Source organism: Epinephelus lanceolatus, chromosome 2, assembly GCF_041903045.1.
Source record: "Epinephelus lanceolatus isolate andai-2023 chromosome 2, ASM4190304v1, whole genome shotgun sequence".
Classification (NCBI taxonomy): domain Eukaryota; kingdom Metazoa; phylum Chordata; class Actinopteri; order Perciformes; family Serranidae; genus Epinephelus; species Epinephelus lanceolatus.
The window spans coordinates 35,105,969-35,178,057 of NC_135735.1; the positions used below are offsets into that span (position 1 = coordinate 35,105,969).

General features: G+C 41.5%; 1 protein-coding gene across 2 annotated transcripts; it reads left to right on the plus strand.

Moving 5' to 3' along the window:
- The first annotated feature begins 576 nt into the window (after positions 1-576).
- On the plus strand, positions 577-57,399 carry insyn1 (inhibitory synaptic factor 1). 2 transcript variants are annotated; one of them, XM_033632551.2, is made up of 3 exons: positions 577-1,392; positions 1,657-3,296; positions 56,457-57,399. In XM_033632551.2, the coding sequence occupies exons 2-3, from the start codon at positions 3,153-3,155 to the stop codon at positions 57,273-57,275; spliced, it is 963 nt and encodes a 320-aa protein (XP_033488442.1). In that variant the 5' UTR covers positions 577-1,392; positions 1,657-3,152; the 3' UTR covers positions 57,276-57,399. The 2 variants fall into 2 exon arrangements, with proteins under 2 accessions (XP_033488442.1, XP_033488433.1); XM_033632542.2 differs by having other exon boundaries at positions 624-1,136.
- The last annotated feature ends 14,690 nt before the right edge of the window (positions 57,400-72,089 follow it).

Here is a 72,089-nt window from a genome sequence, read left to right on the forward strand (position 1 = left end):
TGCACTGAGCCTGTGGCTGTTCTGTACAGTTATCTGCCAAAACCCTCTGGAAACTGGCGTGCATTGCTCAAGAAGTTGTCATTAGGAATTTGCTTAACTGTTATATTATCTCCTGTAGAAAACTAATTTCATATTAGGGTAATTGCCTCTGGTGGGCTTTTGCAGGGCTGTTGTGTTGAGGAGAAAAAAAAAATGCTGATGAAGAGGACGGGGGAGAGAAAAAGTCATACTGGCCCTCCCTCCCTATTTCTGTCTCTCAGTCAGATGAGGTCATCAAACACCAACCTGCTTTGTATATTAATGATGTAACAGCCAGGGATTTTTGGACACCCCGTCCCCAGAGACTGCTTGGCTGGAGGCAGAGGAAGACTTCATCTTGATTTAAGAGAGAGATAACACCCTCGATAGAACTGTGACAAAGGCTCGATAGGCAGTGTGAGAGGAGATAGTGAGGGAGTGTAGACGCCAGCAGAGAGGAGAAGACAGGAGAGGAGGGGACTGTGCAATACACTGTGCCTTTAAAGCACCAGGCCCCTCCTCCACAGAGCCGAGCAGAACAGCCGAGTGGTGCTGGCAGGAGCCTGAGCCCCACGATAAACTCTGGCATCAGCTTCCCTTCATCCGGCAGTCAGCGAGGACACAGTGAGGGCGCAGGGGCAGAGAGACGGGGACGGAGAAAGGGAAAGAGCAAGAGTGACAGAGAGGGGGGGGAGAGAGAGACGAAAACAGGCAGATAGGCAGAGAGGGAGAGGCTGTCATAGGAATCACACAGCTCCCCTTTTCACAGCAGCAGCTCAGCCGCTCTGTCTGCTGCCTCCCGGTGCAGGCGAACGCTGATGGGGATGACGGGTGGCGTGTTTTCGGCAGCACAGTTATCTGAGTGATGGTAGCGGCCGTGGCGGCATCACAATCCGAAGCAGGAGCTCTCCTCGCCGCTCTGGCTCTTAGTCATCTTCAGCCTCCTCTCTCCCTTCTCAGAGTGCTATCAGGGCCATTCATCGTTCCCATCTCATGCCTCCTGCCTCCTCCTCCTCCTCCTCCACAGCTTCATCCTCCACTTCTACTCCTCCTCTGATGAGCCACAGCCTCAGAGTGAAATAACCCTGCTGATAGAAGCTTCTCTCTCTGTCAAGACAGTAAGTAGGGGAGGGAGGGAAAGAACTGTGTGTGTGTGTGTGTGTGTGAGAGAGAGAGGGAGGGAGAGAGAGAGTGTGTGAGACAGAGCGAGAAAGAGAGGAAGAGAGAACAGCAAGGCAGCGAGAAGAGAAGATGTTAGCGTGTGCGACAGAGGGACTGCTAAAGAACCAGCAGGTTGTGTGTAGCTTGAATGATCCTGCTGTCCGTGGACAGTGAGCTCTGGGCATAGCAACAGCAAAGTGATGCACAGGAAAGGTGAGTAGGTGTGTGTTCTGGTGTGTGTGTGTGTGTGCGTGTGTGCGTGTGTGTGTGGAGGTGAGGCAAGTGCTGCTGAAGCAAGAGATGCATTTTGACAGCAGCTAAAAATCATCAGCGCAGTTAATTCCCGTCCATCTCTGAGTCTCCTTCAGTGTATTGTTGTTGCTTTTTTTCCGTGCTGCCATGATTTAGTGGAAGAGAAAGGAAAAGGAGGCTGAGACATTAGAGAGTAAGTGATTGCTTTCCTTCCCGTCTGTCCAGGTGCCATGTGTGATTGGCCAACGCACCCTGTGGCAGTGGCATCGCCCTGGATTTGGCGAGAAGCTCTCCCCCCTGCTTGTTCTCTGGGGCTCCTCTGGGAAGCTTTCATGGGATTTATCTCTTCCTGCTGGATGGCACTGAGCTCTCTGCCTCTCTGAAAAGAGTCCAGAGAGAAAACATACACTACAAGGATAAGAAGTAAAATAATTATCCAATCACAGCACAAGGAGGCAGACCGGGTTCCCTTAGCAACAACTGAAGGAGAGAAGAGAATCCTTTTCTCCGTTTCTGCTCCCTTGGTTTTTGGGCACACCCCTGTGGACTGCTGTGGGTCAGTGTTTTCTGATAGGACTTGGAGAGCACTGTTGCATAAGACAAGCTGCCACCCAAATTCCAGGGGAAGGTGCTCGTTCGCCTTCCAGCCCCCTTCGTAACTGTGTCTCATAGGCACCATGATTTTTTTGTTATCCCTCCACAAATTCTCATCACAAGTCACGTTCCGCTGGCTTGGAAATCAATTCATTCTGATCCCACACCACCTGGAATAAGCCCTGCTCTGGGGCGAGATTGGACGCTCTGTGAAAAGACCCACACCTACCTTCCTCCCTTTCATGGACGAGAAATGAAGGACAACATGATTAAGTCATCATCTGCAAAGAAAATGGATGTGGAGCAAAGTTTATTTTCAATGTGAGTTTCTACTGAGAATCTTTTTATTTTTCCTGGAGGGGGAAACGCCACAAAGCACAGAGGAATATCCCCCTTTTTCCAAACAGGATCTGTCCTTTTCTCTCTTAAAAAACAGTAGCCCTCAGTGAAGGACTATATTTAGAAGGCAAATCTCATCCCTGCTGGCCACCAATAATGTAGAACACGATCATTTTGAAAATTGAGCCACTGCCGGGAGTTCTATTTTTCTATCTATGTTGGATAGCTTTCTCTATAAGAGGGTTAATATGAGCCCCTTTTCTGCTTTCACTTTTGTATGTTAGCCTGCCATTATGTCACTGTGTTTCACCAGTCAAAAAGGTTGTACTGGACAAGTGGAAGAGGGAAAAGGTCTCTTCCCTGCATAGACAGGTGTTTTAAATAGCATCTCCTCGGGAACAATTTCAAACGTACACACTGACACGAGATGAGTTGGCTCAACACGATTATGTAAGAGTTTCATACCAGCTTCAGCCCATGTGTTTTGCCTCTTCCTTTTCCATGGATTTACAGCGTTTGACTTTTCCCATGCTCATTTCCTCTTCGTTTTTGGAAGCGTCTACCAGAGGGCATGGATGTCAGAGTGTGACCCTGTGCCGAGTGTGCGGGCGAGGCAAGGTGTTTTGGCTGCCCAGGTGCTTTTAAGATGTTGAGGTCTCCCTGCGTGGCCGGGGCCCCTGTTCGGATCAGTAGCACTGAGGCTCCTTGTAGCCAAAGACATGGACCCCGACTCGGCTCCCCCACGCCCTCAGCCTGTTGGCCACTGGCCCCACGTCGCCCTGTAAAGGATGTCCCTCAGCAGAGCTTCGGCCCGGGACACCTCTGAGACCCCCAGCCCGAGAGAACGCATCCGCAGCCACATGAAGATGGTGATCGACCAGCTGGACGGCATTCTCAAAGAGCTCAAGGATGTGGCCAAGGAACTCCGGGAGGTGAGGTTCAAAGTCAGCTCACGCATATCAGGCTTTTGGGGTGGGGTGGGGGGGGTGGGGGGGGGGGGGTTTAGAGAGGAACAGGGGGACGAAGAGGCAGAGGCAGGGAGAGATTGTGGGTGCCAGGTGGGTGTGCTTCTCAAGTAGGCTGCATTTAATTAAGTGTAAAATTATTTTTCGCAGCATGGAGATTTTGATTAAGATTTGAAAGTGATGAGATCTCACTTTTTTATTTTTTTTGTTTTCTAGCAGGAGGATATTGTTGATTACAACTGCGGCGAGGCTGTCTTCCTTTTCCAATCAAACAATTGCTTATCGCCAATTACAAATGTCCTTCATGTGTTCAGTGGTGTCTTGTGGGAGGTACAGTAGATGTGAAGAGCTGTTGAAAAGTGACAAAGCCAGGCTGAAAGGAAACACAGAGGCTGGCTTAGATAAGATACAAGACTTAGCGCCGCAATAGTTATATAACCATTTTGTTAAGGATCAGCTGGATTCCTACTGTATTTTTGCAACTGCCATGGTAACACTGGGAGATTTGTGTTTGTGTGTATAGTACACAGTTTGAACAATGATCAGCAAAGACAGATAGCGTGCGTGTGCATGCATCTCCAAGAATATGGACTCAACAAATGTGTGTGTGGTGGCTGATAATCAGAGTACATCTGTTCATGTTTGTGAGAGTACAAAATGGCCCTCATCATCTCTTTGGGATCTTCCCCCTGCAATGTCCTTAAAGCTGCGAGCTCTTCCCACAAAGCTCCTCCAAAGAAAGAGATAAAGGCAGATAGAGAGACAGAGACAAATGAAACCTGAGCAAACAGTTGTGTCTGACCCATCCCACATCCTCCGAGCACATCACATGATTAGCCTCCCACCTGCTTCTGATCAGGGATGCAGAGGGAGTGCATGTGTGTGTTTCTAAATGTGTTGAAGAAGCGAAATGGTGGATGTTAGCGCATGTAATGACCTGAAGGAGGAGGAGGGTTTTGAACAGTCGGGGTGAAGCTGCCATAACTCACTCGATCACCACACAGAAACCCCCCCACCTCCACCCCTCTCCTCCCTGACTCCCAGCTCTGTCCCACTCACCACACTCTTCTTTATGTACTTGCACAGTTGGAGGTGCAAGGGCACAGCTCACAGTGCACCTTCTCTCTGGTGAGCAGGAGAAAGCCGGCCTGCGCGCGGGAGTGATTGATGATTATGGGACAACTGCAAGTGGAATAATGCTGGCTGGAGCTATTTATAAACAAAAACACGGCCTGTGCCTCTGCCAGCTCCAACGCATATTACCATCCTTATCCCAGACCCCATTAGAGAGGGCTCTGCACAGTGGCTCAAATGTCATTTTTTATTGGGAGAGCACAATCCCACATATTGAAATGGCTAAGGAATCGTATTAGCTGCAGTGGCAGTCATAATGCTGGTATCAATATCCTGCAATTAACTGACCTGTGAGAGTGCAGATGGAATCAAAGGGAGATGAAGAAACAGAATCAGTGTAGCGCCGTCAGACGCATGGAAGCCTAATGTTCCATAAAATCTCTCATTCTTGGCCACATGAAAGGAACAACATAATAGATAACAACTGTCACATAAATAAATGATGAATTGCCGTGTGAATGTAATGAAATAAATAACTCAGTGAAGGAGCTGTAATGACTGATTATCACCCACAAGGTCTTTGGGGAACTGGGAGATACTGCAGTGCTCCGAGGAGTAAGAGCTGACACTCCGAAGCACGTAGCTGCCCAGAAATGAGGAAGTTACTGGTCTGTTACGATACTTACTTCACGGTACTGTTTTCATAGCTCAAAATCACACGCGTACAGTATCATTGTGCCAATTAGTGAGAAGCTGAATTAAAAAAGTCATCATTAGTCACACTGCAACAGAATCTGCCTACATTCAATTTTCTGATTGCCCATTGCCTAAAGTATTGCATATGTTGACGCATATTGCAGTCTCCAGTTAGACCATTTAGTCCATACCTTCACACCAATTAAAATAAGAGGTTGTGGGAGGTTTTCTTGTCCAGTTTTAGCCATCTGGTCTTCATAGCCTTTTGTATCAACCATTAAATAAACGTTTGTTCTGCAGATTTTTTTAAGACCATTAAAGTGCAGGGAATAATACTTTCATCTCTACGTTTTAAATGAGGACTTACAACATTTATTAGTTTTAACTGATAATTGACTTCATACCCCAAGGAAAATTTTAGGAGGGCCAAAGGGCAATCTCACATTCACAAAAGTAGTTGACACAGAAAATCACTTGAATAAAGTTTATAAATCCAATTGATTGGTTTTGTTTGTGAAAAGTCCAGGGGTGGTCATTGCTAATCATTCAAAAACAAGAACAGTCCATTCTGAATGACTACTTTCTTCAGCACAACGAGCACCAATAACAAAAGTTATGAAATATGTCACAAAGTCAACATGATGGTATAAATTAGGAAATAAGGTTGAAAATGAACAGAACTATTCTTTTAGAAAGAGCTTCATCTCCTCTGATTCTACCCCAAAGTGACTTGCTTTCTACATAAAGGTACAGAAGTCTTAAAAAGGAGAAATCCATTGATCCTACTTTCTTCTCTGCCAAAATTCATCATCCTGAGTCTGAATCACTACAAACAACACTCAACACAATCTACTTAAACCCAGTGGTGAACATACCATTGAATTTTAATCACTGTCATGTGAATGAGAATTGTTTTTCTTGCGTGGCTTCAGAAACCTGCCTTTAATAATCTCTTATGCTGCATAATTATTTCTATTGAAATTTTAGCCAACGCTCAGCAAACAGCCATTTTTAAGGGAGCCTAAGAAATGAGCCATAATGAATGTTAAATTAAACAGCAATACCAAGGAAATTTCCATTTAAGTATGGGAGGGCTTGTGCTTTTTTTAGTCAAATCTTCACAGAGTACAGCACTATTACCCATCTTAGTACTCTGATCCCTGACTACATTAATGCTGGTTTTGTGTTTTACCAAGTAAAGAGGTAACATCGTCATTCCACAGAATTAACACAGCAGCTAATAACATAACAAAGTAGTCCCTGATTGGCTCTGTTTAAACAGGAGGTACAATATACCACGTTCCTTTGGCTATTTAGCTAAAGGGATTTTAAAATCCGCAGACATTTAGGAACTCAATGTGGCTACCTACCCCCAAGCAAGCAGATAAATACATATTAAATTATACAACGTGTCTTAAACCATGCTTTGACCGTATTATACTGCAATACAGATATAACACTGTTTTATTAGAGAGAATGTTTTGACTTAAGCATGTGAAGCATCACCGTGATAGTCTCAGGCTATGAATCTCCTTTACATGTCAAAGACAAATCTAACATAGCACACAGTTTTTCTAGATTGCTCCCTTCACAAGCCTATTACAGTCAAATACTGCCTGTCTTACTTGTGAATCCCATTACAGGCTCCATGACAAGTAAAATGAGAAGGATCTAAAGGAAGGACATTGGAAGGTAATATACTGATAAACCACTCCATTTGTAATAATAACAGTGGCAGGAGTGGCAACTCCAGAGGAAATAATTCATTTGGGTATCATTTCAACCTTGGACTTAGAAGTCTGAGGATAAACAAGGAGGGGGGAGATATGGCACCAAAGTGAAAGCAAAGCAACCTCTGAAATTTCTGATGTTGAGTTGTTGATTTTCTTAAAAGTGAATTTCACTAAGAAAAAAGGGGCAAGTAAGGAAACGCAAATGTAGGAGTGCACCCATATTGGTTATTAGAGAGATACAGGCTGGTAAATTGAAAGAATTTAATGAAGCGCTACAAAAAAAAGAGAGAGAGAGAGGCTGGGGAGAAGATGCAGTGGCACGGACTGGGTGGAGGAAGGGGGCTGGCAGTGAGCTACACATCTTTATATGGAACCAAACAGGAATGATGGACTGTTATTATGTGGATGTAGTTATTATGCAGAATCATACCACGAGCAGAAGACGGTGCGCGTCTGTGCGCAGCTCAAGACAAATGAACACAGGAAGGCAATCAGGACTCGTAGAATTAAAGCTCTAAATGAAAGGAGTGAATATAAGCTGGACAAAGAGCGATTATCAGTAGCAGAGTACAGCACGTTCAGGACACTGGCCTCTATCAGTCAGCCTCGCAGTAGTTGTCTGCACAGGCTCATCGTGATACTGGAGACTGGCTTACTGTTTCAACTGAGCCACAGGCCTGAAGGCAGAGGAGGGAGGCAGCAGGAAAACACTCGTGTCAGGTGAAAGCTGTGTCCTCCAAATGTCAGCTTTTTAGGAATGAAGTCCTGAGTAACCGCTTTATTAATGAGACTGACCACCATGCAGTTTTCGAAAGTGTTTCATGGATGCGTTTGATCTACTGAAAAAAAATCATTTGTGAGCAGCAGCGGCAGCAGAACTATCAGCCTTTTGCTTGTTTCCAATACAAACAGTCAACTTTGTGCTCGACAAGCTAAGCCCACCACTAAATCTGCAGGTGCACATCTCATTTAAATTCACATTAAAGAAATGGGGTGGTCTATTCAATTTCTATTCATCACCCAATACCACCCGCATGATCCCATTGGCCTGGCTGTCAAATCAGGCATTTGTGCTAAAATGGAGTCTGTCAAAGAAAAATGCTACGTGAACGGTTTGATCAGAAAGGCTACCGTGTTGGCACTCTTTCATGTCTGAGGCATGCTTAAATGCTGCATTGTTAAAGCTCTGTGTGGTATCCAAACAGCTGGCCCCAGATCAGCCAGCCAGCGAGCCAAGCCAGCAGTGTCTCCTTAGCGAGACTGAAACCAGTTATGACACATCCACGTCGAGGGGGGAACCACGGTCCCCTCTCTGCTGAAGCTGCCGCGCTCAGCACTGAACCAAATCTGTTCCAAACCCAGAGGCAGCCCAAGGGAGACCAAAACCAAAATCAAAGGGCCTTTTTTTCTGCAGGGGCCATATCCTCTCCTCACTATGTGTTTCCCCTTGCTGATGCTGCTGCTGAGCGGGGCAGGGAGCAGCAAACTGCCTTGCAAGAATCCTTCAACATTTAACCATGAGGGGGGACTCCAGTAGCTACCAGCTCTTTCACTCAGGGAGCAGAATGATATAAAGCACGCTGGTGAATGCACTCTCATTTAGGAAATAGTTGCTTCTGTTACAAGGGAATATTTTGGGGAATGTTTCAGGGCATGGCAAAAATATTGGTACATTTAATGTGGGAGAACTGGGTCACTACAAAGGCACATAAGTGCTGTAAGTAAGTAATTATGGTGAGATTTACCCCCAATTAAATGCTTGGATTAAATATTTACCCCAAATTAAGTATATCTATCTTTATAGCCACAGAGTTGGGGGAAAAATATGAGGAAAACAATTAAATTTACCTAAAAAAGTGCTTCCACCGTGCATGCCAAAGTAATTACACTGTAAATAAAAATCCAGTTTAATTCGACAATTAATCATGACTTGATGTGGCTGAGTATCACATCATCTTGGCAGGAGATTGTGGTTCTTTCTGTTTGTCCAAATGAATGTCTACAATCAGAAATTGCAATCAGTCACAAAGCTGTGTCCTGGTGGATCCCTTCCCACAAAGCAACCATTTTGACTTGGCCACCAGTGTTGTGGGTCTACTGGCCAGCTGACCACAGCCCAGTGATCTCCATTGAGGATGGCTCAGTCTGTTCTCCACCAGAGAGTCCATTTACTTCAGAATGAGACAGTGTTTGGCCCAGGCTCTGACCTGAGAACATGTCAACCGGCTGTCCTTGTGGGCCAAAAACACTCGGGTGGGCAATGCTAAAAGCTTAACCACTCAGACAGCAAAGTACTCTTCAACCTGACATACCTGGGCCAAAGGGTTTCTTCTCATTAAAAGCCATTTGGAAGAAATGACAAGTACCCGCCTGCTGTGTCTGTCAATTTGTTCCTCCTTGTCTGACCTCTTTTGTGTGTGGAAATTAAATTCCTAAATTAAACTTGGTGACGTGCCTCCAGCGGAGTTCTCTTTGCTCAGGAAAACAACAAGAACACGGTACCTCAAGCCTTATCTATTCTTTGCTGAGCATAAAACGCCCTGCCATCTCCACACCTGTGTTGCTGCCTTGAGCTGAGCTCCACATAAATGTGTCCGTTCTCAAAATGAATGGGAGGCTCAGTTATTCTCACGACTGATGAAATACTGCTTTGGGATTTTAAGTGGAAATGTCAGATTATCTCGCTTGATTCTTACCTGGTCACAGTCAACACATAATCTGAAACAAATGCAGCCCATCACTGCTTTAATGAAAGGAAAAGATATACACATCCTGTGCATTTAGCTGATGCAAGACTAGCCTGCAATGCTAGCAATAACTGAATTTAATTCCCTGATCCCCATATTAAAAAGTAAGCAGCACTGAGAATTGAAGGAGAGCAGAATCAAAGACGGGAGGGACCAGCGGTAAACAACGGGTTAAGACTTTAGCGGCATCTAACCTTGAGAGCTGTGGAGAGAATAAAAGGGCACCACGCAAAGCATTCCCCTGAGCCTCTTTTACCTAGCTCTGCTGTGGAGCCCCAGCTTCTTTAGGATGCAGGCCCAGCATATTGACTAGCCCATCATGCCTGTAAGACCCACTGGATTAGCTGGCCCTTTGAGCTCTGCCTCCCCGCGCGAACTCTGCACTCAGCATAGACTGTAATGAGGGCTTTAGGTTACACCTTTGCTGAGGTAAACATTCCAAAAATTGCGCTCGTCTTGCTCATTGATTTTTATCAGCTAACAAGCCTACTGTGAGCTAGTTACAGATAAAGCAGGAAAAAAGATTTTACCATGCATGTTTGTACTTTGAGATTGAGCCACGAACCCTTTTGTTTGTCCCTAGGCAAGGATAGAGCTGAACAGGAAGAAAAGGGAGTTAAAGGCAAGGAAAAGAAAGACAAAGAATGTGTGTGTGAGAGAGAGAGAGAGAGAGAGAGAGAGAGAGAGAGAGAGAGAGAGAGAGAGAGAGAGAGAGAGAGGGAGAGAGAGAGAGAGAGGGAGAGATGAAGGGTGGATGGAGATAATGGTTTCTCCTGCTGCACAGAATTGCGACAGACTGGGTGGAACAGCTTAGATCAATTGTTGCAATTGTGCTCGTTCGTGGGCGTGTTTAGGATTGTTTTGGCCTATCTCTGTGCTGTGAATAAAACCAGTAGGCTGTAGTTAATGGTGTGAAAAATGGCATCCATCGAAGTGCACAAGCAGCCTCCAAGAATAGCTACATCATTTCATTGTGTCAAAGCATACTGTACGCAGAGGGACAGCTTGCTCTCCATTAGGCCTTCAGACTGACTGTCTCTTTTACCAGGTGTGGATACTTTTTTTTTTTTTTTTTTTTTTTTTTTTTACCAGGAGTACAGATGCTGGTAAGGAAAAAACCAAGAGATACAAATATATAATGTGAAGCGATGCTATATTTTCCTCCATTTCCATAGCCTGTGAAAGTGCTCAGGGCAGCGTGGGCCAACCCACTCACCAGTGTAGCAGCTTAATCCAGCTACAATCTTTGGAACTGTTATACTGAGGGATCGTCAAGAGGCTTTTTTTGTCCTTCCTTTTATTTTTAGCCCTAGTCTGTGATGCATCATAAATCAACCCAGTTTCGAATGAGATTGTTCAGTTTTAACCAGGAGAAACAGCTGAACTGAGATGACACACAACTGAGCATCTGTATCCTCTGGCCTTAAAACATTTTGAAGTTTTTGCACGTAGCATGTCCGTCCTCTTTACATGTAATGCCAAGCAGGTGCTTGCAGATAACTCACAAGATGTTTCCTAGTGCTATGTGTATTCAACATTTATGGGAAAAAAACATGGAAAAATTGTGTTGCACCTGGTAGTTTGTTCTGCATCTTGAGGAGAGCTACGGACGCTTGACTTCTTGGCTACAGATTTAATGTTAGCAGGTGAAAGGGCAGCCAAAATGGTTAATAACATTCTGTGTAGTGGAAAGGTTGTTGCATTATTTCCCCAAAGTTCTTAATTGTAAAATGCTACAGCATGTCATTTGTCACTCTTTATTGTGGCAATCCAGTTGTAATTAAAAAAAAGAGTCTAAAAATTGTCAGTGATTTCTCATAATTAAAGCAAATAAGCTGCTGCACAGGAAAGCTAAACCTGAAGTGCACTTATATAGAGTAACATTTAGCCTGACTTGTAGAATCAATGTGTGCCTGTAGTTTGATGCACTGAAAGTCATTTATTATGAGGGAGGACAAATCTGTTTTATTTTAGAAAATATTTCATAGGATTATTAAAAACAAGAATTAGCCTCTTGTTTACCTTGTTATGAAGTAAATGTGTTCTGATCGTATTATCCCAAAACACAAATGTCCAATGACCCTATAAGGAAGCTGTCAGAGTTCCACATAAGCACATCTGTATTACTAAGCACACTTCCCCAAGCACAGTTCCTTTGTGTCCTGAAGAAACCCGAAATACACACCAAGGACAAAATAAGGACACACCACCGTGGAAAACTCATTTTTTAAGGTCTATAAATTTTGGCACAACATCTGCGAGGTTGTCCTGTCTTCACTTAGACTTGTTTTATTGATTGTGTTGGAGTCCAGACAGCAAATACGCAAATTAAAAATCTTCTCCACCTTGCAAAGGTTTGTCAATGAGCTCAGCTGCAATGCTGCTAAAGTGACATCACTATCAGACATGTCACCAATGTGTCTTGATAGTTATAGTTGCATGATAGTTACAATAACAATACTTGAATGTCTTACTGTGTTTTTAAGGCTTAATTCGGCCCCGAAAAATTGTGCTGAGGTAATTGTACACGTAAAATTCTGTGGAGAAATCACTGAGGAATTCACATCCAGCACACTGTCTAACTAAATGATCAACTTAAATACATAGAATAAAATTAGCTTTAGAATAGCATAGGGCTGTACCCGACTTATGTGAGCAAAATTAGTTTTGGCTGTTCAATACGAAATATTCGACAATTCCTTTTTCCCATAAAGTTCAAAGTTTGAACGAGATTCAGTTGGACATTCTGTGTGACAGTGGCATTCACGTAATATAGTAAACAAGCTTAACTGTCCGATAGATCAGAAGCGTGCATCGACTTTTTAGGCAAGACTAGATATCAAACAAAAGCCTGAGACCGTGTCGTAGTAAGTTGCTGTGAACTGTAAATTCACCACGTCTAAGTAGAAGAGACAAGATAACCTATCTAAGGGCCTTATTCGTCTCTCCTCCTCTGTGACGCTGCATCCTGTCCACAGCTGTCTGTTAGAATGTGCATCATGAAATTCAAGAGCGCTCACTCTGCAGTAAAATCTATGGACAAAAAACGTCCCCAGATGTACACTGCACACTAACAAAAAAAGGACTGCTCTACTTCACGCAATCTCTGTCGAGCGAGTTGTCTCCAACTGATGATTCTAACGACATTATTCTTTAGTATTTATTTTAGGGCTGTACAGAATAACTCAAAGCTTGGAAGCTGTGTTCATAGCATTGACACTAAAATTCTAAATCAACACTTGAATGCTGAAGAGCTTTTTTTTTTCTTTCTTCGCATATCTATTATTTCTGTTAAAACCCAGTATTTCTGCAGAGCTGCAAACAAAGATCAGGCTACACTTACGTTTTTAGTATTATACTATTTGCAGAATAAGATTGCACTGGTGGCTGCATAGGACTTTTTCAAACCCGTGTAATACAAACATTTCCCATAACTCCTTGTTAAGTCCTAGTGTCAAAATTGATCTTGAGAAGATAATCCTTTCCCACGTTTTCATTAAATAAAATATTCTGCTTCAATCTGTATTTGTTGGTGTTTAGCCTCTCAAAAACAAATTGCATCTTCAAAAGAGGGATCCCTCCTCAGTTGCTCTTCCCGAGGTTTCGACCATTTATTTTTTGGGAGGGTCGTTTTTGGGAGTTTTTTCAAGGACGGTGGGATGTCGTATGCTGTAAAGCCCTAAGAGTCAAATTGTGATTTGTGTTATTGGGCTTTACAAATAAAGTTGAATTAAATTGAATTGAAATGAATTCAACATTGCTGGCTAAGGAACAGTTCTTGATGTTTCAACAACACCTCCGTTAATTTTCTACCATGTCAGTAGTTGCAAAGACCAAGAGTTCAAAAAGTTAGTATTTCCACAAGCTAGCCAGGAAGATGACTCTTCTTACTAAGTTATATTTTTGCCCCAAATAATACTGGTACTTGCTCTAAGCCTGTGTAGTGTAATGAAGCTCATAAATACAACAGTTAGTTTTAGGTTTTTGTTCGTCTAATGTTAGAAATAATTTGTTGAAATTCAAATTGGTTTGGCCTGTTGCTGGTAATCACAGCCTGAGAGTAAGCACCGCCTCAGAACATGACATTAGAGAGGACAAAGTCTCAGATGTATTAAAGTATTTGCACATAATTTTGTTGATGTTGAAAATTTAATTTAATTTGGCCTCAAAACGCACAAAAAAGTGAATTTGACTTTTATTGCTAAAAATAAAAAAAAAATTTGTCCTCAGCTTTGGAAATACTGCCAAGAAAAAAACACAACCGCGAGTCCTGGCAAATAATGCAGGGATTGATATAAATAGTAGAGATAAATTAGTTTCTCTGATTGCCAGATCACAGATTACTGTTGGGAATAACAGGCTAATACTGAGGTAATGCACTTTGCAACAGGACTCCAGAAATGCCAAAACATTAGATTCTCTGACTGGGATTTATTTCTAATCCACCTAATTAATGCCAACTAGACAGAGATCCATTTAACATTTAAATGTCATTAATTACTTCACTTTGTGAGGAGCCTGTCTGTCTGAATATCAAAGCAGGGCGTCTGAGCTTGGCCCAGGGTGTCATAGTTAATCTGCATCGTGGACCTGAGCGGGACCTGTCTTCCTGAATTAATCAGATATTTTGTTTTTACTTATTATGCAAGAGAATCTCACAATGGATGAGCCTGGTAACAGTCTGCAATAAATCTTCAGAGCTTAAGTGGTGTAAGGTTTTTAGTATGGACAATGTGGCCACCTGGGTGCTGCAGAGCTAGTGCCAGACTGAGATATAAATTGTCCAAAGAAAAAAAAAAAAAAAAACAGCGAATCCTTGAAAGATCCATCATAGACAGCTGTACCAAACACACAAATCACGAAATTTAAACATTCACGTCGAAAACGAGCCAAGTAAAACAGAGCGGCACACAGAGCTGCATCAAGGCGTAACACCTGTTCACTCAGGAAGACTCTTAGCATGCTGGGAGATGGCTGCATAAAGGGGTAATAAGAGACCTATGATTTTAAATTCCTACATTTCTGTGCTTTTGTGAACTATTTCTTTTATCGCTTTGGCTAAGTGGCTAGTTGTCGGCTTGCAAATTGGACTGGTGGTGTTAAATTTCATCTGTGCTGGCCGTCAACCCAGCATGGAGCGAGCTTAGTGTCAGTAAGTGTTGGAGGAGCAGGTGTTGAGGCTGCAGGTGAATTAGTTGGCCGTGATAATAAGTCATACTTCCAGTAAGAATTCAGCAGTGGCTGTGTTTCTGCTTTTTGTTCAGCTTATAAGTGACCTTTGTCATAATGTTTGTACACGTTTTACCAAAGCCACTGTGATTCCCTGTAAAGGGCAGCACCTTTACAATCTCTGAGTCTAAGATGTAAAACCAAGAAACGAAACCCTGTTGAGCATCTTCAAAGACAGCCCTCCATGTTTCTGGAATCTCCCTCTCCCCCTCTTTCTCTCATCGCCTCACAGGCAGCTCACACTCTGCCAGTGGCACGGCATGGATGGCTGCCACCACTGTCATTGTCAATAGCATGACAACGCAGCATCTAATGCAGGGCAGGATGAGATGAAAGAGGCACAGCAGAGAGGACAGGCTAATTATTCAGACACACAGCTAAGAGCAGACGGGGGACAGAACATGTCAACAAACTGTGTGGGTGATTAATATTTTTTGTCATCTACGCAGTCACCTGTGCAGTTGGCAGTTTATGGCCAAGATGATGAAGCCCGAGATTTCTGACTTTTATGCAAAGTAGACGATACAGCAAGGTCTACGAGGGTGAAAATTATAATTAGACTTTTTGGTCCGCTGTTATTCTCAAGGATATTAACTGGGGATGGGACTGCAGGTTGATGTGGGCTGTGACGGACCGTGTGCTGCAGGTTCTGATTAGAGAGGAAAAAAAAAATCCTAATTATGATTATGCAAAAAGCAGATTGGACAAAAATGAATTTACTGATGAATTCACTGATGAACATGCATTAGCAAATTCCCAAGGTTAATAACCTTTGGACTGACTTCTTTGTTTCCAACACTGTGACATCCCAAACATTTCACTGTATTTTTTAAGGGAAAATTATGATTTGGTACTGAATATTTTATTATTTGAATTCAACAGATATCGGTCACCTTTACAAATATCCAATGTTGTCATGGGAACGGTCCATGGGATTCTGATACATTTCGATATCATATATTAGGTACTGTATTTAGGCTACTGTTTGCAGAGTCACATGGACACACTGACTCGTGGCTACTTGCTTATTGCTTTGCTCCAGTAAACACAATTATCAATGATCACAGGTGGCAGGCCCGTGGGAAGCTGTTTCTGTTGTCAGATGGCTGCGTGATTATAAAAAGACTGATCTGATCGAGGGTCTCAAAATGCTAACAGCAAAGGCAAAACCATTAGCCTCTTTAGCTATTTTTACAGCCATCTATTTGATGAACATGCAGCTGTTTCCCTAAAGAAACATAAATATATGTCAACGATAACACCAGTACTAGCTTGATAAGACATAGCCCATAATAATGGTGTTATCTTTATCTTATAGTGGGCTTTTAAGAGAGGAAGGATCCTTTTAATAGAATTTTTAGATCCAACCTCAAATGTACAAACTTGTTTTCCTTCCTTATCTTACATTGTAGAAACATTGAATATTTGGGGTTTTTGGACAAACAAACATCATCTTGAGGGAAATTGTGGTGGGTAGTGTTTTACTATTTTTGGACGCTATAAAGACTGAACGAGAAATGGATTAAATCAAAAAACAATTTGTAAATTAATCGGTAATAGAAATAAATTGTTATTTAAAGCCCAAATACAACTCAACATTTTCCTATGTAGATGGTTTGATTTAGAGCCCTTCAGGGGCCCTACATGAAAAACTGTTCACTGTGTGTGATGACTTGTGGTTTCTAATGTAAAGGCTGTCCAATAACCAACAATACAAAGGGTAATCCAAAGAGCAATAACTCATCCCCTACTTGCACCATTATCACGAGTAGACTGCATGATTTGCTTTATTAATTTATAGATGAAGATCAACAAAGAAAGCCATTTGAACGACAGATCCTATTGATTTTAGTAGTGGTTTCCTTGAACCTGGCCATTGAAGCTTGCAACACTGTGACGTCCTACGCTTTAAGATTGATCGAAATGAATATGCTTTGATTGACTAACCTAAGTAGTGCCTCCATCACTCACACAAAAATACACTACAAAATATATTCAATACATCCTTACGTAGTTGATCATTAACCATAGTAATTTCTTTGATAAATCCATTATGCATGGCACGCTCATGTTCGCCCCAAACTGACTCACGTGTACAGCTGCAAGTGATGCTCATGCATAAAGAACATTCACTTCAACACAAAAATCCACATTTGCATGCTGCGTGTGGTCAGGAAAGTATGAAATAGCTGAAGAGTCTGACAAGTAAAGCCGCTCCACTGTCCTCAATTCAACTATGAGTCACAGTTTTGAGGCTCCCAGTGAGTGAGCACAGATTATTCACTGGAAATGAGATGGTTAATAGAGATACTAAGGATGACTTTTTGGACGGGATAAGATACGGACTGATTTGCTTTTTCAAGTGATAAGTTATCATATTTGATTATCTAATCCATTCTGCTGTCTGTCTATTATTTGAAAACTATGGTTTCAGTGGTCAGTTCAGTCCGGTCTGTAGAAAAAAAGGGTGCAGTTTGTGTGTGACTAAGGACTTAAGGTTAATCATGATTGCAATGACCCCCACAGAGCTAAATGTCCTGGCACTACCCCATAAATCATAGTGCCCAGTCTGCAGCTTAAGGTTTGTTACCATTCGTGTGTGCATCTGTGACTTGCCAAAAGGCAAACCATGTAACTAATTGACCTAATGTTTGAAGCCTGTCCTTGTTTAGCTTCAGAGCCATTGACATGGAATAGAAGGAGGAGGAAGGGAGAGAGGAAGCAGAGGTGGAGCTGCAATGATGACCTCCACGGCGGCTATCAAGGTCAAAGCTGGAATTATAACTCCTAGAATCAGCTGTTCATGTTGGCAAAGAGGGCAGCTTGATGGAGTGGTTTGCCCACAGTCAGGACTTTCAGAGTCAGGTGAGGGTGAAGACACTCAGGTCATCCATTGTTGGGTTTGCGTGGAGGCTTTTGTCAGCACAAAAATAGGACAAGGGTATAGCACAACAGCAGGGCATCCAATGTCCGTTTCAGTCTGTACAGGTGTGTGTGTGTGTTTGGGGAAAATATTTCTAGACTGAGAATCAAGAGACGATGTGGAGAAGGAGGAAGAGATGGAGGCAGGGTGAAAGAGAGGGGGAGAGAGGAGGAGCTAGGGAGAGACAGAGAAAAAGAAAAGAGAGACAGACAAACAGAGAAGGTTTATCTCTTGGCCTGCAGACAGCAGTTCTTTTTTCAAAGCTGGAGCTGTGTGCACAGGGCGGGGGGGGGGGGGGGGGGGGGGGGGGGTCCCTCTTTGGGGTTGGTGAGCCAGAGGGTCAGCAGTTCAACTCATAATTCTATGGCCGCAAGTCAGTCACACATGCACGACAATAAAAAACAGGATCGAGCTATTTAACACCTGTCATTCCTGCATCTGCACTGGGAGCTGAGTAGAGTGGCTGTTAGCCAGAGCATAATTACAAGAGTTCATGAAGGAGGACGAAAGATTTCTCTTCATCCATCTGTGAGCTTGTAATTTCTTTTTTTTTTTTTGTTTTTTTAATAACGCCCTTATTTTTAACTGATGCTGGAATTTCACAAGTCCTTCGCCCTTAAGAAGCATCAGATCCATCTGTCTTGCGTCACTATTGCTTTGCAGAGTCATTTGTAACAACCAAAAATAGCTTTGGTCTACATTTAGTCAATGACATCTGCTATGACCTAAATGGAGGCGATATTAAATGGGCTGCGAGTAGCTAAATTTGTGGTGGCACACACTCTTTAAAGGGAACCGTGTTTTCAGTACATCTTCATGTCTAAATTATGATAAAGGGAAGAAAAAAATCAAGGGCACTGCCTACATCTAAAAACTACAGACATCTTTAAAGTCACAATACCCCAACTTACCCCCTGCTTTCTTATGATGATCAGGGTATATGCAGGAATCCTGATGTTAAATTCCATACTTTAACTTCATATTAAGACCTTTTCATGATCATTGTTATACTTTTTAAAGACCTCATTGTATCTTCAACTTCTGACCGGTTACATCAGTGACACACTTGTATGTATTATACGAAATATAAGAAAGCACAACAGAACAACTGTTTGTGATAACTCCTTATCAATGTAGCGTAAAGGCCATTGCACACTGAGTCTGTTTTTATTGTCAAAATTGTTGCACCTGTATAAATAGATAAGACATCACGTTGTGTCAATTACATTTGCACACTGAGTCCAAAACTTTTGTCCGTCATTAAAATGTTTGGAACAGGTTTGATTTTCTGCATTTTAACACATCCGTCAGAGCCTTTAGAAACATTGGACCAAGAATCAGTGAAGAAAATGTATCAGCAGGACACAGCTGTGACAAGACAGAGGACGGGGTGCATAGACTCATTTTATCACTGCAATAGAAATTCTGGTATTTGACCTTTTTAATCTATAGCATGCTCTGCATGTTTTGTATAAGGTAACTTGCAATGATGTATGATGATGTGTGTTGCTCATTTAACCCCTACTGTGACAGCAGTGAGAGACAACAAGGTCATGAGCCAGGGAGGACACCAAGTGTCCTGATAGCTCACTTTCAACAGGTCAAATAGTAATATTCAGGTGGATGATGACCAAGACAAGAAGGATGTGGCCCGCACACAGAAAGTGGAGGACAGAGAGGAAGGACAGCTCCGCCCTTCATGCAGCTGAGTTGCCAAATGAAAGACAGGGAGGAAGTGGTGACAGCCAGATAGGTAACTCCGGTGGAGCGAGGCAAAAGAGGGAAGTGTGTCTTTTAATTTTGCAACGTCTTGAGAATTTTCACAACAAGTAGAACAATAAAACGCATGGAATCAGTGTGCTAGGTTTCTGTGCGTAACGTTTTGTTGTTTGTTTTTTCGGATGACTGACTAAAAAACTAAAAAAACGCATCTGAAAAAAAAAAAAAAAGACTCTGGGCCGAATTCACAAAAGGATTGCGTGGCTTTTGCGGCCGCTAAACCGGTAAAAATGGAGCAAACAGATACCGTATAATTCACAAAGCACGCGCAGAGGGTGAAATGCTCCACTAACTGCGCTGCCAAGCAGATTGCGTCTCAGTGCTCCGGTGTTATTTGCACATATTTAAATGAAGTAATATGCACATATTTGGCGCAAAAATTGCCCCTTTCTATGCAAAGGAGCCTCATTGATAAACAACGTCTAATTCACTAACACCAGTGCTATTAGCCACACGCAGTTTGAGTTAAGTAAATAACGTCTTTAGAAAGCTGGTGCAAACTGGCCGCTCCTCTGTGGAAGCCTCTTGCCCAGACTTTCCAGTGATCGTGGCAGCAGTGATCATCTGTTAAATCAGTCTGTAAATAATATTTTGACATTATTATTATAATCATTATTACTTTAATGGCGTGAACAAAAACGGTTCCATAATTCATATTAAATTCAAAAGATGATGAAAAAACAGCTACAAGTGAGAGGGAATAGTGATAAAGTGTTCAAACTTGGTCAAATCCACAGCCTCAACCCATCCGACACTGTTAGACTGACTCACCAGCAGACATCACTACATGAGGGTTTACAGTATTCAGTACTTTGCCAAACAAAGTCTAATTAACTAATACCAGCGCTAATAGCCACATGCAATTAATTAGTGAAAAAAAATAATGTCTTCAGAAAGCTGGTGCTAACAGAAGGTATTTAAGGGTGTTTTGAGGAATGGGTTTGCACCTCCTCGGTCAGGACCTCAAGCTTGTGTTCTCTTCCTAGCTGCCATTGTTCTGCCACGGTGTTCTTGGCGCAAAGCCAGCATTTATACTTTGCCATGTGTGGCTTATTGCAATCAGGGACAAATCAGGGGCAAAGTGCACTCAGCTGCCAAACTTTGTGGCCATGTTTGCGCTGGTGTATCATAAGCGCAATATCCTTTGTGAATAGGACATTAAGACGGAGCAAACTGCGGGTGCAAGTGAAGTGCAATTCAAGGTGCTATCAGTGGCCGCAGTTCATTCTTTGTGAATTCGGCCCTGAGTGTGCAAAGGCTTTAACTCAGATAGGTGGGAAGGAACAAAGCAAGAGAGAATGTCTTGAATGACTTCTTCAATATATGTCGCTAATTGCCTGAGAGGGTCTTAACAGTTGCAAAAATCTAGCCAACACAGCTGCAACAAAAGATTCTGTAGTTTTACAGGCTCATAATTCCAATTCATATAAATATTTTAGAGTAAAAAAAGACCCTTAGCTTATGAAGGTCCTGTCGTAATAAGAATTAAAATGCCTGTGGAGTTAAAGCAGTGCTAGGCAGAGAACTAAATATCTATATCAAGTAAAAGTACAATTATTCCCATAAAAAAAATGACTCAAATACAAGTAAAAATTACCATTTGACAACACTACCCAAAGAAAAGTAAAAAAGTACCTGGTTAATAAATTACTCAAAGTACGAGTTACTCTTCAAGCAGGCCAGGGCAAAAAATGGTCAGCTAATCAAACAAATAAGGACAGCCCTATATACAATTAAGACATGAATAATCTCCCTCTCACTCTCTATCTCTTCCCTCTCTGCCCCTCTCCTCCTTATCATAACATCAAAGATTAACGTTACACATGAAAAATTAACAGCGCTAACATTAGCTGACTAACTACAATTTCACCTTCTGCATGTACAACTTATTTCAATGAAGGGTTTCCCCATGAAACGCTGTAAAGTCAGCGGACAAGTGTCTTTTTTATGAGGGCCAGGGACACTTTGTTTGGAATTTAATATTAACAATGCAGCTAAGTTAAATTAAAATATATCTTTATATGTAAAAAGCAGTATTTAGGATCTGAGGTGTATTCATGAGTGATTGAAAAAGGGGGCAAAACAAGATTTTGCATGAGGCCCCCACAAAAGCTAGAAACTGCCCTGCTAGCTGATGTGTCTACTGGATAAGATGTAGCTGTCATGGGGAGAGATGCAGCATGTTGACAGGGAAAAAAAAGGTTTGGAGAGATCTCATTGCAGCCTCATGTCCCACAGGGGAGGAAGAGGAGCAAGTAAATAAGTAAGTGGTTAACGTTAGTAACATGATTTGAGCTGTAGCTGTGCTTTGACTCTTATAGTTTACATAAAGTTATCGTCAGCTTACTCCCTTTAAATGCAAATGACGGTTGCAGAATCATGAGCATTCGTTAGGTGCAACTTTATTATGACGTTCAACAGTTTACTAAAAATCTTATCTCACTGACTTTGGTTGAATTCCCTGTTGCCGCTGCGGCTGCCATGAGGTCAGAGGCTGCCTCTGCTTTGTGTGTGTGTGTGTGTGCATGTTTCATTTTCATCGCCGTTTATTGTTACATTAGCAACTCTTTATTTTCCATCCACTTCTCAGGCAACTTGCAATTACCTATCGTTCACACACACACACACACACACACACGCGCGCGAACAAACAATTCCAGCTCAGCAAGCCAAGCACATAAAAGAGCGCTCAAACATGGCATAAAATTTAGAGGAATTCCATCAGAATCCCACTGTGAGCCTGATTAAAAATAAAGGTAATAACTACATTCAGTAAAAACTTTTAACTTACAGCTTTTTTTTGATCAATTTAAAAATTTAAACACTATAAAATTTAGTACTTTTGAAATTTGCATTTAAGATTTATTAATGCTTTTTAAGGGCCTTAATTTTCACTAAATTGATATATCAACTTTAAATACTTTTTAAGACCCAGATCGTGGACTCCCTGTTGATGTGCTGCATTTTCACTTGATACAGAATATTGGGGCAGACCATCATTCAGAAATATAATCTAATGTAATATGTGTTAGAACGGAAAATGATTTGTATGTGATGGAGGGCTAAAGCACGCAACTAAGACACAATTTTCCAGAAAGTACAAGAACTAAATTAGTATTCAAATTGGATTTTGATTTAAAACCACAAGAGTATTTTTAAAAAACGCACTTTGGGGGGCATTTATTGCAATGTAAATGTTTTTTCATGGAAAATTAGCATACAAAATGAACAAAAACCTATTCTTTTTTCATCCTGCTGTGACTTTAAGGCATTTTACAAGGAAGTGCAAGAAGTGCTGAATTAAGTACACCCACTGAGATACTGCTTAGGATCAGCAAAACATAAGACAAAATATATACATTTATCTCACGTAACTGTTTTTGTATTTCGATTGTTTGTGCATGTGTATACACATTTAATATTATATGTAAAAAGACCAATTCAGCCCATCAAATCTGCCAAACAGTTCATGTTTAGAATGATACCTAAATATTACTATTACTATTTATCCTCTATTGTGGTTATTAATTCATACCATGTTAAAAAAAAAAAAAAAACAGTAACACAAATTAAAAGCACCTCTTTAACAAAAAGGTTGAAATTATTAAGGATTAACAATAGACAAATCAATCTAAATTGATTTAAAACTGGCCTATACTTCTCAATAATTACCACTGAGCAATCTCCAAGGGGAAAAAAATTAAGTCAAACTTATGAATGTGAATACAACATGGTCAAAAATATGGATTGTCGCTTTAAGCATCAGAGCACAACATGAACACAGCAGTCTGGTAGGCGACATGTAAATTCTTTATGGAGAATTATGCGCTTTGAGACACAATAAAATTCCCAAATCAATTAAGGAAACTCTTGGCAAGCCTGCGAGCGATAGCCATATTTCCCCACATTTTCTATGTAAATGAAAACCTCATTTCCCTACTTATCATACCACTTTGCTCAGATCAATGTATCCTCTCTTCCTGCTTGGGAGCATGTCCCACAGTGCTTTGTATCCATGGCTAAGTTGCCATTATGATGCCCCACTTTGATTTCGCTAAAAAAGGGATCTCATCCTCCCAGAGCTTCATTTCTTAGTTAACGCTGTTCCTCCTGATTGTTTGAAAACTTCAGACAAAGTGTTGAATGGAAACTTAATAACTAAAGATAAACCGTTTTTGACATTTAGAGCTACTTTTTTGAAGTGCAGAAAAAATAGCGTGCTCATCAGGGGAGGCGTGTGTCTCCAGAAGAAGGAAATAAAAGAGTGAGCAACATGCAAGGAATTCTTGTTTTAAAACTTTTTCTTAGTCGTCTACTTTGACACGAGCAGGAGGAAGTGTGACCTTTGCACATAACATGGCTGTGAATTTAAATCTCTCACAATGCTCTCCAACCCAACTAATTGATGCCTGCAGCAAAAAGACAAAAAAATCTGCTGCTTTGACACATCCATGTGAAAGCTTAGTGGCACTCCTGGACTAGTACACCTCTGGGAACTTCCACTCTGTCAAACGCCCTCTCCACTGCTTGACCAGATGCAGCCCATCCGGACACCTGGAGGAGGGTGACACCATTACCTCTCCCTCAGTCTAATTGCATGGACATAACATTGGCAGTTGGGAAACTGTTCTGGAGCCAAATTCTGGAGGTGAGGTAGCAGGGGCTTGATGCTCTGAAATTCATTGTGACAGTCCGTGCCTGATTGACAGATTGATAAAGGTTGACTGTGGCCTCCACTCGCCGCTGATAGACGGGCTGTTTGCCACGCGTCCATGGGGCTCCGGGGAGGCTGGCTTTAGGGTCTGGAAGTGGAAAACAGCTCAGGAAACATTTAGTGTTGGATTTGAATCTGGCTGTAACTGTTGGTGGTCAGGCAATTAGATATACACAGTGCAAAACCCAGCCTCATGCTGTTCTCTGCCCACTCCTGCCTGCCTGCCTCAGCACTATACATATGTATGAGCTCAGGAAGAGAGGAGAAGGAAACCCATAAGACACAACTATTTTCATTTTTTAAATTAAAGGTTGTCTTAAAGTCATACTTCACCCCACAAATGGCTATTTGCATATCACTAACTCACCCTGTGTTACACTGAATCCATGAAGAAAATTTCTGTCATGCCTCCACAGTGAATGAAGAGTCCAAAATCAGAGAACATTTTTGATGAATTAAAGTCATTAGGATCTGTGTTAAGAACCGCAAAACTATATCAAAACATCAGTTTACAAACTCTCACACAACTTGTGCAGTATAAATCTGATTTATCTAGTCGTATGCTCAGAACTTCCCGAACAGACAGTTCTTTCCAACAGCTCCGACGCTCACCTCAATGCCAGACTCCATTGACAAAAATGATAATTTTACCTTGTGGAAAACAGGAGCTGCTGATCTATCGCAACATCGATCAATCAGTTTATGTACGTTATTGTGTGACTCAGGTGTTGTAAAGGGTTTGCTCGGATTCACCAAAGTCACATATTCAGACAAACAAACTACTGATCCAGGCCGTGGCAGACCAGCAGCTCCTGTGTACAGCAAAGTAAAATTACTCATTTTATCAATGGAGTCTGGTTTTGAAGAGAGCAAAGATAAGTTTCTTGTATAGACTGTTTCAAACTGGACAACATAAACATTTTAAATGGGTCCCTTTGTATTTCCTGTTTGAATGTATGCTAATGCAGAAGCTGACAGGAAGTAAACAGGGACCAAAGTTGTTGCCCTAGCAACAGAATAGCAATGAAACGGTCCATAGTTCAGCTCACTGTCAGAGGGCTGAGCATTTGGATTCTTCATTCAAGAATGCAAAAAAAACCCAGTTTTCGTCACGAATTCAACATAACAAGGGTCGACTGATATACAAATGGTCCTTTGGGGGAGCAAATATTCCTTTAATGGGTGTTGGAGCAAGTGTTTCCCACCACTGACACGCTTTGACTCTTTTTTAACCAGTCTATGTCATATTAGTAGTTTCTGTTTGTCTTATTGGCTTAATAGTTAAATCCATGACTTCTCTTTCCATCTGTGTGAGCAAACAAACTCATGGCGCCAATGCCATGTTGCCTGCCATGCTGTTTGCCATCACAGTTGCAGTCTGACTGATGAATTTAAACCTGCTTTTAAGCACTTAAACATAGAAAGGGGAGCAACAAAGATCAATAAAAGCTGCTTTCACTCCACAAATATGTTGTTGTTGTTATTGTTGTTGTTGTTGTTGTTATATTTTATCAGTGAGGCTAGCGGAGTCAGAGGATACATTATTGATTTCTGATCCTTGGACACCAGTGAATATCCTTGAGGAATAACAAACTTTGTTGCTTAAACTTCTGGTGTATTAAAACACAGTTACACAGTAGCTGAGGTTTTGCACACCGAGATCTGGTGCAATCAAGCCTCCCATCTTTAAACAAACAAATAAACAAATAATGTTCAAGCGCTGCATTGTCAACAGTTGTGCACTGAAATGAGGTGAGCAGAGGTAAATCTGCGTATCACTATATTCTCTTGGAATGACTGGCTTCAAATGCTCAGGGTACTAAAACCTCTGATCCATGAAGATTTATAAATTGGATTTAATTTTCTATTCATGTACATCTTTCAATATGCATGTCCTTTATCTTGGACTGACAAATAAAAAAAGCAGATAATTTCAGCTTGATCATCTTAAAAAATAAAAAAGGCAAAGGAAAGAAAGAGACAGCAAACAATTGGAGGTTGCCTCGGGTATCATCTCTTTGAGGGCCATTGAGCCATTATAGGCGAAAACAAGCTTCAAGGAAGGAAGGAGAAAGGAGTGCTGGCACCGCTAACAACATCGTCACTCAGCCCACCCACCCACTTCTTACCCTCCTTTCACACCGCATTGTCAAAATAACTGTCAGAAATGTTTCATGCCTCTGAACTGCTGGAGAAAATGTCGGACTTTGTGGGAGGTGCTGTGCGTTCACAATATTGAGGACAATAAAGAAAGAAACAATCTGGCATAGCAGTTCAATTTAGAAATATCATTTATTTGATGAAAGGTGCAGCACAGCAAGCCTTTGCAACTCTTTACAGTGAGACTCCATTTTGAAGCAGTGGAGAATTTTTCTGACGAAGAGCCCGCTGTAAACTTTTGTGACAGCCAGTGGCTGTATTTTCCATCCATTTTATACTTTATTGGATTTCCTTCCTTTATCTGCTATTGCTGTATTTAGTGTTGATGATTTCCAATGAGAGAGGAAAAATAGGCCATCGGATTCTCTTAATTCACCGCACACACTCTGCTCCTGTCATTTAATTGATAGATGCACGCTCTGTCTTTTTTCACTCTCTCCCACTCCCTACAAAGCTATCCATTTATTGCCACTTTCATTACTCGGAGCAGAGCGGTGAGTTTTTGAGATCAGTGCTGGGTATCTGGAGGCTAATGAATTGGGTGGACCGCAGTGATTGCGGGAGCATCTGCCTTCGCCATCTGAGGACACATGTTCAGAGTGACAACAGAGAGACGAGGAACTAAAAGCTACTGCTGCCGGACGTGTTACATAGCATTTCTTGTATTTGTCCAAATTTATTCCTTCATTAGTGGCCAACTGGTAATTGTATGGGTACAGATGGAGGCATCTTAACATCAACTATGCACACGAGAGCTCTTGAGATACATGTGTGGTTGCATGTTTATTCATACCACTGATTAAAATGCCTTCCTAATGCCATGAAACTTGAGAGAATAAGCATTATTAATGTGCCGTCTCTGAGCTGGATCCCAGCAGTACAGTAGCAGGGCTGCGCTGGTGTAAGTATGGGCCTAAAGCACCCTCCTAGCAGTCATTAGAAGCACCCAATCAAGCCCAGACACATGGACTGTTGCTCAAGTGCCAGTATTGTAGCCAGAGGCAGAAAAAAAAAAAAAAAAAAAACACAAACATTGGTCCTCCAGCAGGTATAGGAGCAGTTCAGGTCTGGTCAGCTCAGCTCTCTCAGAATTGGAAGGGTGAGTCCAGTTCCTTATTTTTTATTGGTTAAATTTAGACCAGTGTCCTACGCTGCAGATGGAATACTAATCAGGCCAGTGCGAAGTGAAGCCAAAGAGAGAGCTGCAAGACACTCCACTCCTGTATTCCTCCTCCATTTCTACTGCATTAAAGCTTTCAGGCTTTCAGGACACTGTACTACTGAAGTAACCCTAGCCATAAGTTTAACTGTAGCCCAGAGATATATTGACTACTTCTCACACAATTATGAGCAGCATTTGAAACACCTCAGGCATTTTAGTGACACATAAAAGTCACTTAATGTGATGCCGATTTTCACCACTAGACTATCCAAATAAAGTGTGATCCATTAAATGAACATTTCATATGCATTTTGATGGGATCTATTAGAGACTCTGCAAACAGTACCTGGTGTTTGTTGCCCTGCCCACATGCTCAGATTTCCTTCCATTTCTGCATTAGAGAGTGAATACTTTTGAGGCCCAATCAGTCATTTGACTTTATAAATTATTGAGCAGGTACAGTATATTCACATACATAATTCACGAGTTTGAGTTGTGGATGGGAAATCAGCATTTTGTGCGTTTCTCAATCGATCATATTTCAGAATATAGGCTGCTCCATTGCAATATTTACAAATATTGCTGATGTAGACAAACTTTTTACACCGTAAAAACAGACTCAAGTTGTGGTCTAATGGTAGCTGCTATTAAAAGTCATGTCACTCAAATACAGTCTACTCCAATATTTGATTTTTTAAAAACATATATGGATAATTCATGCTCCCTTAAGTGCTTGCATGGAAAGCCTTTCTGGCTACTTATGAGGGAGCATGTCCGGTAGATTTTTACTGCTCGTTTCTGACCAATATTTCTATGTTAACGTTGATAACATAGCTCTACTACAACGATTACAGGAAAAGCTGGAGTAACATTTGTGGCTGACCGAGCGCACCAACCCCCATCTTGCTCCCTCTCCTTTTTTTTTTTTTTTTTTGCTCTGGAAATGAGAGCAGATGCCAAATGAAACCACTAAGCAGAGCAGCACTGAAATAAGAAATAGCTGTAACCGGGACACACTGGGTGAATATTTAGAGCAATGTACATATTTTAGCATGCCATTTCAGGTCATTCCAGGTCAAAGCCTGTGCCTGCACTGATTTAACTCCAGGTTTAAGGGCACGTGTATGTTAAAGTACAGAAGAGGAGTGCCAAGTAAGCACACTTTTGACAATTTGCGTTATTTTCTGGGAGATGGGGCATGGGTGATCAAAGGGCATGGTCTCTGGCTCCTGCTGTCTCTTTCTCCTAGTCTCTGTCTTTCTTTTTATCATGCTCTCTTAGTCCTTGAACCCCCCTGAGTCAATAGAGACACTCCAATCCACGGGTTCTAAAGTCAGGGGGCCAGGGAGATGGTACCCACGTGTCAGCACTACATTTGCTCCAGTCTGTGAGAGAGAAAGGAGGGTTAGGAAGGTTAGGATAAGGGCGAAACGAGGGTGCTAAAGACAGAGAAGGAGGGAGATTCAGGGTGCTTCATCATCTCCAGTGACAACTGCACACAGAGGGAAGCAAAGTACATGTCCACTTACAATCTGCAACCTTATCCAGCAGGCTGCCAGCTAGCGGTCACCTCGCAGACGTCTGGCCAAGCCCATCTATTAACCCAGAACAGCTGGCCACCTTCCAGCTTCGACAACTGCGCTTTTAATTGCGCCTGTGTTCTGCGCCGGGGGGGGGGGGGTTCGCTACGATTACATTTACTTTTCAGTCATCACCAATGAGTCTCACTTCACAGGATCAGTGCTCAAGAGACACGGTATGATAGCTATGTAGACAAAACACCTGCCATCGTTAAAAAAAACACTTGAGAGAAAAAAAACAATCATAAAATTACATTTTGTTAATAACCTTGACCCCCCCTCCCACACACACACACACATACCTCAACCGCTGAATCCTGTCGATGCTGCAGAATGCACCTGCATCTACATAATACAACAAAACTAATTTCCCTGTCTCCTGCTGTTCTTGAGTCCTGAGAAGATGAAAATATTCATTGCTGTTGTCCTGAACACAGCATAATCATCCAGGATTTATGCTTCTAGCTTGTATCAAATTAATTGTGCATGGAGTGAGGAGGGCGAGAGAATATCTCATAGAAATGGATTTCACCATGTCATCACACAATTGCATAAAGTAAAACTATATTCCTTGTTTTGTTCTTTTTCATCCCAGCAAAGTCCACACAGCTGCTGCCTCCACCAGAATACTGAATGCAGCTCACAGATATGGTGCAGCATTACATATTAGCTAATTTCCAGGCTTGTCAGTATGGTGTGGAGAGGGATGCTATGCACAGCATTTACACTGAAATGGCTATGCAAGCCAACATATGATGAGCCTACTGCCTTAGGATTATCCCATGGCTTTGAAGTCTTGTGTTGGTGCAGGGGTTCCTTGTGCCTAAACACTTAAACCACGAGGTGAAACCTGACAGGAATTATTAACGGATGTCTACTGTTTTCAATAGATAGTGGCGACTCTATATACTAAGAAATAGAACCATAGTCAAATAGATCTACACTATTGAATTCACCACCTAATTTGATGATCAATTAATGAAAAAATAAGCTTTTTAAATGTGAATATTTTATTTTTTTTTACTCCTCTATGACAGTAAACTGAATATATTTGGGTTGTGGACAAAACAAGACATTTGAGGACATTATATTGGGCTTTGGCAAACACTGATTAACATGTTTCGCTATGTTTTGACATTTTATAGAGCAAACATCTAATTTATTGACCAAGACAATAAATGACAGATTAATCAACAATGAAAATAATCATTAGTTTCAGCCCTACAATCAAAGACTTAAGCGAAACTTGGACGTAACATCTGATGTTTCTAACAGGATTCAGAAGAGTACAATGAAGCCTGGAGTGTGGTTTATCATGACTGCCACTGTGGATAGGATCAAAAAATCCAAATTTGGGCCAGAGAGCATCAGTGCTCCTGAGCAAATCCTTTGAAACGCTCTCTGTCATCTTTGTGAATTATTATTATAAGAATTATCATCATTACTCTCTTTCCATGAATTACGTATTACTTTTAGTTGCGCTCATTAATCATCATATAGATAGAAGTTGCGTCTCGATTAAAATAGTTAAGTTCCGTGTGATGGAGCCAATGGTGATTCAATGCATCTCTGGAGCGCAATTAATAAAGCTGACGATGTCTTAACACAGTTCATAAGTTTGAATATGTGAGGCAAATAACTCATTGCTCTGACATGATAATAGCTTTGTAACCTTAATTGAAGGGATGAGAAGTTTCGTAAGCATTCATAATCTTCACATTGGAGCTCTTCTTTATAAGTATAATTTTCTATTGTTGGCCAGGGATAGTTTCTCAGTTCCTCAAAGGTATTAGATAAGAAAAGGTGTGTATGGTGTAATTTGTCATTTCTTCCCTCTTCTATATTTAAAAAAAAAAAAAGAATTGGCAAGCCTCCAATTGAAAATGTCCATTTCACAAACTCAAATTAAGAATGTTAATTAATTTGCAGTGGTGATATCAAGCAACCATGTTAACCCTGAGGTAGCAGAGGCTCAATTGGTGTCAACCATGCACGTCCTCCAAATTGAGCTACAACATCGACTCCCTCCAGAGTGACACATATAAACGTTCTCTGACTAACAGGATGACAGTCTGTGCCTTTTAAACTGTTGGAAATAAAACAGAATTATTTGACAACACTATAGGTGCGGTTTGGTTGACGCTTGAAGATCCACTCATTACTAGAAGTGTATATCATATAAAACTTAAGTAATGGTCAAAGTTTTTTATTATTTTTTTCCTCCGACTCCAGCTGCTGCAAGAGGCAGCAAAACATCCTTTCATTTTATAGTTAGAGTCTACTTATAAAAATCCCCACTGCATGAACAGTGGTTACATGAGCCTCAAAACCAGCCACAACTCAGCCCTGAGCAGAGTGACTGTCTGCTATTGACCAATCAACAGACTGCAGTGTTCACCGCTCCACTTTTTAATACCAGATCTGTGTGCTAGGTACCCCAACAGAGGGGGGACCAAAAATGGGGACAGTACAAAACAGTTCCATTGGTACCATCCACAACTTTTCATAGTGGAGACGAAAAAAAAGCGAACCAAACTGAACTGAACTGTCCCGCTCGGTGGACACAGGACTAAAGAGAGCTATGGTGACTGGCAGCACAAAATGGGAACGTTTTGCTGACCCATTAATCCATCCCCACCTTGTCCCTCTGGGGGCTTTGTCACTTTCTAAAAGCCATACCTGGCTTTTAACTCTAATGGTCATAGTTAATACAGGTTCCAAACAGCTTTGTCATTTGAAACCTAAACATATATTGTTTTGGTGCATTTGCTGAAATGCCCATTTCTGTCTTTTTCTTGGGAGGACAGCCTCAGTGTGTTCTCCATCTTTTTCTCTGGCTTACTGGAAAAGCAGTGAGGGTTAAAGGTTCAAACTATTCCGATTTGATGTGCATGCTTGAAACTGTCAAGACCACCGTGACCATCTTGTAAACTTGCACTACTGTATATTGAGCCAAGACCACAGGTCAGGACTTATTATGATGTCATGTGAAAGTCATGCTTAGACAAAGTAAAGCCAGTGCCACAACAGCAGCCCCCCATACTAAGAAGAATGACCAAGTCATCATAAAAGATTGGATAGTGTAGAAATAAAAGATTGGAAATAGAAGACTGTGTCACATTCATAAGCCCAGAAAAAGGGAGGGGTTGACAGTAAACCCTGTAAATCCATTTGGTTTTTCAGACATGGAAGGAGAACGGAACTGACAATAGCTTGAGGGGCCAGTGCTCCACGGAGTGAATACCAGAGCGGAGGAGAGGAAAAATAAATAAAGAATGTGTCACCTAGTGGGAGGAGGCATCGAGGCAGGATCTGTCAGAACTCTGCTGCTGTCTGCAGATTAGATCTGGGGCTATTTAAAGAGGGAGTGCACGCCAAAGCCCCCGACGCCAGTGTCCACACTGCATCCGCCGTGTCTCTGACATCATTGGCAGCCATCACCTTGTGACAAAAAACATGAAGCACAAATGATGGCTACAAAGGAGCTGGGCAGGAAGGGGGCATTTTCCTCTGCCGTGTCTGACCTGATCACGTTACACGTTCTCCGCATCCGTGTTGATTCGCATAAAAGCCAAGGTCACACGAGAGGGAATACGCCTGATGATGTCAGAGATGCAGTCAGAGCTGCAGTACACATTTTTAAGGGTTATTGTTGGCTTATAAATAAACATCTCTAACCCTGAGGTTAGACGTTCGGGCTGCCATCAGAATAATCACTGTTTCCCATCAGGATCAAAGTAGCATGAGCCAGCCTGGCAGTCAGACTGATTTGGCGTGCGCTCTATGTGTATCTGTTGCGTGTGTATGACAGTGTGTTTTTATTTGAGAGGGAAAAAAGTGATTGATGCATGTGTTTGCGTGGGTGTATGAGTATCTGCCAGAAGATATGAGATTGGCTGTGTGCACGGGAGTGTGTGCGCATACACTGTAGTTCTGTGGGTGCCTATTGTGGGTGTGTGCTCTTGCGTGAATGCACGTTGTTTGTGCGTGTTTTCTGTCCTCCCACAGTGGATTGATTAGATAGAACGCTGTTGGCAAGGCCCCCCTGTGTGTTTGGTCGCATCACTCTGACTGTCGGTGATGTTTCTCTTCTCAAATAAAGCAACATTAGCCCAGTCATGTTTGCCTCCCAAACATGAGCCAAGGATGATGAAGCTATGTGCACTACCAAACTGCAAGGCCTCATTTACCCCGTGATACCTTCTCCCTTTCCCCGCTGCCTCACGCTCTCGCACTCCTGTCTCGCTCTCTTCCTCCAGGCTGCAGCAGACTGACTCTCTGCTACAGACTGAGTCATTCTCAGCCAGTCAGTTATCTCTCCATCCAGCCCTCAGATTTCACCACCCCTTTTGTTGTCATCAATCAAAGCTCGGCTGCCAGAGAGAGAGGGAGAAACCCTGAAAAGGTGTCAAAACAGTGGCCAACTAAGGACTTGCACTTGTAGGTTGGCGCCGCATTTACGCATGGACACAAAATGCATGGATTATTAATGCGGCCCCTTTTCAAATGTTTCCAGGAACCTTGTAGAATGGTGTGTGAAAAAGAGAGGAGCTTGCGTCAGAAGGCGCCTTGGCGAACACCGGTTGTTGCATCATGCAGACTTGCAAACAGGCTCTACAGTAGGTTCGGAGGAGGCGATTTGCTGGCAGGCTTAGCATACAGGGGAGAGGGTCATGGAAAAACCGCAGGTGAAGACAAAGAAGCTGAGGGAAGCTCAGTCTGCACAGATCCTCACAAATGTACCCCCACAGATGGCTCGACGAAGCGTCCGTACTATGCCTCTACCTGCTAATTACATGCTGCGCCTTACTTCACACTTTCTCTTCCCTACAAATGCCAACTTTATTGAAAAGATGAATATGCTTTACATGGAACAATACATCTCCATTCTTCACTCCTTCCAATTTGTGTCAACAGCACAGTACAATGGGCCCTCTGTTTATGTACTGGCAATTTAAAGCGTGAAAGCAAGAGATGAAGTGAGAGGAGAAAAGGATGGAAAATTGCCTCTCCTGTCCTTCACCTTCACTGTACATTGCTTATTTGTCTGTGGTAATTGGCCCTTTTAATGTTTCTGGAGAATGCAGGTAGAGAACCCTACTGTGTTATGCATTTCCTAACAAGACAGCAGAGCAGAATGTAACAGATGGGAGAAAATCTGATGGATGGGTGATGTATGTTACGGTGGACTATACACCTGGCTGGCCATCATGAACTTCCCATTTACATCAATATTAATCCATTCTGGAACTGCACGTATTTTCCCATCACTGGGCAGATAATTGATAACTGGCTGTAGTTAAATGCAAATGAACTGAGTTAACCATGATATATTTTTGTGATTATGCATACTAAAGAAGGAGATGGTTATCTCGTGGTACGCCTATGTCTGGACAGCCATAACCCCGACAATGGGGATGAGAATTATCAGAAATGAGTCCAGAAAGTAGCAGAAAAATATTAATAGTGCACTAAAATACTGCCCTAGTTAAACAGAATTTTTTCTCTCACTTTGGTAAGATTTGTTTACCAGGCTCCTCTTGCCGGAAGGGCTTGTGTGAGTGAGGTAGCGCTTCTCCACACACCACCATGTTTCCTTGCCAACTCTGCAACCTATAATTATCAAGAGACGTGCGGGCACGCACACACATACACACACACACACACACACACACACACACACACTAGAATGCAAATCAAGAGAATTGTTGGGAGGAAAATATGCTGTGGTATTGCTCTGAGGGGAACATATATGTATTCTCCGCAGATTTCAGGCAAGTAATCAATATGTTTTTGAGCTTATGAGTAATATTTCAATATGTAATTAAAGGAGCTGATCCATGCACATTGACTAATTGTTCTCGCTACGAGATGGCTGATGAACTCCATCCAAAAGAGGAGAGAGAGAGAGAAAGAGAGAGGCTGTTGCAGCTTCTTAATGGGGAGCCATGCCAGCACATCTGGATTTTGATGACTAATTTCATATTCAAAGGCTGTATTTTATTTTGGAATTTTGTTAAAGTTCATTCTTGCTCTGAGAGGAATTCGATTGAGCATAAATGGAGAGAGGATATGTTAAACGCACAAATAAATGCGGGAGAATATGGGATGCAGGGAGAACATCTATTATTATTTTGCTGTTCTGGCTTGCGTAAGTTTAATTACACGTGACATTTTAGAGCTGCAATCAAAGCAGTACATTGCTGTGAGGGTTCTTATAGCATTCAAAATATATTCTCTGTGGACCTTATCAAAATGCAGCAAATGCCTGACTAGCTTGTGAGCGCACGTTCTGTTATAGGGCTCTCAATATCATTCCCTCGCTGGGTAATGCTTGTTGAGTAACATAACACCAATGATCAGAATTCAGCCTACTCCCCTCAGAGATGAGACACTAATTGCTTTATTGATAAGTCTGATAGTCCACTGGTGGTTGATGGCTGACATCTCATATCATCACAAATTCTGCTTGTATCAACATGCAACACACAAAGATTAGATCACGCCCAGTACCCTCGCCACCTGCCCCCACCTGTCACCGCAGCAAGTTTTCACCCCACACTTCTCATTGTATTTCATAGCTCATCTCACAACTTACTCTAACACAGCCGAGCTAAAAATAGGCAAAGAGTTCAGATAATGACAAAGAAGGTCATTGCCTGCCTCACTATCTCCGCAAGGTCTGGAAAGGAGCCGGCTGATTGTTCATTTCTATTGTTAGCGACAGCAGACTTAAGAAGATGTTATCCACACATTACGGAGAGATGTGTTGACATCTGTCACCCTGATGATTGATTGCCTGAAGGAGATTCGTCAGTTTGCTACATTTTGGTTGCTGTTTTACAAGATGCAGTGTGTGGGTGGGTGGACAGGAGAGCAGTCTATAAATAGAGAAGCCGGTGATGGTGAGGGAGTGATGGAGGCAGGTATGTGTCGCAGCCAGATGGTGCCTTGTGGGGAATATCTCCCAGTGATTTTGTTTGCAAATAGGTCTCTGTAAAGTCGCCGACTCCTCTCCTCCAACTTGCCTGCTGTTATAGGCAGAGCTTTAGGAACTGCCATATCTGATAAAGGTGCTGCAGACTCAAAGACGTCCCGCCGCTTGCCGGAGAGAGAGTGAAAGTGACGCACTGTGACAGGTTTTGTCACTCTCTGAGGCGACCGCCCTACAGATTGTCACAGATAGAAATGGCAGAACCCTGGAAGCAATGACAAATTGTTTTGAGAAAAAGAAGTAGGAGAGAGAGTCATGCCAATATCTGTGGCCTACTTCAGCGCTGTGGTGGGGACAGAGGGGAGCACACCATCACTCAAGATCTTTGCTTTCACTTCCCATAAAGGAATGTCTAGGTATCCTGACGCCTCACGGGTGGGATTCTCTCTGCAAACAGAAATAACTGCAGATTTAAGATATATGTTGTTTGGGCTAATCATTAAGCTACCTGCACAACTCTCAACATTTAACTTTGCCTAATTGTATCCTGAAGTGTGTCACAGGGCTCCAGATTAACTTCTTAAATTTTGATTGCACCACTGTGCTTAACTGTTTCATTTAGGTGCACCAGCACATAATAACGGGTGCACCCAAAAATCTTTTAGGTGCAGCAATAATACATTTTAAGTGTTATCTTTTTTTGTGAGTTCCCATATACATTAGTCATTTCTTCACACATTATGTAAATGACTGTAAACAGGAATAAAGATGCAGATATTTCTTTTTCTTTATTTAAACCATAGCACTAACAAGAACTTGCAACAACCTATCTAAAACTGCCCTGCTGGCCACACACCTATCATGGCACATGACCTGTTTCTTGGAGATAAGAAAGTCCAGCCATGCACTGGCCACATTCCTTGCAATAAATGCAAAGCATAATGTTGAACATTATATCACATCAGAGTCACAGAAATTGGACAAGCCATTTCAGGGTTTCCCACACATTCATTTACTTGTGGCAGCCCGCCATGATCAAAACATGTGCCGCCACGTTTTGATTTTCTATCGTTGGAGCTAGACCATTTATTAGGAGTGCCGTTAGTATATATACACCATTCGGTTATTCACTGCTACACACTCTCACAGCGCAGAGCCTACTCTGGGCATAGACGAAGAAGCAGAACATCAGTGAAACTTGACCTTTCATTGTGCTGGGTTGGTTTGCTTTCTCTCGCCTCTGCAATAGCTACTCCTCTCATTGATCGATCTGATCTGATCACCTCTGATTGGAACAACTGATCAATTATCCACCCTGCGACATTAAACTCCACAAACTGCTGCTGAGGAAAAAAAATTAACTCATGACTTCTGCCTGTGCTGCATTCATATATCACAAAAACCTCTGAATTTAGAGAGGGGACACAGACTGATACACAAGGACACACAGGCAAGAAAAACAAAAGGAAAAACGTCATCAGCTACCACCATACATAGAGTGTAATTCTGTTGGAAACACTGCATTCTTGGCAAAAAGCATATATTTTGGCCTTTTTGTGTGTGTGAGGCTCTGGCTCTGAGTCAGAGTCAGATGAGGCTGTCTCAGCCGAAGATGTTGGGTTAGGATTAAGCATCTTACCGGGGACAGGGGAGACAGGTGGTGGAGTGGTTACCTCCACAGATGATCTGGGCTGTCTGGTCTGGGCTGGGCCTGTCAGGGTTGTTGACAGGTGTAATGGGCACCACAGCATTTTTCCTGATGAAAAAACAATCAATAGTTCCCGTCATTTTGAATTAAAGGTGTTTTAAGGTTGCAGAGAAGAATATCAAGATCAGTGTCAATCAGAGGCAGAATAAGGGCGGGTCTTCACAGAGTGCGGGTGTGTGTGTGTGTGTGTGTGTGTGTGGGGGGGGGGGGGGGGGGGGAGATTATGCTACACATACACACACACAGAGACAGACCTGCTAACAGACAGACCTGTCAGGCGCACTGGTGCAACCAATGAAAATGTTTAGTAGCACTGAAGTGATTTTTGGTTGCACTCTGGAACCATGTGTTACATAGACCACTGGTTGGAACAGGATTGAATGATGTATACCTTTCTCTTCCAAAGCTCCTCTGATTTGAATTTGGGGATGTGAGCATTTATTACACCTAATCTGTCAACAATCCTAGAGGTTGCAGACGATGTATCAAAACAACACATGCTTCGGTTGTCTGATATCTATTAAAGATAAGCACAGAACACTGCAGGAGCAACACCATGGCAGGCTGTAAATGTTGCAAATTAAGTCTTGTCTCAAAATGACCAAACCGCAAAACTAACAGTGATGGAAGTAGAGAAGGATGATGGCAAAGCTGGACAGTGCAAAGGAGGGCAGCAGGACTTGTGTCTGTTGACTCCCAGCTCCGATGCTGACTGTCAATGAAGTCAGCTAAACTACTTTTGAGCTAGATGCTGATAGGACCTCCTGTACTGCCATCCAGTGTGACTGAATGTTCAAGTGGCCGCACTGTCAGCAGCCTGGCAAGACAGATGCTGCAAGGAATACTAGGAATGTATAACTGAACTTTGACCGGGAGACACACACCTTTGCTTTCTTTGTGTGAAAGTGAATGATAATGTGAACAAAGGCATTAAAATGTGGGTCTTACAGGTCAAACATGAGCCTCAGGTAGGCTGATATAGACTGAGTTTAGTGTGGGGCAGTGCACTGAGCTCACACTAACTGGGCAGGGGAGTCGAGTCAGTGCATCAGTCTAAGGTGCCAAGTCGACTCTGAACATCATCATTTTGGGACAACCTTAATGTGCACATGAACAATTCTATTATTAGAAAAAATAGAAGTCAAGATTCTCTTTATGTCATCAAGAGAGCAATCCCTGATCTGCTCCACTGAGTGAGCGCGAGTGCGACATTGTGAACACTGTAACAGAAGCCAGGGTGATTTCACGGAGATATGGGCACATTTTCTGGTTTGTAACTGCTAGCACCACACCAGATAAAGCTCATTTGGGTGTAAAAGCTCAAACAAACATTTTACGAGTACACAAATTCAATCTCCAATTATTTTTTAATAGAGCTGCTACAGGTTGTTTTTTTTTTAAATCACTTGAAGTCTTCACTACTTAGGGCTCTTTTGCTCTCCCATCAGCACCTCAGGAGAAACAGGCTCAGGATTTAATATATGTCTAAAATCTGAGGATTAATGATTTTTTTTTTTTTAATTTCTTCTCTAAATTTACTGTGGAAGTTTATATTTAATGAATGAAGTTTGTCTTTGCGAGGCAATATCAGTTTTGTTTTTGGAATTGTTTTAAAGTTAAGTGTTAGCCTACTTAGGAAGCCAATAATGCCTTGGGCTAATGCATCACTGTAAATGGGACCCTATTATAGAATATCTGTTACCTTAAGGTAAAACAGACTGCTTACTTTAAACGTCTCACTCCTCCAGACAGTGAGTCACAGTCACAGGCCCGAGGGCGAAAATGCTTTGTTGATGAGGTCAGAGATGACCTGTTCAAGCTAACAGAGTGGCCACAAGTAACAGTGTGAAAAGAGGTGTCTAAGAATAAGCATTAACCATCAACCCTTGGAAGTGTGAATGGCCTATGACAGTGGTAAACCACCCCAGGTACCATTTCTGTTACCTGCCTACAAAATTAGGCCTGTCTCAGCTTGTGATCACCATATTAATAAACAGGGAAAGTACAGAGCCCAGAGTTTGCTGTGGCATGGAGATAACAGTGTCACTATCAGTAAAAGATGAAGGTGATACGCTGGCATGATACGTTTTCCTTAGTGCAAACTGTATTAATTGCCTTACACACAGCCGAGAATTGACTGAATGCCACGATGTATTATGCAACCTTTCTGCCGACCACATGCATCTCTTCATGGCCACAGTCTTTCAGCAGGATAATGCACTATGTAACTAAGCATGTATCATTTCAAGATTACAGGGAACTGAATATGCCTGTCCATATCAGTGTGTTTCTACCTGTATATCGAGCGCTTAAGATACAGCACATCATCCTCTACTGACATGCTATGGTTCATGAGGAATAACGCTGCTGCTGCAAACACTGGGAGAACCTTTGTCTGTGAGTTCAAAGTGAAAACAAAGAAGATGGAGCAGAAATTGAATAGCTCTAGATAAATCCCTGAGGTCTACCACCGCCGCCATAAGCAGCAAAGAGAAGGTTAAAATAAAAATAAATTGCATAAATGTTTTTTTTTTCCCTCTGAGCCTCAATGTTTTCACTTCGGCAGGGTAGATCCAGCTTTATTTGGTGGGTAATGATATATGGGTTCACACAATAAAAGAAAATGGGAGCACATTTCCATTAAGATAAGCGCTGCAGGCCAAGGAAACCTAGAAATGCCAGTGGCATATTGATTGCATGCCCTGTATTAATAGTAGGGTTAGCTGCTGCTCTCTCAGCCTGGACATTTCATCCAAAGCCACAGCCCAACAACAATGAGCAGCAATGAAAACTAACCCCAAGTTTTAACCAAATGACAAATTGTATAAGTGCTGAACAGCTGAAAGACAGCTGTAGTTAAGTGCACAGCGGCGCAAAGTCCATGGTGGAAAGGTTAATTTGTTCTATAGCTCAATGTTTAATCAAGGCCTAATAGTGTAAATGAGTACGCTGACGTCTGTTACATTCTTTAAAAAAAATGCTTTATAGTCATTGTTGGTGGTTCCTTAGGGTGCTTTCAGACCTAGAGTTGTCTTGCTTTGGTCCGAATCAGGGACTCATTTTGTTACAAAGTTGCATAATTGCCTAGAGTTGGTTCATGATCTCACAGCAATATTTACAAGCGGACCAGATAAAATGCCTTGCTCGAGAAAGCTGCTCTTGATTGGTCAGAATTTCCGTGCAGGAAAAATCCAGGAAGTAAACAAAACGTTGAAGAAGAGTACGCTTGCAAGATGAATGCGACACTTTCTAATGTCACAATGGAGGGACAACTACATGGGCTGATTTTAGCGCTGGTCATCGTGGACTATATTGGTCAAATTGTTCATTGTTCAACCATACAGTTTGAAAATGAGGCGTGGCTCTTACTAGACAACAATGTTTTGATGCATTGGATGCCCTGAATATTTATATTATGGCAGTACAGGAGGAGGCACATATTAACAATCCCCCAGGACTGTAACATGCTCATGTTTAACCCAAACAATGCGTAATGCTACTGCAGTTGGTTCGTATCGAGGTCGGAACACGATCTCACCACAAACAAACCGCACCAGAGTTTGTTTGTAATTAACTAAAGTTCGTTTGCCCCTTAAGTTCGGTTCATTTGGGCAGGTGTGAACACAGCAATTGCATTTGAGTGTGCACAAAGACAACTGTACTGAGACCTTCTTCAAGAGGTGGTCTCGGTCCGGTTGTTTTGGTGCGTACCTGAGTGTGATTGCTCTGTTCACACCTGCCCAAATGAACCACATTTAGGGGGCAAACGAACTTGAGTTTGATTGAACACCCTTTTTCTGTCAGTGATGCTAAATGTGTCAGATAAAAACAACTATCATTTCTCTAGTAAGCACAGACTTTTAGTGAGTGGATATTATGGGAGATGTTGGGTATTATGACACTTGTTCATTGTGACTCACTTTAACAGGCTGGGTTTTAACTTGTGAGTAAGTGTAGCTGTGAGTCTGTGTAACAGTATTGTATCAAGAAAAGCCACAAGCAGCTAAAAATTAATCATTTGTGGCAGGTGCAATGAATACAAATTAACATTGATTATTGATCAGTGATCACATGCATATATTTCTAGGTGTAAGCTTATTAACATTATCAGCTGTAAGTATGGTAATATAAACAGCAATAACAAAGCAAGCTCCTGAGCCCAGAGAGCGTTGGTTAGCTATCCTGCATTGTATATACAGGAACAGTGAATTTACATTTCAGTGAGGGATTTATACTCTCTGTTGTTGGCATGTTGTTGATGGATATGTCTTACTTCATCAGGGTCTACGAGCTGTGTGTGTGAACAAGGACAGCTGCTGCACAGTAGAATAGTGCTGTTGTTAAAAAAAGTTACAGCCATGCGCAGCAGATTCATGACTGACGTCTGAATGAACGGAGGGACATGCTCATATAATTCATAATAACCGAATACATTATTGCATGTGTAGCAGAGCTGCAGATGTGGCCTGAATGCTGAATAGTTCGGGTAACGTGTCATGGCGTTTATATGTCAATATTTCTACGGCACATTGATAACAGCTGCCTCTAAATGATTAGTACATGCTACGCACTCACTCACTGCACACTACAAAGCACGAGTAAATACATGTGTATATATTTTGGTAGGTAATGCCGATACTGTCTCCACCACAAAACCAACAGTATTGGTTGTTCAAAGGCTTAAAACAACCTCTGTCCATGTTTTCCTGACAAGTGACCTTTTGAGTCTATGGGAGTAATGACTGTCCTCTCTCGACAGAAAAGGCACAAGTGGTGTGAAGCTGTTCCACCTCCATAAAAAAGGTTTTGGACGGAGTTTGTGGAGGATAGTTGACAAAGTACATGGCTTTCAGAACACATTTTACATACTGTCTCCTTAAGCTTTTCATGAAATCAAACTCCCATTTCCTACAGTTTTGGGAAATCCTTTTTTTTTTTTACAACTATTAAGATTTTTTCTGCGATAGCCATTTGATGTATTTACGTACAGTAATTACCTCTCTGTATTGTGTGTTTTTTTTTGTGGCAGTCAGCTGGATTCAAATTATATTCCCGCTCACTAGGGATTCACAGGAAACAATGTATGTGAGTAATTCAGCATAGTTTTATCCTCCTTTTACTAGGTGTTTATTGCAGTATTTAACTGTGCATGGGTCACTAAATTGACTTGGGCATTTCGTGTATTTTAACCAAGAATTCACAGCTGCCTAAACTTTGCCAGACCCAACTGTGTCGGATCAAAGAGCATTGAGACATTTTTAAAATGGTCATATTGGTTGTTTTAGAGGGCACTAAAAAAGCTATGACCTATTCTGTTGTGTAGGAGGACATTGTTGAACAAATTTCTGTTGATGCCTTTTGAAAACCTAAATTGACTTTGTAACTTCACTTTATATTTACTGACTTGAAGGTTTTTCTATTTTCTTCAGCACAGTCAGAATTTAGCAGCCAACACCTTTCACTGCAGGAGCTGCAGCACCTCTGCACTACAGTACGCAGAAACAGTGGTTGCTGCTTGCTTAAGACAAACAGTGACAGTGCGTTGACAGTGTGAAGCTGTTACTGAACTCAACACAAATTGCGTCAATAAAGAAATCTGGAATGTTATGAACACATAGAGCAACAATGATTTAATTTACTTCCCTGGAACTAGTGTGTCTAGCAGCAGTTGTAACCTGTTGACATAAGTGACAGCAATGTAGACAGCTGGAAGGAGTCTGGCAGCTATTATGGATGATACCTGAGTGATTAACACTACACAGCACAGCAGTGTTGTCCAGTTTTACACATCCACATACCAGATCCTCTGGCAACAAGCTGTATATTCACATTTTCTTTTCTCTTCACCGACAGAGCTGATAGATCTAACTGCAGAATCTTGAAGGGAAACAGTGCAAACATGCTCTCTGATAAAAAAAAAAAGGAAAGCCTTTGGGGTAGTTTTGTTGCACCTTGGTGTATTATTCTAGGTTTTTGGGGGTGTGTAAATCCATTTACACCCCTGGAATTGTGAAATAACACCCATTGCTGTTGCATGGAAACTGTCATTAGGCAGTATCATCTCTCCCCAGCCGAGCAGACAGACAGTGATAGGAGCCATAACAGGAATTTGGAAAGAAGGATTTTTAATTACAAAAAGAGAGCAGGTGATAGCTTCTGCATGGTAACACTAGTCTTGGATCATTTCTCACCCAACCATAAATAGAACTCTCCGTCTTGTTGGCTGAGGGGAGTGGATACTGCAAAATATTTTGCTGAGTGGAGGGTTTGCAGTTTCATCCTCACTTAGGATAAAGGCATTGATGGCTGTGTGTGACTGTATATGAGCGATAATGTGACTATGCGAGCGAGGTGCAAATCAACTCTGATGTTGTAAAGAAGTTTTATTGTTGGCTATATTTTTCAAAGATGTGAATATGTTCCTCGCTGATACAAAAGTGGAACAAAGCTGACAATGAGATCCGAAAAAGCTGCGCAAGTTAAATGTGCAAAATAAGTTTGGATGAAGAAGATTATTTTCCTGCCAATCAGTCTTTCGCCTGCTGCCTGGCTGTCTCCCCTCTTTCATCCGTCTGTCCCTCCATCCATCCTCCATCTTTCTTATGTTCCTGCTTTGAATAATGGTGTATTACGACTGTTAGAAGTCGAGACTATAGAGGGATGCCTGTTTGTTTCAAGTAGACTAACATAAGGACATACTTAAATAAATATTTGTGTGTGCCTAACTACAGTTACATCTGTCTAACACCAAATTTCTAGAAGTATCTGCAACATATAAGATCTCAATGAAGCCTTAAAGGTGGGCTTTTAGTTGGCATTTTCGAAACAAAATGTGTGGATGTTTTACTTTGACAACAACTGAGACAAATACCACCAAGTGCACCTTATTGTCTTTTCAGTTTCTATCATTTTCCTCTAATACGGATCCATCTTGCAAACTGTTAATTGCCTATTCAAACTACTACTGCTGCTTTTGCTGGTCAGTGCCTCTTTAAAACAATTTAGGGCCAAAATACGGGCCATTTCCAAGAAGCACTTAAAGCTATTATTCCAACATAAACTACATAAGATGTGCATATTTAATTTTCAGTCAGTGTTAATTTATGCTTGACTATGCACACCGTCTGAGGCAAACAGGTTTGGCAGTGGGGAAAAACTGTGTATATAATGTGATATTTTTATGTACTCGCATGTTCACAGCAGTTTTAGTGCTTAGTATTTACTGCTATGAAAGAATTACATGAGGCATTGTTATTGTAAGAAATAAATTTAACTGTAGTAGAAATCTCGATGCATTTCCCACACAACACAGAGTGTTATTAGGGACCTATGATTTCCCTATGCGCAAACACGGACAGAATCTCAGGAGTGACAATAAAAATTGAGTGTAAAGTGTAAAACACATAATGTTGTGGAACTGGCTAAAATGCGGATGCAATTTACAAAAATTGCAGTTTTCCCTACCATTAAAAGCGTTTCTTCACAGCACTAAGTGAACAGAAAAAAAAACTTTGCTGCTATATTTTTATGTGCAGATACGCTGCTTCTTTCCTCTGCTCTCCATGTGTTTCACTGAGAGCGGGGCTCAGCTCCTCCACAAACACAGGCAGGGCCACACCGGGTTACTTGTCGCAAGGGCTTTACTCTGTTATGCCTGTATCTGTCTCAAATTTTAGAATCAGTGGGTTTGATCACAGAGGTGCAGGTGATGGCTAGCTTGACTGCAGTCTCTTATTCTGTCAGCCAGGCTAGGTCAAATCCTGTCCTCTTGTGCTTCCCAGGTGGTCCAGAGGCACTGTCTGAGGTTTTCTTGCATCAAGCTAGCCGCCACTTGCATCTCTGTGGTCAAACGGGCAGCTGGAGCTAAAGTTGGAGTGCATCTGGAGTACAACTGTATTCTGACCTGTAAATGAATTGAAACAGCCCAGCATACAAACATGACTAGCATAGCGCCATTTCCACCAAACACTTTCGGTATGATATCTTTGAAACCAAAAGTAACCCTTCAGACATAGTTCCTAGACCCTAGCGTTTCCACCGCAAACAGTACTCTTAAATGTGGGCGTGGTTGTTGTCACTCACTGCTCTGTCCAGCTCTCACTGTATTTCCTCATTACTGGTGACACAGATGGAAGCCTGCACCTCGTTTATTTTCCACAGAACGTAGATGCACGCCAACATTTTCAGAATAAAATTTTGTCCTTCTCAGGCAAGCTCAGGGGTTAATGTTGCCATAGCCCACAGGAAAGACGTTCCACAGCACTTTTTTTTTTCCAAGTGAGGATTAGAATACATGCCGTTCACATAATCTGGGTGAAATTAATATATGTAAATAGTTGAAGATCCACTCATTACTAAAAGTGTGTGTGTCATATAAAAAATAAAGTATTGATCGAAGTTGTCAGTGAAATTTAAGGTGTGTTGATTGATTCACGTTGTCATCTCATGTATTCAGTAAATACAAGTTAAAAGTTAACGTTCCACCTTAAAAGTTTCCAGCAGTCGGCCCAGTGAATTAAGTTATTTTTTCTCCAACTAGAGCTGCTGCAAAAGGCAGCAAAACATCCTTTCATTTTATAGTTACAGTTTACTAATAAAACTCTCCACAGTATGAGTAGTGGTAACATGAGCCTCAAAACCAGCCATAACTCAGCCCTGAGCAGAATGACCATCCGCTACTGACCAATCAATGGACTGCAGTGTTCACAGCTCCACCTTTTAGTACCAGATCTGTGTGCTAGGTACCCCAACAGAGGGTTACCAAAAATGGGGACCGTACAGAATGCTTCCATTGGTACCATCCACAACTCTTCACAGTGGAAACAGAAAGAAAGTGCACCGAACCAAACTGAACTGTACCTGACTGCTTGGAGGAAATGGGGCTTATGTTTTCTTTCTAAAATAAAGTGTTAACACAGTGAAAATAAAAATAGGAAATAAGATCATGAGGAAAGAAATAGTGAGTGCAACACTGGGTTATGACACTATGTAATTAACTGTAAAAAATCAGGTGCTCTTCAAGGATGGGACAAATAGTCATATAAAGATAAAAAGCAACGACTGGCCAGCTCACTTAGTGTAGAACTCCATGGTACAGGCAGGCAGTCCAAAAATGCATCCAAGGCATTCTGACTTAGTTAAAAATCCTTCATTAGTAAATGGATAAACCAACGTGTCTCGACTAAAGTCTTCATCAGGGTGTAAAATGCATGCCTGCTGCCTGTACCATGGAGTTTTACAATGAGTGAGCTGGCCAGTCGTTGCTTTTTATCTTTTTAGTTAATAAGATCAATTGGATGATATTCACAGGAAGTATAAACACGTTACCTGCGTCCCTTACAAATGAAGAAATCCCACTTAGTTGTGAAGGAATTTATTAAATTATTGAAAATAGTGCAGTGTTGTTTTACATCAAATTCACTGAGATCCATTAAATTATGAATATTTTCCACATCCACCACCACATGATTAGACACTCCTTCTGATGAAAAAAATGTGCCTCAATGGTAAAACAAGACTCAGAAAAATTAAATCATGAGTACAGAATTCGGGAAAATCAAAACAGAATTGGAAAAAATTTAAGCGGATTACATAGGGAACTCTATCATTAGTCATCAGTACAAAAATGGGATAGCCATGTAGCTACTTATCTGTACTATGTGTCTTTTTTTCTCTCAGGGTAGACTTGCTGCTTATCTGCTTACTGGTTTGGCCTGTAGACAAACTGGCAGTGTGAAGTGTCAGGGTGAGGGATTTACTGCTGGATTGGGCTGAGCCGGTTCCTGTAGTGTTGTATTTTGCCAGAGAGATTCTCCCCTTTTTTCCAGTTTGGGTCAACTACGTTTACCCTCCAACCCACCGCACACATAAACACACACACACTTGCCGCGCTCAGAAACACTGTAATCACTTTAGACCTTCACTGGCCTTCTACAGAAAGACACCATGTTGTTAATGAAAACTCTACTGAGTCATTAAAATGGGTCAGTGTGGCCTGGCTGCGCTCACATGCACACCTTTTTCCCCGCATGTGACCAGCGTGACCTGACAGTACTCAGGCCTAATCCGAGTGCTATCTCAGGGAAGCAGACAGACTGAGGAGCCCCGTAGCATGGCACTACCATCTTTCTCTGGTCATTACCGGCGCTAGGCCTCTCAACACAGATAGAAGCGATGAAGGAGAACCTCAACTCAATAAATGATTGGTGCACTCTGCCAGCACCGACGCATGCTGCATCTGCTGCCTCCCTGTTGCTGGAAGACAGAGTTCCCATCTTGCTCCCGTACTGATTGTACAACCCATAACCTCTCCAGCATAATAGTATAAACCTTCCAAATTTGGCCATACAGCAGGTGGATGAGTCTGCCCAGTCTAATGACCTAAATTTGGCTAAGGAAGTGGTTGATTTTCCAGACCTCAAGGACGGCAGAAGCCCACCTCTTCTAAAGCCCCAGAGGGATAAACGAGGCCCATTATACGGTGAAGTTTGTAATGATGCTTTTGATTAGTGAGTTGTCAGGAGGTATTGGCCCTATGCTCATCACAGCGTTGTTTAGCACTTTAAGGCCTCCATAAAGATGAGTGTTTTTTGAGAAAAGATGAAAAAGCAGGGGGCATGTGCCTAATGAAGTCTCAGGCTTATAGGCCCTCTCATGACAGGATAATTACACCAAATGCTTCCAGCGAACACTTCAAAGGACACTTCATCCCTGTGCCAACACCACGCAACACATCTCACCAATCAAGATGGCCTGACCTAAATCAGGTTCCCCTGGCTTGTCTGTAATGTCTCCCGCCCACAGACCCACTGGACCTCTGCAGAGTCAACTGCATGAGAATCACAACCACACTCAATGTAATTGAAAAGTACAATTAGAACACAGGAATTTGTCTTTCTGACGTTGCTGCAAAAAAACAAAAAAAAAAAAACAAAGGTGCAGCTGTAAAAATGTCCAGTTCTATTAGTGTAATAATCCAAAGAAAGTCCAGCTTTATAAGATGATGTATGATTTTATCCTAGATCGCAATAAAAAACACAGTAGGTCGATTGTACTGAATTTCCATTATCAAGAGTATTGTGCCAAAAGAGACCGCTGCGCAACCAACAATAAAAGAGGCTCTGCAAAACCAGACTGCACCAACCCTTGAAAGATCTTAATCAAGCATTGGCATGGTTGATTCTGGAAGACACAATGCCATTTCAAATAGCAGAAAACCCTGGCTTCTTAAGATTATTTGTTTTTCACAAAAGGATGTTCAGTGAAAATATATGTCCTATCTGGGATGCAGTTAAAATATTTGTTTCTTGTCTGAATGTAAGGTATCGTGTTTCCAATATGTTCCAGTGCCATTTTAAGAGTTTCAACATATTTTCATGATAATATTGTAAATAGCAATTATTTTGGCTAGAATAATTATGGCATTAAATTTTCATATCACCCCGTGGCTATTTTATTTTTACATGGAGTGACTATGAAAGACTCACCTCCTGGAAGCTCGCAATGTGGCTGCACTTAAGTTTGTAGTTTGTTCTGTGGCAAAGTACGGAAGTTACGGTTGAGCAGGTGGATTTCAGTGAAGTTTTCACAGCAGCAAGAAAGCATCAAAATGTCTATCAAAATTCTTAAACGACTCCTGAAACATAATTAATCATTCTGGTGTGCACCATCTGCTCAGTAGATTCTAAATAATCATCTTTCTTTTCAACAAAGTATGTCTGAATACTCTGCATCTGTCTCAGTCTTCATACATGACCTTGTTGAGCTCACAAGTAAGCATGTGCATCGGCCCGCCTCCTGCTTCATAAATCGTCTCTCAGCTTTCATGTAATGTGGCCCAAACTTTCAGGCCAACAGCGTTGTGCAGATATCGCACCGTTCTGCATGTTGTTCACATACTGCTGGGTAATATTAAGTACGTAACGAGAAATTTCAAAATGCTCCCAAAGTGCTGTTTCATCCAATAGTGAATAAGATGTCTGGAAGAGATTGCACACGTTTACGAGTCACTGGACAATTTTTATAGTGAATCCAATAAATATTTTCTTTTCAGAGTAAGTCGGGGATGATAAATTAGCTTCTGGGGGATAAGATAAACCATATGAACAATGTGAGTGGCTTGGATGGTCCCCTCTTCACGTCTTGAGGGGAATTAAACTGAGGGGAAGTAAGCATGGGGTAAGGAGTAAGGAGAAACTGCAAAACTGCAGGAGCTAACTGCATTAAAACAATATTTGCAAACGTTTTACTTACGAAGCCAGCATGCAAGGCTATTTTGATAATTGCTGAGACTTCCTAACTGGCATAAACCGCTTCCAGCGCTGGAAGTGTAGCACAGGGGCAGGCTGGAAATCTATTGTGACATGTTGAGAAAGAAATAACACTTAGATGTGTCTGAATGGCTCCACTGAACACATTTTAGATTTTCCCATGAAAAAGCAAAGCCATGCTAGACGTCGGATGCTGCATAATTAACAAACACGCACTGCAAACTTCTCTCAGTCTACTCTGAAAATGACTCCTGGAAGAACGGGTGGCACAGGAACAGATGGAGAGAGGCCACTTGAACACAGCGTAATGAAGCGATCCACAGAAAATTCACTCATACAGCGTGCATTTCAAATGAACCCAGTGAGGGTGTTATGTCTCATTTATTTTGGTAACTCACACCTGATGTATTTTTTACACATGTACAAAATGCATTGCTACAGATGCCATATTTAGGAGCTATTTTTATTCACTGATAAATACTAGAATATTCAATACAGCATCAACTTGGAAAACATGATACTGTGATCATTGCAAACTTGTTAAAGATGCACTTTTACATCGTGTTTGTGTATAAGACTTGCAAAGGTTGGCAACCTCCATCTGTTTACTAGACGGCTAACAAAAAATCTTTTCATACAGAAAGCCATCAATGCACATCAAAACAAGCTTCTCCCATTCAACATCTGTTTAAAGATCATCAGAGTGATTAGAACATGTGGTAGATTTTCCACTTCTCATCAGAGGCAATTTCAAACCCAAATTTTCACATTTGCCGATTTTGACCTCAGCCTGTAATTTTCAGCAACACATTAAACGGTAGTAGTGGTATAAGTTATTCCAGTACTGATGTTCCACTGCATTTTCAGTTAGCATTAACAGAGGACAGGCGCTCGCTTGGGAGAAAAGAAACAGGTATCCACTCATGATAAATAAATCATGATACCAGGTGGAGCTGAATATTAGCAAGAAGGACTCTTGTAATGATAGTGGACAGTATGGAATCTATTTCCCAAACCACCACTCTGCCTGAGAAGAGCCTCTTCTGAGATTTTTTTTATATTTTTACATTACTGACCATCACTCTGTGTATGATTATCCTTGCCTGTCTTTTCCATCACTGTACCTTTCTGCCACAGACAAGGCTCCAAGTGGCCTCTTTCACTCTGACCCTCAATTACCCGGCCCAATCATCTCAGACAGGTGTTGAGGTACAGTAATAAACCCGCGCCTGATGCTGCCGAGGTAGCCTCTCTTTTAAAGTACCTCTGAGAGCTCTGAAATGACTGAACTCAGTGTTGATCAGGTGCAGTGACCACAGTTGACTCGCGGCTGCCGGCTGATAGTGTGCAGTGAATAAGAAAAAAATAATGTAACAATACCACTTATTGCTCTGTATGGACTGTATAAACAAGATCAGATGTGCTTCAGGTTGGCTGGGCAACCCTGCCTCGACAGTGAATAAACTATCTTCAAAAATATTATTGAAAAATAAATGTTTACTGTAATTTGTGTGCTTATCACTCACACATTGAATCATAGATATTGTTATATTCATCATCATAGTTTTTAGTAGCTTCCACTAGACACCATTTACACTAAAGAAAGCAAGTTGTCAGCGGAGGCATTGAGAGAAAATTAAAGACTAAAGATAAACTCAAATCCCCAGCACTTATATCCACGCTTATACTATACATTACTGCTTAACTGTGTTGCAAATGGAGTCTTTTCAGTCACAAGGATGTGCCATCACTGCATCATAAACCTTGCAGAGTGGTAGCGCCATAAAGTCCACGGGGGATACACAGCCTAACTCCAGAGGTTTATCACAGCTTCAAGTTGCATAGCCGGAATTTTAAGGAGACAAAACACAATGAGGAGTCAAAAATACTAAATTCACTATTAACAGTTAGTCAGAGGATATGAGTCGGTGTAAATGTGTAACTTTTTGTGTTATCCACCCACACAGGTGTTTTCAATTACTCTGGCTGATTAGACTCATGTGCACAGGATCATTAAGTGTTGGTACAGTAAACATGAGCTGCTTATTGCATAGGAAATGAGCGCTGGAGTAATTCTGTTTACCCGTGCAATGTTTGGTCGAATTTCTTATCTTAAATGGGGCCTGCTATTTTACGGTTGCACTACAGGACCTACCATAGGATAATCTCAAATAGAAATTTGCTATCTGCCTCACTGATGTGAAGTTATGGTGTGCAGGTGTTCCTCTGTGAAATGTTTCATTGGAAAGTCACATAATTACTTTCGCCCTCTTCTATTTTTGACTCTTGTAGATTTTCATAATGCATTTTCTATTTTTAACACATTGTGCGCATTGTTAATGACTGGCTCCTGATGTGTTCATTCATCCTTTGTGCTAAAGCTATCTGCTCCTCCTATTCACTCCATAGCTCCTTCATCACACATTCTCTGACTGGAAGAAAAAGCAGAGACCAGTGTTCATTGTTGCTGCATAGAGTGTGTGCTGCATTGTGACCTAGAAAGATTCGGCAGAACCCTTCGAGCTGAGACACTTATCAAGCTAAATTAGCCTACATACTGCAGGCAGGGGTCAGGCTAACCAGCGGTGGAAGCTGCCGCAGCTTACAGTTAACACCCGGCAATGCATTTTAAAATGGGAAATAAGCAGGGTCATGATCCGCTGCAGAGAAACAACAGCAACATTTGGGTGATGTTCGGCGACTAGACACATTATTCTTACAATTCCTTTTACATTTCCTTTAAAATGTCACCGTATAGTGTTTGTGTTTAAACTTTTCTAAATACATATCTAAATGACATTTATTTAAAATGACTTTCTGTTCATTGCAATAACTGCTAACCAACCAAATAGTCTATATTGGTGTCACGGCAAAGCTTGTGAAATACATTTGCCAGATAATTTCTTAACTCATTGATTAAATTAAGTCCCTCGCTCAAGATGTGTAATCACGTAAACAGAGCAATTCAGCCTCCTCCGGGCCTGAGAAATGTCTTACATTAACAACTCCATGAGTAAAAAGTCGGCAAATCACACAGCAAACACGTTGAGTAATTCAAGGATTAGAGGATTCATACAGCCCAATTCCCTCTGGGCAGTCTGCCAATAGAGAAGCACGGTCCAGGTACTCATGAGGTGTACAGTGCCACAACTGGCAGATCTGCAGAGAAGCTCGTTGACAGATGAGCCAATGCCATGCATGCAGACATATACAGCAAGATACAAATGCAGGAGGTGTGACTTAACGGCATAAAAAAGGACTCATGATCAGCTATATAAAATGCAGCAGTGAGGAGAATAGCAGCATCTAGTCATCCTTCACAGTGTCTCTCTCTTAAATTTGCAGCTGGTAATGTGAGTCAGTGTTCTTTATTTTTGGTTCAAGGACTCAGTGAGCAAATTTATGTTAGATTCAAATCATCATCTTGATATATTTGCACAAGATCATCAAGCTCCTGGATGTCAGTTGCCATATTTGCAGAGATCATCACCTGAGCTTTTGGTGAGCACGTTATCAGTATGTTTTCGTATACAGTCTGTGACTCATAATTCCTCTTTTAAAGTTGGACAGAGAATGAATGAGGATTTTAATTCTTACACACAGAGATAAGACTTTGTGCTGCTGATACAAACTGGTCTCATTTGTAGTCATAAGAGCCAGAGAGGAGCAAACACAGCAAATAATTACAGAGGCATTAAAAAAGGATGATGTCCCACAAATCTCGGAGTCAAACTACACTTTCTCTGCTGTTCAGCTGCAATTATGTTGGAAACTCATATGTGCATGTTTTTAAAAAAGAAAAAATAAACATTTTGGAGTTTAAACCACTGGGCTTAATTGCTGAACAGGTTGGGGAAATGTATCATTTACAAGCTGCAGGAACGCTGAGTGTTTTCATTTTACAATAGATTGTTGTTGAGAGCAGAACATGCTGATTGAAGGTGCTGAAATGTCAAGTATAGAGGGCTTGGATTTTAGGTGTTGTCAGCAAACCAGTGTGATTTCAGCTGAAGTGCTTTCTATTCATCAAACACTCACCGCTGTGGCTGCTGGTGACAGAAGCATTGAGGTTAATTCAGAGTTAACACTAAATTAAATGCTTTTACGGCACACATTCTCACGCAGTAGGTGAAATTCTGAGATGATTTTGTTTGACATGGACATCACAATAGCACTAGGAGTAAAACGCACATCAATGTACAAGCGTTAAAAGCCCTGGGTTAAGTGTGTGTGTGTGTGTGTGTGTGTGTGTGTGTGTGTGTGTGTGTGTGCCGTAAAGCTGTATGTCTGTGTAGGGCCATCTCATTCATCCTGGTAGCCGCAGTACAGCATCAAGGCAAACTGAATCAGCCACCCGACTGAGGATGTGCTGCTTTTGCCGCTCATCTAAGAGGCTTCTTCAGTTGTTCTCTCTCTCAGAGCTGAAGTAGCCTCTTTGACGAGTCACGACACGTCTTCACTGCTTCATCCTCATTCCAGTGGATATTTAATTTTGTCTTGATGTAGCATAAAGCTAATTTACAACACCTGTCCACAGGAGGCCTTGGTGGAAATAAAAACAATTTTAAAACCATGAACAAACAATTTATGGATGAAAAGTAGTGCAATGGCAAGCTGTAAAGGGAAACAAAGATCTATTAGCAGCTGTGAATAAATCTTAGCTTTTGTTAAACCTGCCTGTGGGGGGTAAATCAGCGGGATGCAAAGCATCTGGAAATTTCATGAAATGTAGTATCGGTTAAGCTGTCACAGAGATTTATACTGAAGTGAGTTTTACAATTAGTACTTTTGTTTAAGTTTATTTCATACTTTTATCAACTTTAGTCATTACAGTGAGTGTATTTACATACTGTATGTGTGAAAAGGCAGATCAGTATGCATTTAGCATTTGTAGTGCTTTTTAAAGTCCCAAAATATGAGTAATAATGAACCCCCTGTGAACATTAAATGGGCCCTGTGGAGTTTTCTTGTAAACAAACAGAAGTGATGTTTACATTCAGTGTTACTCACCGAAACACACTGTGTGTATCCTTGAGGTCTAACAAACATGTCAAGTGCATTTCCTTCCTCATAAAGCATTTGCAAAGCCATTTTTAAAGTATCTTTAATTCTGCATGTTTACCAGCTTGCAGTCTTCTTCTTCCCTGCCTTTGCCTGAGCACAGATGCATATCTTTCCATGTCATTTTCACCTGTTGATCAGTGATATAGCGTGACACCACTGTTACAACTGTGTATAGAGTCCCTTGTCGAATGCACGAGATAAACAAAATAGGGACTCAATCACCAACAAAAAAGCTCCATCCCACTACTAAAGGTCTAAAAGTCCATGAAGAACCCTAGAGTAATGCAGTGGTTGTGCAAAGAGCCCTTTATTCTCCTGCGCTACTATGGTGTTGTCATGTTAAAATCACACCAGAAGTGCATGTACTGTGCTCCATGACGCAACTAAACAAGTACAGATGGTTGCAGTCGTTTCCCATTTCAAAATGTTTATACATTGCCAAGCTTTGATGTCAATCTCACCATGTCTGCACAAAGTTTCATCGCAATCCATCCAGTAGTTGTTCAGATATTTCAATCTGGACAAAAGAGGTGGACCACCTGACCAACAAACCGAATTTGCTGTGCAGCTAAAAATAGATGTCAAGAAATTTCTGGATCGAAATCAAATCTCTTTTTGCCTTAAATTTGTTTCTCTATTAGAGATAGTCAAGTAATTCTATATTCCACTACTCACATTAAATTATTAAAGAGTATTTGGGGACTCAAGAAAATAATCTAATGTGAGAAAGGAATATACATTTGCTAACAACAACAACAAAACAAGTGAAATTTTAACTGGGCTTCAATTAGCCCTTTAAACCACATATCTAAAGTTAACAGAAAAAAAAATTTTAAAAAAAATCAGCAAACTTTTAACATCTGCCCAATTAGCACACGCTTATACAGCAGCAGCAGCAGCAGCAGCAGCCAACATCTGACACCAAACCCTTTACTGGTCCCAACAAACTCACACCAACACAGAAATGGCTCGACTCTGACGTTAAATCTGTTAATAAATGTAACATTAGCTGTTTGGAGCTAACAATTAGCCCTGTGACTGTGTGTGTTTGTGTTGGCAGACTCACCAACTGTCCTCCGCATGGAGCTCACACTCTTGCAGTAGTCCCCTAGTGTCTCAGGCTAAACAGAGAGAGTTACAGTGAGGCGCTGAGCAAAGCAATACACTGCACGCAGCTCTGCAATTTTTAAATAGCAAAGTAGAGAAGTTATGTTCATATGTGGGAGGTTGGGCGCCAATTTCTCTATATGTTGAAAGAACACTGATGCCGAGGACTCGAGTACCAATACCTATCTCTATCCTCTACAACATTTCATCAGTTCTCTCTCTCTTGTCCTCTCCCTTTTCGATTGCAGGTGGTGGGTCAGATCGATAAACTAACGTCCGACTTTGACTTTGACCTGGAGCCAGATGACTGGACAGTGGCCACAGCCAGCAGCACGTCCAGCAGTGAGCGAGGTTTGGGAGAGGCCTTCAGGCTGGACTTCCTCAATGCAGATGTGCTTTCTGATAGCTGGGAGTTCTGCAGCTACCTTGAGGCTGCAGGCGCCGCTGCCCGCAGACCTGGTGAGCAACCAGGAGATCTGCGACCGGAGCTGGGCCGCGGGACCATCCCCACCCAGACGCAGACCCCCACCCCGCCCCCCTCAACTGCCTCGGTCTACTCCCAGATGAATGGTGGGCTGCCAATCCCCAACGGGCCCCGCATTATCACTCCAGATTCGTCCAGCGAGGAGGCCAGCAGCTCCACGCATAGCCACAAGACTTCTCGTACCTCCGGCACAAGAGAAAGAGTCCGCTTCAGCGACAAAATTCTGTACCACGCGTTGTGCTGTGATGACGATGAGGAGGAGGAGCAAGAGGAATTACAGGAGGACAAAAGTGGCTGTGCGACACCAGATAGCGATAGTGAACCCAGTCTCCTGTCGAGCTCAGTAACCCCCAAACGTTCTTCCTCTGAGCACTCACTCCTCCATAACTGTCTGGACCCTTCCTATGTCTCCTCGCCAATGAAGGGGACGACGGGAGCTCACACACTACCCAGGAAAGGTCTCTTAAATCCCGGCTGCCGCAAAAAACTGTTACGAAATAGCAGCACACAAACTGTCTCTGACAAGAGCACCCAAACTGTACTGCCCTATATTCCAACCAAACAGAAAACAAAGGACCACTGAGAAAGCCCTAAGTTGATCATAAATCTCATGAAGAGGACTGTGCATTATTTAATATTAAATACATAGCTCATAGATTAATACACAAATAAATTAATTACTAAATAAATAAATGATATATGGGAAATCACTCGACTACCTACAGTTATTCTGAGGCTCAGGGAAAACATGATGAAATGAAGCAAGGCAGATCATTAAGACGAAAGTACTGGTGGACCAAAAGGTTAGTGCCTGTTTTAATGTCAAGAGATACACTGAATGGATTCCCAATGTGTAATCATTTGAAACAATGACAGAGATTATGAAAGCAATCATTTTTACTAGAACATTTTAAGTGTTCAAAAATGGAAGTTGATTATGAAGAGGTCCTTTCCCCTCCTCATACACTATTAGAAGTCACACAAAAAAAGAAAAGAAAATGCTTGTTCCTATAATGTGGATACAAAACGCTGCACATTCTGTACTCTGAATCTGTATAAACATTGTCTTTTTTCATGTTCCAGTTATTTCCAATGTCAAGGGGATTGTTGCTTTCAGCGGGATAATGTATCTAAATGCACATGTCAAGCCTCTTCCTCTCTTTGATGTCAACAAACACGTTTGAGCGAAGAGCCAGAAAACAACACTATTTACCTGCCCTTGATTTTATAAATCATCTCAATGTGATCTTTACCTGGTCTGCTGCAGAAACATAGAGACTGGCAGGCAGAAAAACAGATGTATAAAGTAATTTAAGAATGTGCGGCCCACAAAAGTGACATTTCCAATTTTTTCTTTCCGTCTGTGCCTGCCAGTGATGTCATTAGACCTGGGATCCGAGCTAAATAGCAGTCCACAAAAAAAGTGCTAAAGGTTTTGTCTCTCCATTCAGTTGCTCAGTGGGGAATTGAAATCAGCAGAGCAGCATTTTATTCACAGGGCTAACGCCAATAACCATTCCTGATCGATATGTTAGAGGGAGGTTGCAGTGAGAGGTCTCTCTGCTGAGCATGCATGCCACTCTCCTGGGAACTGTGAACAAAAACTCACAGTCAGACCTATTTACTTAGACTGAGAGGAACAAAAATTAGAACTGTGGCCCTAAAGAACTGACATTTCAAAAAGTGTGTGTCCAGGAGTGAGAGCTGATGGTGGAAAGAGAGTGTGTTCCTGTTGAAAGATTTTTTTTACAGAGCAATAATCTACCCTGGGGAACGGCTTTGTGAGCCTGCTCCCCTGGTCCCCTCATCCTCACTTTCCTAATGTTGTTTTCAAGTTTAAAAAGAAAAAAAGTCAAATGCCGTAGTCTTTAAGAGGTAACTCTTTTGTGACTCCTGTGAAGCTGACCTCTGTGCCTCCGTACCTAATGTGGACTAGGGATGGGTATTGTTAAGATTTTAACGGTACTACTACTCTTATCGGTACTGCTTATCGATTCGGTATTTTAACGGTACTTATATCGATACTTTTCGAGGAAGAAAAAAACAAATTAAGAACATAAATTGCTTTATTTTCTCAATTCTCATTATGCAACAAAATAGTTTTTTAACAAAACATTTTACTTTTTACAAATTGAAATGTAAAATACATAAAATAATAGGGATGCACCGAAATGAAAATTTGTGGCCGAAGCCGAAGCCGAATAATATTAAGCACCTGGCCGAATACCGAGTACCGTTGTTTAGTTTTTCATTAGTTTTTGCAGATGAACCCCCTCCAGATTAGTGTTGTCATGGTACCAAAATTAGGACCCACTGTACGATCCCAATGAAAATATTATGGACGCACCCAGCCAAGGCTATAATTATGGTTATATTCATGTATTTAGAAGTATCTGAAAAATACACAAATAAAATCCCAAATCTGAAACCCTATTTAGTAAATATGGTCGCAAAATAGCTAATGGTTATTAACTCCACGTGTTGGCTGCTAGCATAATGTTACAAACCTGGACTGGACGTAGATGAACTAGCTGTGCTAGGACAGTCAAACACTGTACATCTTTCTGTCTGAATATGATGCACTTTCGCAAGGTGTTTTGACAAATTACTAGTGTTGCCGCCCTTACATGCAAAACATTTGTCACACTTGTGACAGCGCGCTGTGTCTGCATCAACTCTTGTAATGTAAAGCCACACTTTTGACCGTTTGGCTCTCTCCGCCATCGTTATCTATCTAAAGGTAGGCTATGAGCTTGAGTTGGTGCATGCGCTGTCTTGTGTGTGTGTGTGTGTGTGTGTGTGTCACTGGAACAACAGCCCCGCCCCCCTGCTCTCCACTCACACACAGCAGGCAGCCAGGGTGAGCGACACAGATCTCTCGTCTTCTGGGAGAATAGTGAAAATTATGATACAATGACAGATAATTGACGGAGTTGGTCAGATAAATGTGCAAGATAACGTTTATCTTGTTAAAAAAAAAAAAAAAACGCAACTGCTCCAGTACTGACAGCAGAACCGTTAAGGTCAGAGCTTATCAATACTGCGGTCTTGAAGAATGTAGCCCCAGGGCTCGTTCAATACCGGGGTTCGGTACCCATCCCTAATGTGGACTTAAAGGGACAATGCTATTTATCAATCTAAAGTGTTTTGGTGGGAGTTGCTGAGTGTTGGAGATATCGTTCTTCTCTTCAATATAATGGAATGAGATGGCACTTGGCCTGTGGTGCTCAAGGTGCCATAAAAAAAAACACACATTTGAAAAAACTCAACAGCAATGTCTGTTTCCATTAATCATGACCCAGTTACTCAAGATAATCCACAAACCTTGTTGTCAGCAGTTTCATGAAGGAAGCATTTTCTTTCTACCAAACTACACCCGCTAACCTTTTCACCACCCAGAAGGAAGCATGAACCTACTGATGGACAAGAGGCTTTTTCCGTGACAGCACGAGATGTAAACATTAATGGTGTCCTCATCAGCTGAGCTGCAATGTTAGCTAGCTCAGTGCTGCTTGGTAAGCTTGCAGTAGATGCACCCTTCCTTCTGCAGAGCGATTCAGTTGGCAGGTGTAGTACGATCGAAAGAAAGAAAAGAGTTACTACATGAAACTGCTCACAACAAGGTCTGTGGATTGTCTTCAGTAACCGGGTCATGATTTCTGCAGTTCAGTTTTTTCAGGCACTGTGAGCATCGCAAGCCAAGTGCCATCTACTCAACTCAACTCAACTTTATATAGCACCTGTCATACAAACATGCAGCCCAAAGTGCTTTGGCACATCAGAACAATCTAACAAAGAAGATGATGAAGATGAAAATTCCATGGAATAAAAAGAGAGTAAATAAATAAATAAAATAGAATAAATATGAACAGAAGAAATAAAAGTAGGTTAAAACCAATGGTTAAAACTTAAAAATCAAGACTGTAATCTTACTCCGCATTAAAAGCCTGATTAAAAGGTAGGTCTTTAATTTACATTTAAAAATATCGAGAGAGCTCACCATTCTAATATACAGAGGTAACGAATTCTACAGTTTAGGGGCGTAAAAACAGAAAGTGCTCTCAACAGTACTTATATGGGACACATGAGGAACATCTAAAAGTAAAGCAGTGGAGGACCTTAGTGATTTGACTGGAACATAAAATGATAGAAAATCTCTGATGTATGGAGGGGCAAGGTTATTCAAAGCTTTATAAACAAGTAAAATAACTTTAAGATCAATCTAATCTAAAAGGTAGAGGCAGCCAGTGTAGTGACTTTTAACAGTGGGGTAATGTGATCCATTTTCCTTCCTTTGGTCAACTGGCTGCAGCACTCTGGACTAGCTGTGGTTTTCGTATTGATTTCTTGGGTAGTCCAGTGAAAGGGGAGTTGCATTAGTCTAAATGGCTGGTAATAAAAGCATGAGTGAGTGTTTCACCATTTTCTGGGGTAAAATGGTCTGACCTTAGCAATGTTCCGCAGATGAAAAAGGATGTTTTAATGAGACTGTTAAAATGAGAATTAAAGTTCAAATCAGCATCTAAAATCACTCCAAGTTTGGTAATATCAGTTTTAATGTGCTTGCTAAAGCCACCAAACATTGAGTGCAGTTTTTCTCTTGCTGCTTTTGTCTGATTAAAAGAATCTAAGTTTTGTCCTCATTTATCTTTAAAAGGTTTTTACCCATCCATACATTAATATCACTGAGACAGGCAATGAGACCATCCAGTGCATCAGGGGAATTGTGGTGAGTAGTTCAATTGTAGACAAAGCAGACATCTCTACGGACAATATCTCAAACACTCAGCAACTCACACCAAAACAATCAAGATTGATAAATAGCACTACAGGTAAGGGGAAAAATGTATTTTTGATTTTGAGGTGAACTGACCTTTGACCTTCTGCAGTAGGCAGATGCTTGCAGACTCTTATACATGCACATACCATATATATTTAATGCTTCCATGTGTTGTAAGGGAGTTGTGAGAATAATTTTCACAGTGATGCAGGTAGTGGAACACACTGTGAAATGTTCTAATCTTTACATGCAGTGTACATGAGCAAGCCATCTTGTTTTTAGTTTTTGTTGTTGGGGCTACTTATTAGGTGACTGTTTTTCCTTTTAGTGGAACCAAAAAGTCACTTTATTATTAAAATAATCAACATGTAGATTAGACGGTTTCAGTCTGCAGAAATGTGCTCAAATGATCTGCAACTGGTCAAAGCAATATATTGGAATCAACAACCATAGCTCTAGATTAATAAAGTATAAATGAAAATATCACGCTACTGTAAACCACATAATTTTAATTTCCTTGCAATGAAAACAGTACAGGGTCAAAAATTTTTGTAAATTGAAATCACGGCAATAGCTGATGAAAATGTGGCTTAAAATAACATTAGATATCATTTAACAAATTACAACTAAGTGACTTTCTGATGGCACCCTGGGTACCAGTGCTGGTGTTTCAGTGAGTCTCTGCTCTCATCATGGTTTGGGATGTACCACATCTTCCACAACTGGCCACTGCAAGAGATTATTAGGCACTCTAAGGAAAGCACATTTACAACAGCCCACCTCGTTGTTTTTGTTTGTGTGTTCATGTATAACAGTTATTGCATAGTGCACTGCTTTGGGGAATTACAGCTGTGCTGTTTAGACAGCATCAAGCCTCAAGAGCCCAATGTAAGGGAAGCCAAGTGAGCACTTTTACACCAGGCAGCTTGGTAGAAGCCGCACAAGCATCAATTGGCCTGAAGCTGATGTGCTATACATGCATATACCAGAAGTCATTTGGTGATATTTTTTTCTGCTTTTGTAACATTTTCCTTTTGTCTTGCTCTGGCTCAGTTAATCCCAAGTACCTGTGAAGAAAGAGGCACTGAAGAGAGATCAATGGCTCACTCCCCAAAGCATTGGCTGCCATTTCCCTGCTAGATTGGGGACCAACAGGTCATCACAGCCATTAGCATAAACAAACAAAGCTATGCCGCCACACAGGCAAAACATCAATTACAGGAAAACAAACTAAGCCCTTAGTGTGATGCCTATACACCCACCAGACATTACAATGTGAGGGGGGATTTTTTTTTTCCCTTTTCTAATCTAAAGATTGTATAAATCATATCGGGGATGAAATCACCTCTTCAAATATAGAGCTGTTTGGCACTGCTGCAGAATACATTATCATTGGGGACAGATTTGAGATATTTGGACAAAACATTAGCCACGTCTCTTTTGCCAACAGGCTCATTATTCATCTCTAATAGGGCAGAGCTTTGTCCTCGGTTCTCTGTAGGACAAGGATGGGAGGCATCCAAAGGTTATGAAAACCTGAGCCCACTGATGCCAAATCCTCTGCCTACCAGGAAGATCATTTTGTGATGCCACTGCATACAAAACAGATGTTGTGTGTTTGTGTACGTGCGCACATGTGCGTGTCTCTGTATGCTCACTGCCTTTGTGCCTGCACATTGTGTGAGGAGATAAGTGATGTTTTTCTGAATTATACATCGCCTCATGTTTAATTTCATATTTCACTGTCACAGCAATTAATGGAGATCAATACAAATAGACGCTGCACATCCCCCTGGAATTCATTTGGCCAGACTTGTCCATAAGACAAGATTAAACAAAATCTCTTTTAGAAGGCTGCAAAGTGAGTCATGCCATCTGTGTTTTGACATCAGCGGTGGGCATGTATTAGTTCACATCCCTGATCAATCCTCTAATCACTGCCAGTGGCACACCCTCCGTTGAGTGACTGACAAATAGCGTAGAGCAGAACCACTTTAAAAAGGTGATTATGACACTAAAACACAGAAACGTACACCCCCAACCCCTTCCATACACACACTTGCACTTCGTATATAATTACCTCACTTCACTCTCACTGCCCCTTGCCCCCGTCAGTGAGCACAGGAAAACAGATGACAGATCTCTGTTTTCTCTGCTGATTGGTAAGGGTCCATGAAGCGGAGAACTCAATGCAGCCTCACTGATTACTATGGATTGGCTAACGGCCGGGGCTACCTAAGGTTGATTTGTTTCATCTATGTGCCATTTATATCCTGCCGCTACTAGAACAAACTATTTCTATTCCATCTCCCGCCTCCATCTCCTACCTGCAACCTCCTTCCACCACACACCTCTTTCTATTCATGGTATTGCTGGTTGGCCACTGCACATCTACTGAGCTCACACACAGATGGGGCAGAAAGTTTGTGTCATTGAGCAAAAAATGTCCAGTACCCAGATCACAGCTTGAAGAGCTCACTGCTCCTAATGAGCGAAGGTCAGCAGCAGTGGAACAATGTGTTGAACTTCAGGTGCAGTGGATGGTTGACACAGGGTTACACAGCATGCAGCATACCCCATGTAGAGGACACCACCGTGTTTATGAAAACACAGACACCAGTCACAATCGGCCACAGAATCTATAACGCATTTTGCCCTGGCCTATCCAAGACCGACTCCCAGCACCGGAGGGATAGCCGGACAAGGCCACGTCAACCATCAGTCACCATTTGATTGGGCTGGGGGGGTGATTAATGAAGAGCCATGCAACAGCCACAGATAAGATTAGACCTTCACAGGTGATGAAGGACAGGGCCTGTGGCTACGAGTGGGGGGCTGGGCGGTGCCTGGGACAAAACACTGCCTTCAGATGACTTGGCACACAGTAATTAAAGTTAATGAGAAACCTGTCACTTTCACATACACCGTGGCATTGTGATTGAACAGTGTGTCAAGCAAAACAAAGAAAGGTAATAGGAGGCAATAATTATTCTATGATAGGTCAAAGAGAAGGCAACCATACGGCCTTGATCAAATAAAACTGCCAAATCATTTTTAGTGTTTGTACTGGACCTTGGTTGGGGAAACCTGGATTTGCACTTCCGATAACAGACATAAAAAAAGTGCAGACCCTTGACATTTGACTACTTTCCTGTGCCTATCTAAACTGTGTTGCACCAACTTTAAAGGGGAATGCTACCTAAATTAGGAATTCCACTTTGATATTTCCATGGCCCAAGAAAGTTCAATTAACATTTGTGAACATGAGCCACTCTCTCTGTGAGACAGAAACCAAAGATGTAAGTCTCAAACTTGTGATGTCATTGAGTATAAAGTCTGGAGCTGCTCCATAGAGATTGAATGGAAGACTGATTTTGTGAACCCACAGAAAGTTATTTTTCTTTTTATACCCAAATGAGTTGTATTCTATCCTAGTGATCTCAGTTCTGAAACAGAAAATGTACCCATATACTCAGAGCGTTCCCTTGGGCGCTCTCAGTGTCATCTGGAACATCTCTCCCAATTCATTGTCTTTGGAGCAGCTCCAGACTTTTTAGTCCATGACATTCCAAGTTTGAGCTTTAGCAATATATATTTTAGATTTGAGGGAGAACTGTTAATGTTTACTATTTACAATGTTTACTAACTGTCTCAGTCCATAGGAATAACAAGTATAAATTTGGAAAATGGGCATAGCTCCCCTTCTATGTCGCAAACTGCCCTTTTTCCACCTATGAAAGGGAAAACTAATTGTAAAAATGTATTGGCTCATACTTACACAGGGACAACTGCAATTTTGTATTTAAGCTTACCAGAAACACACCACAGTATGATCACCATTCAAGAGTCATTGAGAAGCATATACAATTGCCAACGGCTACACCCAGTGAAAAGGACCTAAAGCAACTGATAAATATAATTTTATGACGCAGTCCACTTGAGAAAAAAAAAAAATTGATCAGCACACCCTGGCTAAAGAGAGAAGGTTACAATTTTCATCACATTACCTAACTGATAATTGGAATATCTCCCAATGTGAACTTAAAATGTGGCATGACCGAGCGAGGCAGAGCAGTGCGTAATCATCGCCCAAGCAATTTCTGAGAGCCAGTGAAAAAGAGAGACAGAGAGAGAAATGATTGCAGCGGAAATGCTACAAGTCCCCAAATTGAACCACCATAGAAATGTAACCTTGTTGCATATCACATTAAATTGCACACAAATGATGTGTGTAATGACATGCTCAGCTGAGCGAGGAATACATCAAGAGACAATTGAATCGGTCCAGAAAAATACACAATTACACGAAACATCACTGACACAGACTGCAGGAATGGGTGAGGCATGTTTCAGGGAAAACATATATTACAGAGTTACTGGTGAGCTGAGGAAGCAAAGAGTCAGTTGGAGGAAGCCACTGTTAAATGAATTTGTATATGAAAGGGGGACTGTGGAATATAAATACAGCTAAGAGCAGCGCTCTGAGTGTATATCTAATTCTGACAATACATGGTAGAAGTCAAAGAAAAGCCAGCAGCAGTCTGTTTCCAGACAGCTCCAGTTTGGCAGCCTGTCAGCATTTCCATGGCATTTTACAGGTAAAGGCCAAGAAGGCAGAGAACTGCTGACAGTTTAGTAAGACCAACAAATAAGAGTTAAATGATAAGACAGGTGCAATGTACAAGGCGAGTCCCCAAGTGCCCCTTATTTCACCTTACAAGGGGCTTTCCCCATTGCTCATATTTACTACTTTCTCAACAGTCTACACCCTATACTCTCTCTCTCTCTCTCTCTCTCTCACACACACACACACACACACACACACACACGCACACACACGCACACACACCTCTACTCATTCTTTCCCATGCACTTGTCTCCTCTGGCTGTAATGAGCTCTCCACTCTAGCCCAGGAAGGTGTGACTGAGGTCTTCATCAAATGCACAGCAATTCTCAAGGTGCCAAGGACAGGTAAGAGTCATTCTTCTGAGGCTCCACTATGAAACGGAGGGGAGGGGGATAAGTTGGAGTTCGATTATAGTGCAGCACTGGATGACTAATCTTTATAAACAGATATCTGCATATGTATGCACAATCTGTTGGCAACAGTAGGGCTGGCCAATCTATCGATATTGTGGTACGAGACTCGATTTCCTCTTAGATTTTGGATATTGCCATAAGTGTTGTCTTTTCTTGGGTGTAAAGCTGCATTACAGTAAATTGATGTAATTTTCTGAACTTACCAGACCCACCTAGTCATTGTATCTATATTACTAGTGATTATTTATCAAATATTTCACTGTCTGCATATTTTGTGAAATCATCAATAGACAACCCTTCATTATTGTGGCAATAACAATATTGAGGTACTTGGTCAAAAATATTGTGAATTTTGATTTTCTACATATCGCCTAGCCCCAGACAATATTACAAGATTCTGGTAGCGGAAGCATGGTGGTTACTGTTTGTAGCCCGAGCAACACTGACCAATCACATTGGATTGAGCTGTGGTTTCCTACAGCTAAGCAGTCTGTGTGGAGAGCAAAGCAGGTGGAAGGCACTGGCTGGATTGTAATCTCAGAACCCACTGGCCATCTGACAGTTCTCGTTGCCTGCTAGCCAAGGCTCGAGACACAAGGTCCAATCATCATTGTGACAAAAGAAAATGTGTTTGGGATGAACAGAGATCTTCTCTGGGACACCTTTAGGACGGATGCCGTTTGTATGTATGTATAACTATCACTTAGAAAATGGCAGAGTGAAGCAGGCTTCTGAATCTTCATGCTCTTATGCTCTTTGTGCTGGGAGGACAGCTGGTTAGCTGTTAGCCATTAGCAGCCAGTGAGTAGAGGGGTTCTGCAGTGTGTTGGCTGACAAATGAATAGCTAACTTTGCTAACAGAGCTAACAGCTCACAGAGCAAAACACAGCAGGACTGAGAGTTTCAACATAAGGGGGTTAAAACTGGACCTGCAGTTTAATGTGACAACTTAACACAACGTTACTGAAGTACTTCAGCTGAGTAATGCTGCAGTTTAGAGGTAACATTAAAAGTACTTTAAGTTTGGAGTTACAGATTCTTTCCCTCAGATTCTTTCCATTTACATCATCAGATGTTTACATCTTACCAATCATCAGTCAGATTATAAGTAACCAGATACGTTTAATTCATTCTGTTCCAAAGTACACTGCTAAAGTACTTGTACTTTGATAACAAAAGTGTATTCAGCTGTAGCTACAGCTATTAATTACAAAGTGTTTTACATGAACTTAACAAAACAATCAGAATCAGCAGTTAACTCATATATTCTGGATTATTTTAAAATCATCCCTGTATCTTTTAGGCCTCATTTACACCGCAAGCGATGCGTTCAAGTAGCGCTCGTGAACGGTTGCTGTTTACTCGCGTTTTCATTTGGGCGAGCACGTTAACAGGTTAGAGTATTCACACCACATCTGTTCTACGCGCTGCTCAAGTCGCACAGCTTTCGCAAGCAAGCTCGAAAATAGAAGAGATGCCGATTTTTTGTGCGAGTTGCGAGCGAATGGTCGCTGTATTCAACAAAAAACACGAGTTTGCGTGTGTTGTGACCTCTCTCAGCCACCATAGATATCTCCCACTTGACCAAGCGAGACCTGACAGGCACATGTTTCATGTACTTACCCATTTGTAGTGCTAAATATTAATTTTCCAAGCGCTGGAATAATCACTGGCGCGCGAACCTGTCCACTCTGGGCTTTGGGTCCAAACTCACTTCTTCTTTGTTTTTGTTTTTTTTTTTTTGGAGATTTGCAAACACGGTGCACTACTGCCAACCAACTGTACGGGTGTGGTTTGTATTGTGACAGGACAGCAGCGGCCGCTGCACAACGCGTCTGTTCGGTTTTGGTGTGAATACACGTGTGCTGCCGCTAAGCTTGTGGACCGCTTCACGAGCACTACACAAACGCATCGCTTGCGGTGTCAGTGAGGCCTTAGTGTGACGTTTTGTCTATAGGGCTAGAAAAGCAAATTTAAGTATTTATTTCCACAACATTTTAATGATGTTTAACTAAAAACTAAGAGATTGTGCGAGAATATGTTTACAGAGATGATTTCATTCTGTTAAAGTTTTTTATCTATTGAAGTGTCACTGTTGAGGAAAGCGGCACCAACTTGCATTAAATTGCCTCTTTTGTAGACTGTTGTTTTTCTATAAGTTTACATTTAGGCCAAAAATGTACCAACAAATCCTTAAATTTGGTAGCCCCTGGGGCCAGTGCTTACACATACTAGCATAAATATTAGTGTCTATTCCTGGGGAAGACTTGACCTGGATATCCACTGGCTACATTAGAGCCCTGGAAACACTGGCCTTTATTGTAGTTAGACAATAGCCAATGGGTTCCGAGCTTACTGGATGATTGATTGCGCCATGGAGTGGTTCCTGTCTTTGAGGGCTCAGGCAAAATAATTCTAGCAATTATTACAATTATACTTACCTTGCTCCAATTAGTAAAGACATTTTTTGTTTGTTTGTTTTTTAGTGGTTCAACAGCTTCCACCATATTCTGACTGTAAAGTGGGTCACCAGATGGATAGGGGTGCCTGAATGTTGTGTTACGCTGCTGTGCATTTCCAATACATTATAGCAGTGATCATTCTCAAATGACTGCAATTAGTCAAATGTCAGGCTTGGTTTGCGCTCTCACGGTGGCTTGCTGACAAAGTAGCTCAGAGGTACGTCAAAAGATTAATAGCTGTGGGATTTCATTAAGTCAGGTGCTTTAAAGAAACAGGAGGAATAAACACAAATTAATTAAAACTTCAGTGTTTTCCCTTAAGTTTAGTCCATAATTAGGCACAGAGGTAAAAAACTAAAAGATCTATAAACAGGCCCATGCATTGATCTAGTCCACATGTCAAGATTTACAGTCACAGCTGACAACAGCTCCTTGCTACACATCATGTCAGTTACAGTTGTAATCACTACAAAAGATCATTTTCAGTAGGTTACAAAAATGAATGATGGAAAATAATTCACATCTGAAAAATTAATTTGCTTGTATAGCACCTTTCATGCAAAGATGCAGCCCAAACGACTAAAAAACAATGGAGGCATACTGGACCTAAAATGTTTGCAAAATGTGTTTGGTTGTCTAAATTCAGTCACACGGGGGTCAAACATAATTTTACATTTTTTGCTCGAGTGCTGTTGCCTTCCTGAAGGGTATAGGGTGAAGAGTGAGGGTTTTTCAGAGTGGGTCCAAAACATTGGGACCAAATCTGCCGTGCAGAAATGAACTTTCACAAAAACAGAGACCTGATATGGAGGGGACCCGAGCATAGTCAGACCTGATCTGAATAGACCCCAAGGACAATTACACCTGATCCCAATTGTAGTCGAACAGAACAGACCTAAAGTAGAACAGACACCAATCAATTTATAAGCACAAAAAAAGCAGCAATGTACTGTAATAATAATTTTGTAAGAACAAATGTAGGTGACAAAAACTACATACAAAAATTGACAATCTATTCTGAACTTCTCAATCTTTAAACAATTAAAACACTTTGAAGTTCTGAGGTATAATATTTTCCAAAGAATCTAATATCTGTGAATCAATTCAAAAACTTTGCCATTTAACAACATTCATTTTGTACACAGGCTACTAATTTCCCAAAATATCTTCTCCTATGGTGATAATAATGTATCACTCAATCAATATTTGACACACTTATCTAAGACTGGTGGCCTGTTAAGGTCTCTAGTGTGTAGTATACTTATTTGCAACAAATTTGCTCTCAAACCAAATTAAAGGCATCCTACACATTAAATGCAAAAGTTGAAATATTATTGTTATAATTTCTGGTCATTGAAATCTGCTATTATTTACTCATAAAAGCTGTTGTTCATTGAGGATTTGACTTATTGCCTTCGCAATGGACATCGTCGCTACAAAAAACAAACTGCATTATTAATCTATCAGAGGTATTAAGCAGGGATCAGTGGGGATAGAGTATGGGTTTGTCAGATGCCAAGTTACGTGACAAACAAACATCACCGCTTTTCCTTTAAAATTGATCTCAAGGCAGCACAAGGCCTGTTATGTTGCTTGAATAAAAAGCAATCAGGCTGCAGTTTTAAGTTATAGCATCTTGGCCTTGTCCAAGTGGTCAATCAATGTTCTCTTTTGCTTGTGTCCTCAGTGCATCAGCATGGGCTATAAAGCCTAGAAAGCACAGCCGTTAAATGGCTGTGTGGGCCCTTTGCTAGCCTGGTGTCTGGCAATCTGGCAGGGGTTTCTGGCACCCTTGGTGTCAGACCAGGACTTTAAGAGCATGTAAAGTGTAAATCTCCCAGCTGACAGACTGATCTCTGCTGGCTCCAGACCGGATTTACCACCTTCCACAGAGCTGTAAGAAGCCAGCTGTAGCAACATGCTATTACCAGGATGAAATTAGACATTATGGAAATCTTTTCACAGATACTAACAGTGACAACTCTCAGTCCCTGAGTAGCTATCATTTTCACAAAGAAAAGATTCCATAGACAAAAAAAAAAGGTAGTGTGAATTTACTGTGCAATTTACAGTTGGAGAATTACCAGTGGCAGCCAGCTATGACACTCTGTGAAGTGACATTTTGCTTTTGTGTAGTGAGATGTTCCTTCACTTGAACCAGACTGGTATTTTGATGACTTACTGTGCAGCAAAGTAGGAGGATATATGCAGTAAGAGGTGTTGAGGTGAGCAATGAGTTGCTCACCTGCATGAGTCAGGTCAAACTGTAGAAAGTGCATGTTTGTGTTTAGTGCAGTCTCCAAAAATAAAAGCAGAGGCCCACCTGCATCCAAAAGTGCAAAACCATCTTTTATGTTCATATATAATGCTAGTAGAGTAGAGCATACAGTTATACCATCATCTGCTATGAATAGCTGTTTATGGATTATATGGTGGCTTTCTGTTTCAGTTAAATACTTTAACTGTTCCATCATTAGTATCAAATTTGAAGGACGTGCTGTGCAATTAACCCAAACCAGGTCAAATTCTTCATTAAATCATGCATAACCACCACTGGATTGATGCAAAATAACAACCTGAATGTCTGTGCCCTCGCGCAATGCCTCTAGCAACTTAAATTGACTTTAAAGAGACACTACCGGCTGTTGGCATATCCTTATGCAATATATTCATATTTGGGCTGCCATGTATTTGTTCTTCCAAAAACCAGCCCAGTGTCCCCAGGAATTATGTTCCATATTGGACAAATCCAAACCTCAGACTTTACATCCAATGCCAATATACAGTGCCAACACAGGACTTGAGGTGCCCTTTTAGTAGGAATGCGTAAGGAAAGGTGTGTAGGTTTGGTTGATGGATGGGCATGTAGTGTCTCTAACTTTGCAAGAGCCCATAATTAATCTGTCACCGACCTTAACCACACAATAGTTGCCATGAACACACATTGTATTAAGTGAGAATTTTGAAAATGTTTGCAGACATGAACTTAAGTTGAGAGTCTCTCAATAATCATGTTCTCGTGTGAGCAACAATATAAATTTGCTCTAAGGATAAGCCAGTCTGGAGTCTTTGTGTCCTTACCAACCGTCACAAGGTCACTGACAAGAGGGCTCT

Coding starts and splice junctions, on each gene's coding strand:
- insyn1 (XM_033632551.2), top strand. CDS start 3,153: ATGTCCCTCAGCAGAGCTTCGGCCCGGGACACCTCTGAGACCCCCAGC. Junction 3,297..56,456: donor TGGCCAAGGAACTCCGGGAG/GTGAGGTTCAAA, acceptor TTTCGATTGCAG/GTGGTGGGTCAGATCGATAA.